This window comes from Sinohyriopsis cumingii, chromosome 10, assembly GCF_028554795.1.
Source record: "Sinohyriopsis cumingii isolate HCF-2022 chromosome 10, ASM2855479v2, whole genome shotgun sequence".
NCBI classification, from domain to species: domain Eukaryota; kingdom Metazoa; phylum Mollusca; class Bivalvia; order Unionida; family Unionidae; genus Sinohyriopsis; species Sinohyriopsis cumingii.
In genome coordinates this window covers 48118067-48190155 of record NC_142970.1, presented here as the reverse complement: position 1 = coordinate 48190155, position 72089 = coordinate 48118067, and the positions used below count along the sequence as shown (strand labels likewise).

Genomic DNA, 72089 nt, shown 5'->3' with positions numbered 1-72089 from the left:
TGAAAATGATATAAAATGTTATTCCTGTATACATACTAATTATTACCGTTATTTTGGTAAGGGATAACATCATCTTGTTCATATTTCTATGTTGTTCATTGATAAAATCAATAATGATTTATGGTTTGTTTGGAAATTTCATTTCACACACTTGTTCTATCCCTATCAGTTGTTATCATGAAAGGTCATTGTCATATTATGTAGCAGATACGACTGGCTAAAATTAAACGAGATTGTCGTAAATAAACGAAATGTGTTGAATCCACTGGTAGTCATTGCTTAACACGTAAAGTATGGATTTTCTGAATAAACGTAACTATGACAGTAGTCAATATTTCATTTCAAATTAGATCACTGAATGGGTCTTGTTAAGTATTAACGCTGTTGAGAACGACATAAAATGCTATTCCTACATACAATTTATTTCATTTTTACCTTAATTTAGTGAGGGGTAGCATCATCTTGTTCATATGTCCATGTTGATCATTGACAAAATCCATAATGGATTTTAGGTTCGATTGGAAATTTAATTAAGCACACTTGTTCAGTCCGTATCAGCTGTTATTGTGTAATGTCATGGTCATATGACGTACCAGATGGGACTGACTAAAATTGAACAAGAATGTTGTAAATAAACGAAATGTGTTGAAACCACTGGTAGCCATTGCTTAAGATGTAAAGTATGGATTTTCTGAATAAACGTAACTGTGACAGTAGTCCATCTGTTCGTGCGATATTGTACAGGTTATGTATTATTGTGGCGATATGAAGCGGCGAATGAAAGGAAAGTACGCGCTACTTATATCCGAATGCATTATTGATGGAATAAGTTGATTTGACGATGGAAACGATGACATTGGAATTATAAGGATTAAATGATCATGGTTGGGTATTAATCGATGTGTAAATTTTACCTAATCACTCACAAAGTTAACGTAAAGTCCTTCGAACTTCATTTACTTTGTGAGTGATTAGGAAAAATTAGCACATCGATAAATACCCAACCATGATCAGTTAATGCTATAATGAAATTTCTGAATTCTAGCTCTATTATTGAGGGAAAAACATGAAAAGGTTTGAAATATTAAACAAGAATATACTTTATTTGAGATAGAAAAATATATTCTTTCTCAATTGTCTTTGTACTGCAGATTGAAATCAGCTTAATTAGTCTCAGCTATATTTCTAATGATTCAAGATAGATTGATAATGAAAACATAATTTGTCAGAAGTGTAAATTTAAATTCAATCATTAAGAGCGCGTCACAAAATTATTAGTTCAAACACTGTGAATTTGTTTTTAAAAAATTCTGTCTTAGCGGATTTTAAAGATCTAGGTAATACTACATTATAGTTTGGGTCTATTACTATTCCTACAAAAGAAAATGTCCGATGTTGTATATATTCGTTTAATTTATTTATGCCAATTGATTGATAAAGACAAATGATACAACATACTGATGCTCGATAGCATAGACGAATTAATTTGTTCTCTCAATCACATATTGAAACGTGCTTGCTGGCATTTACAGATAGAAAGCCAATTCGATATTTCCAGTATCAAAAAGGAAGACACAAAACGTAACATTTTCCAATTATTTAAATTATGTATAGTGTATTTGCTTTTTATATCACACACACATGTGACCTGGGAAATAGTACATTTTTAATTTGTGTTCTGTTTTGTTTCCTTAAAGACGAGTTAAGTTCAGTTTGACCCACCTTTTACCCATAACTGAACACAGAGATATAAGCCCTGCTGTAAAGAAACGTCATTGTTTGTTGCAGTCGCTAAGAACATTCTCACAATGCAAAGTCCACGTTATTATGATTTTTGTTGCTATATGGTTACAAATGCAGCTACACAGTAGACACAAATCTAACACACGGTGAAATAACAACCCTGACTGTTACAAAAACACCATCGCAATTTTAGATTTGAATTACTTCACATTATTTGTGATTGTTCCTAATTGTATTTGGTATTAATTTGTTTGTTTCATGACAAAGAAAACTGGAAGCCTAGATTGCAGAAAAGTAGAAAACTTATATTTAATAAAGTCATGTTATACAATTATAATATCTCAAATCATAACTGACCATTTAAAAACGCCCTACCACACTCTCTTTTCAACATCATGAAATTCTTTCAATTATATTTTTATTTCTATGCATAATTAAGCCAAATATTTGATACCTTTGAAATAGTTACAATTTTCTGATCTGTGAAGTTGTATAGTTTGTGTTTAACTTTGTCCGTGATTGACGGCTGTGTATACAATATTTGTTTACCTGAAATATGTCATGATTGTAAATGGTAAACATGATGTTTATTATAGTCTGAGATCGATGCCTTAAATTGTTTACGAGTTATTAGAATTTACTATTCGAATTGTATATAGTTTAACTGCATCTTATGTCAGACGGATTTTTGCAAACATAGGTAACCTGATAACTAATTCATTCATATCCTAATATTTGTGTGTGGACTCTTCTTTTCAAAGTTTATATCTGTGTTCAGTTATAGTTCTAGAATAATAATTTGTTTAAATCATTATTTAGAATTACTAAATGCTCATCGACTAGACTTCCACCTCATTTTTGAGATTGTCTGAATTCAATCAAACACATTCTTAGTATAAAAAGAGATTCCAGACTACTGGTACATCATGACATTCAGGCTATTTGTATATCAGGATATTTAAGATTATTCGTTTATCAGGTCATTCCTAACTAATGACATTCATTCAGAACATTAGTTAAGTTTGGACCATGCTAGGACACAGATGATTATTTGGAATTTATTTCACAAAACTGTCATTGTCGCTTAAACGTTCTTTGGACAAATGCAAACGTGGCCACACAGCGTTGCTGGGTGAAAAACGAAAGACTGAACAGGTAGATAAATACCGACCAAGATCCAAGTTCTTCGGATAAATGCAAACGGGGTATATATCATGCAGGATAATAAAGAAAAGACTGGTAAATAATTAATCTCAACACTATTAATCAAAGTTCTCATGAAACTCGGAACAAGGACAAAATCAGTACACATTTCGTGATTGATAATAGAGTTATTTATGCTTTATCCGAGAAATTTCGTCGAAATTAAAATACTTCTTTGCGTGTTAAACCACATTTAATCTTTCTTTACACTTTGTACGAATCATAATTTATTTTTATGTTGACAGGTACATCGTTGAAGGAACCTTGTATTTAAACGTAACATGAATGGAGACGCTATAAATGATGTTGAAAATTGGCAATTGTGATCTAATTAGATTTAAATTTTCATTATCTCATCAATGCATCATATTAGCCATCTTCCTGTATAATGGGATGCATTTATAGTATTATTAATATTATTACTATTATTATTGTCACCACCACACTTACTCTGATAAAAGCAGCAGCAAACAGAGAAGAGGTTCAGTTGCTACAGTACAGCGAACTGGGAGAGATCAAAGTTTCATAAACAACCATATCAGAGCGGTGATATACTGCAGTGTGGCACTCGGTGAAGCTTACAGCTTATGACAAATAGCCACTGAAGTTGTCCAAATATATACATACATTAAAGTTAAAAGGGCAGCTTTTATGCACAGTATTGATAGAATAAGTTTATTCACACCAACCCCAACATTATAATTGCATTTAATTTTAATAGCTGATGGTCAACTTTGCACAAAGCGATGCCCACAGTGCAAATGTAAGCCTGTATGCCTATGATATTAGTTTTGTATAACATTGTAACATACGGCTCTATGCAATTCAGAGTAATTAACATCCATCCCAGGTTTGAGACGTTCTACTTGCCTTGAACCCACCGTGCTTACTGTTACAGGTGACTAGCTTCCCTTCCACCATGCCATTGGTATTTCACTGTCTAGAGACTAAAGAGAAACTAGGGAGTGCGTTCTTGCCTTTCGTCTTTTACTAGAAGAACATAAGCCTGAAATATTTAATTCAGAAATAATCGTGTCTTTAATTATCTAACAATAGATGCTGTAAAAGTAGAACCATAGCTTTAAAATAATGGATTGGGCTCCATTTACGCAACTAATCTATGATACATTATTTGATCCCGCTTTGATGCTCATTCAAGATCATAAGAAGTTTTCATTTAAAGTAAAAACGGAAAAAGGACATTGGGTTTCAATTTACATTAAAAACTATAAGCATTAAGTATAATGTCGTAACCACCCAAGCCTAGTCAATTGTTCAAATATTCATTCTCAATCATATACACCTGCTGCGGTAACAAAATGCTATTTTAACTTTCCTGATATGTAAAAGAATCTATCAAGTATGAGACTGTATCTAAAATGAAGGATTGGAAGTATTAAACTTTTCAACTGTATATTTGCAGATTATTTTAATAACGGTGCAAAGTGTTTCACAATGATAAAAACATATAATATCGATGCTACGGGACCATATGTAGTTGAACTATATTCAAATTGATATCATAGTTATTTATTGCTGCCACTAACATTAAGGGAAACAAATTATTGTAAAATGTTCAAATATTAAGCACAGTTTTATATAGATTATGTAAGTAAACTCCAATCGTTGTGCTTTGAAAAAACCGTTTTGAACCTGGATTTCTGATAAATTGATATGACACACACCTGGTGAAATAAAGATATCGATATTTCTTATTTTATTAGTTGTGTGAAGAAACACTGCAAAAGCTCATTTGCATTTTGATTGAATATTATCAATAACATAATACTTCTAAATTCACATTCATTTTTTATATGTATGATGCTAGGGAGTTTTGTTCTAAAACTTCTTAAATGTTGGAACGTATAAACTGTAATATCTAATTACAAAAGTGCATAGTGTATATAGCACGGATCAATCAGTGTAGCTGTTAACAGCACGGGACTCTTACAACGTTATATGTCAAGCGATGGAAATGCCTTTAGGATCTTAATACCAGGAGTGTCCTCCGTTTATCTTACATAAATATACAAAACTATCTGTGAAAGGTACTCTTATAAACCAAATCACTTATAACGAGACAATTTTACTTTGAATGCATAACGCGCGGTTTTAAAAGAGACAGTTACATTTTCATTGTATTTATAATATATTTAAGTATATATTTACTCTACCACCACCACCCAACCACCCTTCTCCCAAACATGACCCATGATCCAGTGGTGGACAAACACAAGGAAGTGTGCTTTGTTTCATATATAATGTTTCGTGCTATAATTCTGCAACTCTTATGTTTCACGTTTCCTAGTCCTCATTACCAAAATAACAAGCCTGATAAATTGCTTGAGGTGTGACAGAAAGAATTATAACTTAGCCTTAGCTAACCAGTGAATAAACAGATCCAGTTAATTAACGTTAGTATAAAACTGGGGATTTGACCGAAAGTGAAACGACTAGACAAAAGTGACTTCTAAATTTGGATTGTCTGGAATGAACGCAGATATGTTAGAGAAGAGGATACCCTAAGCAAACTACACATGTCTAGAAGTTTATATAAAGATTGCGAAACAACGTTCAACAACTTTGTCACTTAATTCGAGCACATATTAAGAAAATGATCAAAAATAAAGTTGATAATTAAATTTGTAAAACATTTTCCTTGCTATGAAATAAAGCCCCGTCTCGAACTGTTTTGAGATAGCATTTTGGAGCCCGATTAATGTGCGATGTATTTGCCCTCCCTAAAAAATTGTTTTTTATTTATGGGGTGCAATTATTGGAAATAGTGAATGGTTTCATAGCAAAACAATATTTGTCCTTGACGATTTAAGAAATGCCTTTTTATTTATTTAATACCACTGTATAATATGCAAGCAGTAATCGAATGGAATTCAATTGAAATAAATATTTGATGAATGAAAAGTAAAACATCACAACAAAGCATTAATATTATTATTAAATACAAAATTGCTGTCATAAACAAATGTTATGATCAGAATTAGATCATATATGATTACTACCAAAGATGCACGCGGGCAAATACTTTACGTAACCGAGTATACTCTAAAAGACTAACACCATTTGTTATTGATATCATCGTTGCTTTCACATACGGATAATATTGTCTATTTAAGGTCATGTTCATTGGCATGAATTTGTATCTTGTATTTTATGGATGTGGTCCCTTGCTTAATCATTGTATTTATTTCATCTATATCATTAAAGAAATAGGCACAGTATGTTCCTTCTATTCAGTATCTGGTTTTGAAGACGGTCAAATTAAAATGCCGACTTTGACATAGATACGTCCAACATTATACTGCAACATTATTTGGTATAAACAAACATATACTCAACAAACATTGATATTGTTTATTTACGCCTTTTATGCACAGGAATTAATTTTGTTAACATTGTCAATAAACATAACATAATGTATCGTACGGTAACTGATAGAGCGAGGATACTCGGATTCAAAGTCATCGCATATTATAGAGTTGCTTGGCATTGACCCTCGTGAGACGCCACGGGTCACTACGTCAAGGATAAAAATACAATATAGTCACAACATGAGACAAACAGATTATAAATTATTGATCAGTTCATTTACGTGTCACTGGCAGAAGATGATGATCTGAGTGCAAAATTGTCTTATAGCTGGATAGAACATTGCTTGGTGCTGCAGCTGAAACGATGACTACAGAACAGAGATCTCAACACGAGTAGACACTGAAGCTATTTGATGAAAAGGTAAGTCAAATTCAGTGGGTATAAGTCTTGCATATTCAGTGATTTAAATGAAGCGGTACATGCATCATGATTATATCATATGTGGTCCACCCAATAACAAAAAGTAAATAAACTGCCAAATCAACCTTATATTTTCTCTCACAGTAGGAGCTGAATTATTGTTTGTTTGTCCAAAGAAAACTCGTTTCCCAATTCATTGGGACACATACTAGCGGATAATCTGTTTGTTTTTAAGCTCTTGATAAAAGGAAAATATATGTAAACTGATAGAGTTCCTTTATCGGTCAAGGCCAGATCGTTCTTGAATCATTTGTTTTATAATAATGGAAATTTAAAAGATGATGTAACTTGTGCTATAACATGCAGAAACATCGTTCGATTGTCAGTTCAAATCAGTGTTAGGTGCTTAACATCGAAATTGAAATGGTTTGTTTGTTTTACCATATTTTTACTGGTTACAGTTTATTTGTCTTACCAAAATGTAATTTAGTCTTGTAAATGACCTCTAATGTTACAACTGAATCCTACAAGAATTCAGTAATAATGATGATTATTATTGTTTTTATTATGTTTATGATTAGTATTTATCATATATAGCTGCTGGTTAATTTTGCTACATGATATGATTTCAAACTGAACAAATTAAGAGAAATCGGCACAATACCAAGACAGACCTAACTGTTCTACCACCCAACCCCTAACACATTGCCGGATGGAATATGTTCACTCCCGTTGATGTTTCAAACAATTTAATCCAGAACATGTGCATCATCACATTATTAAGGAATTAGCGCAATTTATTGCCCCAACTAACAATGCTGAATACATAAAAACGATGATGCTGTGCAGGACTACATGCAGTGAAATTGTTTAAAAGGGGGAAAATATTTTAAATGTATAGCCAACGAAAGATTGCCAGGTAAGTAACCAAATGAATGAAAACAAGGGTCATGGTTTCTTAAATAGCGAATACAATGGTACAAATATATAAAGACAATACATTTGGTAGAGCTGTATCAAGTAACTACACTGCATTTCACTGAAAAGGCACTAACATGTGTGTGCACCTCCTTTCGCTATGTTGGACTGTATTCAAAGTTACTTAATCGAAGATCGATCATGCAGATCGACATAACTTATAAGCCGATACCTCCCACAAAGTAAGTTTACCTGTGCTATAGGTGATGTAAACAGGTTCTCGACTATTTACTCGGAAGTAAAGTTTGGAGGATTAAAAGCGATCTCCGTCATGCAGTATAATTCAGCTCCAACATACAGTCAGCGAATTTCTTTGCAAGATGTAACAAATTTGTTAAATGCTCTTAAAAGAAATTACAAATCATAGGTGCATAGGTTGTCCATCCTTTGCAGGCATGCTGAATCGAAAGCACTTTTGTCTGAAAAGTGTTCTCCAAAACCACAGGAAACTGTAGAGGAGCAGTTTAAGCTGAATTGTCATTGCAGATACGTGTTAGCATGACAGCTTTAGGGAATATGGCTGTGTCAACAGCAAACAGTTCACATTCTGCTTGTGCCATTTTAAATCAAATCTGGTTTATAAGAATGCCTTCTCAGGTTACTTAATCTAGATGATGACTGAATGATATCTTGTTATGAAAACCGGATTTAGGGTCGTTCACAGAACTTAGTTGTAGACCTGATTAAATGACGTTTTTAATTCTTAGACAAGAAATCATGTATGGACCATTTTGAAAGAAACTTTCAGTAGATTATTCTAAGCAAATGCAACTTGGTGTAATTTGTAACTTTGTGGTATGCTCTGACACAATCTTTAGAAACTTAAGATAATAATTTAACCCATAACTTTGAGAATCTTACATAGGAAACTAGCTTTCTTCTATTATAAACAGCTAAGTCCATAATTTCAGTAAGATGAGAACTTTATAAAGGACAATTTAAAAGAGAGTGTGTCAAGTAATTACGGTTACATAAATTTATTTCTTGGATGTATGAATTTATTTTCATTTCACACATGTCTTTTAAAGCTGAAATATGATCAACAGTACATTTTTGTTTTCAATCCAATTTTTAACAACGCTCGCTATCTGCGTGACACCGATCTCTCAAGATATTATACAACATGTTCCATCTGATATTAATAATAATTAATTTCCACAAAAACTGTCTGTTCTCTTTAGAATATACAATTTTGCAACAATAATACAACAATAATGATCTTGTGCAACATGTGAACTCTTTCATTATATTTCAAGTTCACCTTGAATTAGATGTTTAGCTGCACCGTTTATTAGTATTTCCTCTTGTGTAGTGCTCCTGCCACTGAAAACGTGAGGAATGACAAGATCAACTTGAATCCCGCTAAGAATGTCCCCCGACATTGAAGCCCCAATCTTCCACTACAATATTTCCATGATTCAGATGCTTTAAGAATCCAGATTAAAATAAAATGTCCCTGCAATTTTTACAGCATACACTATTGCACAATTTTGGGCAACATCAATGAGCACTTTGAAGGTTGTATGAGCTTTAAGCTTTGAAAGATGTTTCATTGTCTTTGGAAATTACTTGGTCACAGAACGAATAAATTATATGCCATCGTGTATGCGTCTTATATTGACGTATTCATGAAATGATTTGGACAAATTAACATGGGTAATATCTGGGTTTATAAAATCTGAATTTATAGCATGGTACCATTCGTCGCTAACAATGAATATATAGGTCAGGTCCTAATTAACATGCTTCAGTCTATGGTGCATCAGTGTCGTGAGGAATGCGCGTTTTGGTGAGAGGTAACACTATCCACAAGAAAAGATATTAGATACCATGCATTTGTTTACCAATATTTCAAATGTTCGACAGCTTGACTTATAAGGTATGGAAAGTGCGTTTCTCTGTGTGTGTGTGTGATTTGGATTGTTAACGTAGCTTTAACAATTTTTCAGTCATATCACTATGATGTCTGCAGTGTGAGAGTTTGTAGTCAGGTCTATCACTGGGACATCATGCCGCAGACATGTAGCATGATGTTCCACCCAGTCACATTATCCTGATACCAGACCGACCAGTCCTAACACTAACCTTTTAATGCTGAGCGCCAAGTGAGGCAGCCGTTAGTACCATTTTTGTAAGTCTTTGGTATGACTCAGCCTGGGATGGAACCCACGACCTTCCGCATCCGAGGCGGAAGCTCTAACCACTAGGCCACCGGAGCGGTAAAGTAAGGAAAGTCCTGATCTAGACACATAATGTACTGTATAAAATTTAGAGTTTTCATCATTATCTTCAACCTTTAGGGTTTTTGATTTCTATCAAGCATTAAGTTGGAGTTCTAAAATGGACGGAGAGATTGAGTCCTAGTATATATCACAATTTCCTTATACCAAGTAGCTGGATTAATTATGACTGGAATTATCTAAATTTTATAGTGTTAACATAAATCATAGAGCAATTAATGATGTAAATTGTATACACATAAGGACATTTTAGGATAATTTTATCAAAGGACAAGAATGATAAAGCCATATTCTTAGTCAAGTGCAGAGGTTTACACACACACACACACACACACACACATATAAATATATATATATATATATATATATATATATATATATATATATATATATATATATATATATATATATATATATAACATTTACATGAATGAGTGTGAAAATCGCAAGTATTGGAAGGGGAAGCTGTTCACCGTCCAATTCTTGCCAATGGATTGACGGGCAGATACAAAATTTATTTTGTGACTTTTTCAACGATTAAAGTTTTTCCTTCCGCAAGCCTAAAAGCGATCGACAAAACACACCAACGCCTTGTTGAGGTTCGGAAATTCAATGAATATAACTCGCGTCATGTGTGCTCTATCGGTGTGTGTAGAGTCACTACGGCATGTAGCATACTAAGTGTTTCGTAACCATTATTTAAAAGTCCTTTTTGGAACCCACCCATAATGTAAAACTTAGAGAACAAAGAACACCCACCCCGCCGTAGGAAAAACATAACAATACGGTCTAACTTACACTTCATCATCTTTTGTTGTAAAGTAATATGGCCAAAGGTGCAGTACATTGTGGATAAAAGTCGTCATATAACATTTATAGAACAAGGAAGTCTCGCTAAACAATGATATTAAAAATGTAGATACATTAATACATTTGCCTATATTACTGAACCAGATAATCATTCACAAAGTTATGGAACTGGCTCAACAATATATTAGTGAAAAATATTCGATGAAATGCTTTACAATTTTGGTTCAGATGTCAGCACGGCAAACTATAACCATCCAAATATTAATTTGCTGGATGAGGCATGTGCAATCTTGTCATTGTAACAAATGGTATCAAATAAAACAAAAACAAGTGAACATAATAGCCTACACGTAAGCTTATCTGAAACTCTGGGACACGGACTGCACACTTGCTAAGCCAACACCTCCTATAAAGTGAGTTTACCAGTGGCGTAGAATAATTATGCAAGCTCTCGTCTGTGTATCATGAAGCAAAATGTTCAGAATTCGATCATCAGTTCCAGGTACACTATTCTCATTCCCATTAACACATAAAGGCCTAGGTTAACATAGTATCAAGCAGTGTAAGGCTGAATAATTTTTTCTATGAACAACAATATACTGAATAAACTCGAGTGGCATTGTTTATTTTTCACTTTTTATACACATGCACAGAGTTCCGTTAAATATGTCAATAAACCAAACGTAATACTGTATCTGATACATCGAAGTTGTAGCATCTTACAGCGTTGTTTAACTGTATCTATCGTGTGGCGCTATGGTTCACTGCATAATATCTAGAAATAGACTGTATCGCCAAGTTATGACAGATATATTATACTATGGGGGCTCAGTACAATCAGGTGTTACCTCATATCCTGATACAAAATCGACAGGTGCTGCAGTTGAAACTATGGTTACAGTGCAGAGAAAAAAAAAAAAAAAACAGACTTACATTGTAGCGATGTAAACAAAATGTAAGTAAAATCCAAGGTATATCATGTTAGCACATTCGATGATTTCAACGCAACTATGATGTTGCACATGAATCATGCCTATATAATGTTCAGTCCATCCCACAACACGACGTATAAGGAATACCGCATCATCATTACGTTGGTCTCTAAGTTTAAAAGCTGAATTATTTTTACAATTTCTTTTACTATGCAAATCAGAGCGGGTTAGTCTAGAAATCATCCCTGTAATAGTCAATGCCCTCTCAATTTAATATTCATTAAGCTAGAACATATTACGTGTTAATCATTTGGGTTTTTTTAAGTCCGAGATAAAAAGGAACATAAACGCTCTCATTGATAAATACATATACTACGTTCTTCCTGGTTTGATTTGGAATGTTGTAACATTATTTTCAATTAAGAATACAATTGTGACTTATCGGCTTTAATTATATCTCATTTTTTTTTATTTTAGGTGATTTATGTAAAAGGTTTTGAGAATGAATATTCCTCACCCTTTCTCATCCAACACCCAACAATGAAGGGGCTAGGAAGTAAGAAGGGGCTAGACGAGGCTGTTTTAAGGAGTGGGAATCAATTACGGAGAAGCGCGTGCATGCATTAGTATTATCTGGTGATGTTATTGTTGTTGTCATCGCTGTCGCTGTTGTTGGGAATCTCGAATAGAAATTTGATTCATCAGTTCAATGTGAAGATAATAGAAACATGCGTATTATTTTTCGCGATTTAAGTTTCATATTTGCATCCTTTACACCAGTTAAGTATGGGTATGCGTACTTCACTCATTAAAATATGGGTATCGACAATGTGTGTCCACAGGCACATCATTGATTGTGCTCTTGACCTATTTGTTTTATTTGTGATAGTATTTACCGTTATATCCTTATAATTATATTCCATACGATTTCCAGCAAATATGATATGCCAGGTGCATCCGAATAATTTTGGCTTATATTTGCATGAACCGATAAAGGTATAGTAATTTAGCCCCGCTACTGGCACAACGTTTTGTGCATTCGCATAGAATTTTTAAATGTGTAAGATACTTGCAAGCTACATTAACGTAATGTCGGTAAATATCATTAGCAATGGCAATGTGATTGTACGTGTTTACAGTGAATATTAAATACTGCTGTGACTGAAACATTTTGTAACATGAATCTGTTTTCATGAGGTTTCAAAGCGTTGTATCGATCAATATAAATGCTGATAATCCGCAGAGAGAGAGAGAGAGGGAGAGAGAGAGAGAGAGAGAGAGAGTTGCGTGCCTGGGCATGCCACGTTTGCGTCTAAGTTACACGTTGACACATACTTGTAACATTTGTAGGTTTATTTCGCCTCAAATTAGAAAATTTCTGGACCGATAACATAAACATAATCATAGTCGCAAACTAAGCGTATCGTTAAAAGATTCACTCATTTATTTCCCTAAACTGCTTCCCTAATCACAGGACTCACTGTTATGACAGCTCTAGTACACTTAGGTAAAAGTATTAGATCTTATTCAGCAGTACGTTTTAGTCTAGACGGTATGCAACATTTGCTGCAAGTAATAAGTTCCCGAATAAAAGTTTTGTTGTCTTTGTTCTGTACAAACCCTTTTAAAGCTGCAGATATCAACATTTTCCTTTCTTTTGCGTTTAATAACATTTTAGAGTGCACACTGAAAATATTGATGAGAATTAAAAGTAAATAACGACCGTAATTTAGCTGAATCAAATTGATACAGACCATTAACCTTTATAACAAGATACGACATTATGACGTATTTGAAGAGCTGTATTTAACTCTCTGTACTGACTATATTTAAAATCAGCCTGTCAATAATTATATGTTTCATTATTCTGTCTGTGAGAAGATTTGATCAGTAAATTCATTTAAAAATTTTAAAAAAGTCAGAATTGTATTTGCATGTTGTTCTTTATAATTGTGTAAAAGCGACATTTGCTTAGCCGGTAGACCATTTTGCTCTTATACCATTTCGAGTTGCCTGTATTTTTGTTTACATAAGAATGACAAGAATGAGAGCAGGTTCATATGAGTTATCCTCCTTGTTTGCTTCATATGTTATGGTAACAAAAGTTAAGAGTTACCTACCTGCATGTAATTTATTTGTAAAATATGCAAGTTTCGCGAACATTAAAATTGGCAATGTGCAGGACTGTGAATGGTAATTTTCCTCACAGAGTAGGGTACTCTTTCTTTATATTCTGACTGTAGTCCAACGAACTGTGGGTACGGACAGATGTGAATACAGCCCTAAAGGGCCCATGAAGACAGAATATTACGGATAGATAATAGACTTCAAATACGTCAAATATCCACCTCCGAGAACCATTCATACTATCAACCGGGCGCATTACGTTAGCGATTCCAATATATTTCATAGCTGATAAGAGAACTGCAAGATTCAGCACCGCTAGCACCCAGTCCTCATGATTAAGGCTGCTAAGATGATTGTCGATATACCTCCAGAGGTAGAGCCCACGCCTCCACATATATTACCACTGAAATGGCCATACTTGAGAAAGCACCACCAATAATCGTAAAGAAATGGTCAGCAAAGGCAGAACAGAAAAGAAGGAAAAAACAAATCGTCATCAGGTATGGAAAAGAAGACAGAAAATCGGGCAATGCAGTAAATACGACAATACATCATCTGAGCTTGTCTCACGATTGAAGTTGCTGGCAGCAGGTAAATATGTAACATTATCACGGACGTTGACAATTAGATAACTGAAATACTTGATCGCTTACATATTAGTAAATTAAATTTTAAGATCTCGCCTCGTACATGTCGACCTAAGATGTGAACTTAATAATCTTCATTCCTCCTAAAGGAGGAATCTATTCGGCATAGTTTAAATTGAAATCTTTATAACCACGATAACTCGCAATGACCATGATCTAAGAAATTCGTTATACTTCTAAAAAGCATGACCATCTTTCATCAAGCCAAGCAAGCGTTGCCATGACAACAGATCAGGAAACGAATTTAGTCAGCATAACCACGTCTTCGGGAAAGGTTTTAGTAATAACGACACATGTGTGGCCAACTGTCTTGCTACTATTTAGAGTTACCTGTTTTTGTTTTGTTTACATACAAATTATGGCAGACAATGATGCGTGTGTCATACGTTTACACACCTCTGATAGTAATGATTAGCAGATTATGTTTATGCAATGATTTAGGTACGACTGGTGACAGGCACATAGGAGTTTGAGCCCTTGTTTGTGTACAATTTTAAGGTAACTCGAGATACAACGCGTATTTCTTTTCTAATTTAAAGTAGCACGGATACATCCATTCCCTAGCAAAATGAAATATGCTATTCGCAAACCCTAAACATGACAACGTAGTATTATTCTTATTAATATAGAACCGGAAGCCTCTGAATAGATAGCTGGGCTGATGTCTCCAGGCGCTGGGCACTTTGAGGTGATTTCGAGCTCTAATCCAAACGGCGCTAAGAAAGGTAAACATTATGGACTGACTTCCGATGTGAACTCGATTCCAGCGATCGCAGGAAATTAAAATAATACGGAAGACAATACACACCGGTATGTCTTATATCTGCCTCCCAGAGCCGTTCACACTAGCGACCGGGGTGCAGGACGTTTTCGATTCCGATATGTTCCATAACTGCTAAGTGAACTTAAAGATATAGTAGTACTAGCAAACGTTGTGTGACGGATCTTTTACACATTATCTGTTTCTTGCGCGAGTATCTCTGCATACTAGTAAGGCAAATAGATAGGCCATTTTAATATACTATCATATGTTATGCGGAATGGAAGAATTGATATAGAATAATAATCGATCTTAATGTTATCTTAAAAACAATATCATGAAAGCGAATAAGATGAAACAATTGTCATCATAATGGTACTCGATTATGCCGACCACAATTGGCAGCTCTGAGTTGATGAGAGTTCTTTGTATTTGTTTATTTGCATCGCCTGAAGACTTACCTACAAAACATTTAGTAAACAGCAAGATGTTAGGTAACATCATCTTGTTTTTCGATATAGTTATTCGAGACCTTCAAAGGAACGTAGAGTGAAATCTCCATGAGAGAAAACATTATTGGCATATAGACGGTTTCAGATAAAATCCAGATGGCAACACTGTAAATGGAGAAAAAAAAATGTTGCTCTTGGATGCAGATGTCAGCAAGCTGCGTGGTTATTCTGTTCCGCAAGTATTATCCGGTCTAGAAGTGTTAGTAATAGCTTCATACAGCCTGCATGTAGATACATTTTTTTGGCAAGTGATCGCTGGATCAATTTGGACCTTTCTAGAACATGACAAAGCAACTATTTTTTTGTGTCAAACGTATTAAAAACCATTTGGATTGCATTCCAAATTACTGGTAGACCTAACTAGGCGATCATTTTATGAGCAAACATAATTATCCGTAACATCTCTTTAGTGCGCTAAATAATCATCCAGAAGCACAAGGAAAGAAAATTTATATCCTGAAACCATACATGCAAAACAAAATTTAATTTATTGGCGCCTGCTTTGTCTTCAGTCAGTTACCGGGAAATGAATATGTCATAGTCTTCTAATACTTCTTCATGCATACAGGTCACTTTGTCGTTCATACCTAGCAAAACAAATACTTCCTGGAACATGTAACGGAACTTTCTACAATTGTTGTGGTCCCGGATGTTTCAATGTCATGAATTTGTCAAAGGATGTGGCCATAATAGAAAAACAAATTACAAAACCATGTGAAGCGTAGACGAAATATAAATAATACTAGATACCGCTAATTCGCGGATAAGATATTTCTGACCCCAGAGCAAAATAACAAAATTGAACTCCGGCTGGTGATTAAAGAATTATTAGCTCACACTATTGAAGTGAACTTTTTTGTTGTTGGCCAGAGTCATAGTGTGGTGAGTATACTGGAGGTGTCGTTTTTCAATGTTTGCCAACTTTGCCACACAGATTATTCGTATATACCGATACAGCCTTGAGCACTAGATGCAATTCTCTGACATCGTGATGTTGACGTGATCGATGATAATGTCTTTCGGCATCAAACCAACACTCAAAATTAAAACGATCAGTACTCACTACCTTCTGGCATCTGCATATTATGGTAAATGCGATGAAGATATAGCCATTGTTCATAAAAAAAATTGTAAGAATCTTATGCCCCAAAATATACCTGAGGGATCCATTCTGATTCGGCTCATATAGATCGTCGTTGAGATACTCTTTCCAAGTCATGATATATAAGTATCTTCTTTCTCAAATTGCAAATTTAATGCAGTCGCTGATATTAGGCAACAACACAACGTGTCAATTGTTTACATGCATTATATGACGATGACACAAGTATGCCGCTAATGCATACAGACAAAGAATATTTACGAAAAGCTGTCTCGGGTCTAGCCATTATAAATCTTTTAGCTACACTAGCAGCTTTGGAACATGTCCGAATCCATAACCTACTGCTCACAGTGTGAACGGTTTGAGAAGCAGATTTCAGACTTACAGAAGCTTTGATGTCTCAATACTGTATATCTTCCTGCGGCCGGCCGAACTATGTTCACATCTGAAGTCAAGCCTTACCCACTCTCTGTTCCAGAGACACGCTTGATTTTTCAACAGCATTCAATATGGAGAATTCATGTTCTACATAAATATGTATTATCTTACATTATGTTGATAACATGATAATGGCAGCGTTTCTAAAAACGGGAATATGATATGTTTTAAATGATTGTTTCGCCCTAGTTTTCCAAACAGTATTATATGATTTGTATCAGACTACGAAAGTCTTTACTCAAGTCCATATTTTTAACCCCATTAAAGTATATTTCATCAGACACTAAACTAACATTACTCAACAATAAGCATCCTAAAATCCTAAACGTAAAACTAGACAAAGCAAACTAAAGACCAGTATGAAGTAGACAATTACGAATTTGTCCACTCTAACCTACATATAAAAATATTATCAAAAATCTTGTCACTAATTTCTATAAAATATTTATCATGCAGCTGTAACCACACTATGCATGATTTGTAACAACGCGCTCAACTTTAACTTGGAGTAAGGGAGATATAAATCTTTACTTGATTCAGATTTCTTTTGTAAAACAATGGAAAACAACAACCTCAGACCAATCTGCGATATAATTTTGTAAAGCAATGAAACACAACAACCTCAGACTAATGAGCAATACATATTATAAAAGTAAATAATAAAGGAAAAATATTAAAACTAGATTTTTGTCAATATATAATCCTTAATCTGCAATTATACACAAAATGTTTACTCGAGCAAAGGCACAGCATTTCCCATAACGTATAACTCTGTATCAATGGACAATATCTTCAACTTTCAGCCTTCAACAGCACAACTTTAACATCCATGTGTGCATTTTGATTCAATAAGACTCCACACAGCCAGTGCTTGTAACTACCATCCGGCCCACAAAAAAAAAAAAAACGGCATTTTCACATTCCAACACTAAACCAAAGAAAATAATCAAAAGGAATAAGGTTTATATCCAGTATTAATATGCACGATGCAATGAATGTTGAATATACCTCGTGCAAAGAATAGTATTGAAACGCAGTAGAATCTTTCTTGAATTTAGTGGATATGAATTAAGTTAAAATATTTTTAAAATATTTGTATGGTTCAACAGCATTTAGTAAATGTATAACGTTAACTGCCAACACTACACCGTTATGAATTTATCACGACTAATTCCAATTGTTATGAATACATACGATATCGATAAACGCTTAAGAAAACCAGACGTATTTCGTCATGAGTAGGTATCATGCATACACTATGGTTATATACAAAAGTGAAGGTGGTACACGTTCAACGTTTGTATTGCACCCTCTATGCCGAAATAAAAAGAACATAGTAGATTGTCATTAGCAGTTTGTTATGGTACTAACAGTAATATGATATATATATATATATATATATATATATATATATATATATATATATATTCGCTTAGACGACGTCTGAAGATTTCTTATCTTTTTATTTTATATCTATATTACAAAGGCAATGTAATTACTCCTTAACTAATTTGTGGCAAAGTATAGTGAAATCATGTCTACAGATTTTGGAGAAATTAAATATTGTTCAAAACTCATTTCATAGAATATAAATTTTCAATCTCAAATGTTGGGAAGCAAAAGCGTAGGTTATTTATTCAGTCGACCGCAAGAAAGTCATTTGAATGTTTCTACATGCCTAGGGCCATGTATCATTCCAAGGGTGACAGACGTTCAGAATGATATCTTGTAAATAACGGATTATTGGGTCTACAAAGGTACATTCTATTTCATATAACAATTACTGTATGTCAGCCTTCTGCAGAAAAACCTAGACAAACGTTTACGAACATGTAAATATATATTGTTTTGCACTGTATATATATATATATATATATATATATATATATATATATATATATATATATATATATATATATATATATATATATATATTGCCTGTATTGCCTTGATTTATTATTTTGTACCATCTACTTTGTTGAACATTATCATGACGCGATGCTTGAATGGCTGTTTTATATAAAGCTGTCTACTATACATCAAACAGTAGGACAGTTTTCAAGACGTTTTCTTTGCTCAACTCATGTCTTCTATGTGCAAAGTCAGCTTTAGATCTTACAAATTTATTGCACGTTCATTCTTCACATAGGTCATTGAAACTTCCTTGCACACATATATCTTGTAAATATTTGATTGTTGGGTCGACACAGGTATATGATGTTTCCTATTCGCTCTATGGGAGCATTATGCAGAAGAATATATACCTATGTTTTCCGAAAATGTACCGATATATTTTTGCACTGTATATAACCATTCGGGATTTAGATTTTTCTCAGTGGTTGCATCGTTGGTAGTGATACATCAGGGTGGTTCGAACGGGATCTATTTATTTGATCCGCAACAACTGTATATGCCAGTGTATAAAATGGTTTACTAGCACATTTTTGAAGTATATATTCGTCGACAAGTGAAACGAGATTGATATCAATGCTAACAAAGTTTGTTCTGCGGTTAATCACTTTGTAAATAATCAACCATATCACGGCGATCAATTAGGCATTCAATGATTAATCTAATCGTAAACACAAACACCAAAAAACCGTTTAGTACCATTCAAGATAAATATTGCCTACTTCGAACCAAATTTCGTCTCCGGTGGCAACAATTGTATAATTACAATGCTCGAAATGTACAATCGTAATATTACTGGCGCAAAAATTATGACCAACATGCTCCTTATAATGTATCAACAAACCCATTCTACCCCAACTACCTTTGTTTCCAATTATGATAAATAAGTATGATCCGGTATGATCCGCTCTCGTGATATGATGTTTAGGCCTATAAAAAGCATCATCATTAGGACTGAAAACAATTCAACCGTTTAGTATGGATGCCTCGTGAGATTTTTCTTCCTCTCCTGTTGGTAATATTCCTTGAATTAGGTAGTATGAAGTTAGTACGCGATTTGTTCATCCTCGTATTCTTTTGTTTCAACATCGTCATTATCAACATATTCTTTGATAAACAAAACCGATTCGCATAGTATTTGATTCCACCGACGTCTCTATTGTTTGCGATGGCGCCTATTTGCCCTAATATAATATCTGGCAAATGCACGTTAAATGTTTGTAATTTACAAGTTTGATCTTGGAAAATTGCAATCTCGCCAGGGTTAACACCAACACAAATTCGGCTTGTAAGCTCCGTTAAATCGGCTTTGCTGGCATATCTGCTAAAATCTACATCAGCGCCGCGTAGTCGAACTATAATATTATATTAAACTTACCTTAATGTGAAATCAGTAAGTCCTTGTGGGGTTCGGAATTGGTGATCCCTCAAGTGCATGCAACGCTTCAACATCAAGATGACCTCATATGGGGGAATCAAATCGAGTTTCCAACGGTATAGTAGAATGAAACAGTGGTTGTCTTCCACCGTTCTGGGTTGAATATTTCACAACATCAACTTGTGATGTAAGTCCATACCAGTCATAATATAAACGATGTCGAGGTGGTACGACATATGCAACCCAATGAGGGCAGGTCCGGTTATCAAATCCAGGTTGAAAATACCTATCTCATGTGCGTGAAACACCATCGATGCAAGTTCATTTCGCATAAAGACCAAACGAAAACACTTGATGAATTTTGTAATCGCGAGTAATTCGGAACGGTTAAAGGCGTATATTTCTATAAGGTTAAAGGCGTATCCTTCTGTTTATAGGACGGTTTTGTCGAAGACCTCTAACCGATGGTATTTGCCAATTTCTTCATATCAATCGAATGACCTTAATTTTTCTTCTTTGTATGCGACTGCTAACCTCTTTTTCAGCTCCAGCCCGGATGTTGTTCAGATAATTCCTAACGAGGCCGCTCTAGCAACACTGCAATCGCTGATCTTAGAAACGCTGGAATCTCAGCAAGGAAAGGGAATATTCCACTAGTCTTTTGTAAATGCATTAACTCGGATTTTGATATTTTTAATACCACCCATTTGTTATTGTGCAGCCGCATTGCGCTGATCGAGTTGTATTGGGTCAACCACAACAGGGCAATTCCGGTTAATTCGGCTGAAGAAAGTCTCAGCGATACCCTCAAAAGTTTTTTTTTTTTTTTTGCTCTTTTGTTCTTCCACTTCTTTGCTAAGGCCAACCTTCACTTCATCATAGGATATTGCTATTTAACATCGTAACAGGTAAATTTTCGAGAGGCGCATCATGGACGCATTTGATCACCTGCACCCTCTATCAATAGAGTCTCGCCAGAATAAAATCACAGAATCGATAACCACCAACAGCGTCATCAACAAGTGCATGAAAATACATGTCAATGGAAAAAAAAAATAATCGGGTATAATTTACCATACTGCTGTTGCGAAATTACAGACCCATGTCGATGCATTGATGTCGATCCGTATACGACCATATATTGCAACATTCATGTGCAATATCAGGATTGGTTTCTACTTAGTTAAGCCGAATTTCTACAAAGGTTTACTGATGACTGTTTAACAGCACCGAAACTTCAGTCACTCCTAAGGGATCAAATACTACATTGTTACGTACGTAATTACCATCTCACTTTGTAGGTTGAAACGCCGCCAACATCTGTTTTTGTGCGGTAATCCCACGCTGGGTTCTTATTTGAAACGTACAATTTCTCATAATACCATCTGGTGGGTGTGCATCTGTGATATTTGCGAGACTCGACAGCTTTGAAACGGTTCCAGACTGCATAAAGGACAACAAATACAATTATGTAGACAGCTAAGAGGATCAACAATGTTAATGTTTCTAATACAACTTTACCATCAACACTTACTGTACACCATATTGCATCGTTGGATTTGTTCTGATGGGTTAAAGTAACTATGCTTTGCTCAAACATAAGCTTGAGAACATCTCTGCAAAACCCAAATACGTGACTAAGAGAAATTGCACACGAAAACATCAACGAATCCCTAGTTAAATGTAGTCGACGCTTTGGTAATCCAAGGTTAAGAATGGCACTGGTGTTATGGACTAGTGCTTGAGCATCTGCGTCAGCATCGCTTGCATTATTTCGAAGAGACCTAATTGTACAAAGGCTTTTATCTGCATACTCAGCTGCATCTTTAATAAACATCATTGTTGTACCAGTCGACCCCGCATAAACATCGTTGTATCTGGCAAGTCCTCCGATTGTCGTGGCAACGTCAACGTTTCCAAGAATTAAGTCTCCTTTATATCGATGGAATAACGTGCACTGTTTAACAACACCAATACTACCCTTGTTAACAAATCCATCCTGAAGATTAGCATCAAAACTGTTACCGTTGTAAGCGCGTACAAGTTCTCCCTCAATCTCGAGGAATGCCTGATATGGAGGAGAAAGCCTAGACGTGTCCTGCACTCTAGTAGGGTATTAATAAAACTCAAAATCTATTTTGCTTCGATCCCACAACACATGTGCGATCTGATACATCTTTGAATTGGGCCATTGTTTATACATTATTGACTTATCTAATACTTTTCTGCGGCAGCAAGAAGTCAAAATTTACTTTCTATAATTTAAATTGCAATAGTAGATTCCGCTATTTATTGTTGATGGGCTTCTTAAGCAGAGAATTATTGTTCAACGGCTTTATTACTAATTGTACAAAGGGCGGCAGGCGATGTTTTTGTTGATGGTAGCGTAACCGCTTTTGATCTTGCTCGAATCACGAATCGTTATAGTCGATCTAGAATCGATTGAACCGCTCGCAATCCTAGTTTATCTAATTGATGGGCATCAATATATTTGATTCTATCAACGATTTGCATAGCAACGTTTTAGCACGCGATGATAGGGCTATGAGCAATCCACGAAGAGCGTTACCGAGGAAAGTTTCGTAATATGTCGGTTAAACATGCACCTGTATGACACGTCCACGTATGCGGTCATTATATTATATATATCATGCCGATCTCTACTTTACCACTGCATCATCAACGTACCATGGCACATATCTGCAATGGACCCGTTTTTACCCCTAAGGGTAAAACAAACATAAGACAACATGAAAACATGACAAGACAAATCCGCAAGTGGCACAGTCTTAAGCGATATCAAATCACCTGTTCGGAAACCCAAACAATACGTAATCCATGGATGCCACACTTGAGGAAACCTCGCTTTGTTAACTGCCACTGATGGAGTCTCGTATTAAATTGATCTGTATCGTTGAGATAATCCTAACAATGTCAAGCGTGATATGTTAACCCATGCGTGAAAATTATTGGTCTTCTGAAATGTCGTGAGGTCAATTGATTCAAATGACGACCGTTTAATGTCAACTGCATATGGTGCTGAAACGATCGAGATGACAGAGCTGAGAGTGGGCTTTTGCTCACGTATAGAAATGTTAGGGTCTTTGCCGGTTACCAACGAAATTATTCTTTGAATTTCGTCATTGTATGTCGTCAGCGCCAGCAGGAAGTTCAATAGCTTGCAGGTGGCACCAGTGTCTGCTGAAACCAGACATGAATTATTTGCACTGATACCACCAAAAGATTGTGATTGGATGTTATGTCAGCAAATGGTTTTCCTCTAAAACAATATCTAAGTACATCTGAAGTTGTTCTTGTTGGTTTTTAGATATTCCGGGTGCATTTAGGTATTTTACGAATTCAAACCGGCTATTCTTATATTTCCTTTAGTGCCGCCACCTGTTCCACGATTTGTTTTGTTGGGGTAATAAGCGGTGCATAACCGTGAGATCTCGTGCAGTTTCTCTTTGACATATTTGTGGCTTTTTATATTATTGTGAATATGTTGATTGTGTTCCAGAGCGCTTTAAACGAGTCGATGTTTCATATTATTCTATGACATCACTGATGGACTTAGCTCCGATGTACGAGCGAGATGAAGAAGAGGATCGGGAAATGACGTAAGAAGTATTTTCCAAAGTAAAACATATTATATTTGAAAAGCAGCAAAAGCTTCTATATGAAAAGTGAGTTTCTAGTTTCTCGAGCAATCATCATTATTATTATTAACAGCTTCGGCATAATCGTTTGTTCGTCTGGTCTTTATAACTTATGAACCAAGTGAAAAGTAACTGAAATGAAAACAATTAGGTTGATACTCCAGTGGAATAACCTTTAAGACAATGGACGAAAACCTACAATTAAATAAGCAGATTGACCAAGAACCGAGTGTGGTCGATGATGTAGCAATGTTTTATAACAAAGACGAAATATATTGTAGGATAGTCAACAAACGCTTCTTATGGAAGACCAATGTTTGTTGCCGACTTCGGTTCAAGTAAATACTGTAGCATTTTTGCAGGTATGAGGTTTTTTACACGATAGAGAAATCGATAGTTTACCGAAACATTGGAACATATAATAGTATGCTACATACAAATATCTCTCTCACTTCACCGTGTAAACGACTATTTAAGATAAAGTACTTTGTTATACGAGTAAGTTGAACCGACTAATAAATCATGTGGAAATCAAACTGTTCACTGCTTAATAGAACCAGTATGTCAACATAGCCTGTACATGAAGACAGAGACCAATAACGAGAGTTCGTCGAAAACAAAAATAATGATGGTGACATAAACAGATGACACTGAAGCATAACCATAATAATCTAAGAATTACCCGTATATAGCTCTATTGCGATATGGCCAAAATTGCAATGTGTGTGTGTGTAAACTGGATGAATCCATGTTATGTGCATCGTAATAACAGACAATGGTATGTAAGGTCTAATAAAAGAAATGACAAACCATTGTGAAGGAGGGAAAAATTGTATTTACAGCATTACACCCATGTTAATCATAGGTTCTCGTTTTATATATATATAGCTGACAAACCACACATGATAATGACATCAACAAAGTATGAACATTTGTCTATAAAATTAATTGTGCAGGAGGTTGAATAGTTATTCCTTTATCATCGTTCTTAGCCCTTATAAATGAATTAGACATGCAATGTTTCCAAATAAATATCCTTAATTTCGTAGCTTTACCATTAAACATAGGAAACTAATTTTGTACCGAATTGAAACCTCCAGGAACCTAATATTTACAATAGCATATAATTGTGCAAAACAAAAACATTTTACACTCACTATATGTCTCCGACTGTGAGATCCCAATCTGAAGTTTCAGATTATGTTGTAATGTTGCTTAAGTCAATAGGTAGGTACCAGGCGAGTGTTCAGATTATTTTGTAGCTTTAACCATGTTGTAACATACTCAACTAGCTACTAAGAAGTTTTAAATCCACGTACATCTCCTCATTCTGCCGGTGCATGCCCGTTACCACAAATTTTGAACCGGTGGGATACACTCTTTCTCTTTCCATATACCTAGCATACGTTTCAATATTTCTTGGGGAGTGTGTTGAATTAGTTTTGTTGTCAATGGTAAAGATAACGATACATCCACCTTTTACCGTGCTGCGTGTCGGGAAAGGCAAGGCTTTATCAAGCTCGACAGAGGATGAAACGAAGGATAGCCATGTAAATTTGACTCCTATCTGATATTTGTCTACATCTTTTTTAGTCAGCAACATTCTTCGATAGGTAGTGGCATTTTCCCGCTTCAGCTCTCCCCAGAAAAGGAGAAGTGTCTGGTACATAACAACGTATGGACCCATCGCAAGATCAATGGCTGAAGGCTTGTAGTCAGACTCTTTTTGGCTTCGAAGAGCTGTGTTCATATATGTATAGAGAAACGTTGATTCTTCAGTGTAAACGTTGACGATTGTCTCGTAAAAGTTCTGTCTGGACGCACATTCTTTGATTTCTTTGGCCGATTGTTCACTGACCACGTAGAGGGAGTCACATATTTTGTCGCGCACGTTTTTCCATCTATCATGAGAAGTGTTCAAATCATTGAAAATATCTCCAAGTACCGTTACAACCGGCTTTTTCGGGTCAATGTTTTTGGGATGAAATGTGTTCTTGTACGCTGCAAGGGTGATAGGTATTAGGCCAAGTCCCTTCCGTTCAATATCTGCGTGCCAGGGGTAGAAGGTATCAATCTCTTCAGTCTCTGTTTTGAAGTTGCAAATGTGGTTTGTTAGTATCATCTTGACCTCCGTACAGCCATATGCACTAGCTAGTTCAATCGCGGTCATGCCACTTGTGGGACCTACTTCCGACGTACACTCTTTTGTCCTCAAGCTAGAATCACAAGCAGGATACTTGAGAAGTTTCTGTACAATATTCGGATCTTTCCAGTAGACAGCCTGGTGCAAAACTCCCCATCGACGATTCTCTGGTATTGAATTAATCAGGTACGCCCTTTTGGGATTCTCTGGAGTTCCAATTATTGGCCAGACATTTTCCCACTGGCCACCTTTTGCATATAGTAGCAGATTATTAACTTCCTGTGACTCTTCGTCGATTTTATTTTGGAATGATCTGTAGAAGAACGCAAATATACTTATGGTCAAATATGTTGAGAAAACATTAACGGATAACAATATTTTCGAACAGTATGGATGCTTACATAATATACTAAGCAGCGAACGGTAGCTTGCTTTTGCTTGTAAATTTTGAAAGTTGAGTAATTTAGTTCAGTTTGATTTCTTTTTTGAACATGAGAGTAAAGATTATCCATATAGTTAAGATAGCAGCATAAATATAATAAATTAAAAAATTCAAACGGTAATCTCGAATTTTATTTCTCTCTCTAGAGTACTGTCTTGAATAACATCTTAAAACATTGCATTTATTTCACACTCTTAGTTTTGTGGACAAATGAAAATTTGGCAAACATGATGCTAGTTGATGAAGACAAGATTGATACAAAAATAAGCGCAGAACATTTCACAAGATCATAATGAAACTCGGAACAATGACAACAGAATTGCACATACTAACGTTGTGCATCTTTTTTTGGTTTTAAAGAGAATCATTTATGCTTTATGCTACAAACGCCGTCGCATAAAATGAAGAGAAAAAAAAAACAAGTTTAGCATGTAATTTACAAACGCACCAGCCAGAGCCTTTTCTTGCACTGTATCCGTAACATAATTTAATTTTGCATGAAGCGTTTACATCGTTAAAGAAACGTGATAATTAAACAAGAGATGAATGAAGAGGATGTACATGATGTAGAAGTTTGACAGATGTGACCTAATTTGATTTAAACCCGCAATGACTCATTACTGAGACCAATGTATAAGATATATTAGTTATCTTCCTATACGACGGCATGCATATTATTATTATTATTATTATCAACGTGCATTTTATAAAAGCTTCAGGTATATTTGCTCATCTGTCTGTCCGTTAAACATTATCTAATAAATAGCTGCAGGTATTTCACGAATCTTTGTAAGCAATGTTTGGCTGTAGTAGTCAGCTGCGAGATGTGTGTCCGTCCTGACTCTTACCCCCGAGGTCCTTATAGTCGGTGGTCAAATGTTAAATGTACCAACAAATGGACTCGCAAGGACTTGTCAAACTATAGTCTAAACAAAATATAATATCTGCAATATCAACAGGAAGATGCATCACATATTGGACTGATTTTCGTTAATACTATTGAGTCACTTTTCCTGGATATGTGGGTAGTTAATGGAATTTATATGCTATGAAAAGCGTGAAGGCAAGGCATTTAAATTATTATTATTATTATTATTATTATTATTATTATCATTACATGCAAATCAGTCTAATTAGTTATTGTTTTTTCTTCAATTTGAAACATGTCATTTATATTTAACAAAATATAATATGTCTCGGAACTTAAGTACCGGTACAACAATCGCTTTCGTTCTAATCTCAATGCCTTGAATAAAATGGGTTTTCAAAAAGATAATACAGGTCTTTATTCGACTCGCAGAAGAGTATTTTAGGACATAGGATTTCCATAAATATATCAGTATCATTGCAAATGGAAATGTATATTTTTCCTGACTGACACATCAATGCTTCATAACATTATAATTATATATTTCAGTCATTCCACAGATTAGTTTTACTTCAGTGGTTGTCATAAACTCATTTTGTAATTGCCCCAAAGGTTGAAAATGTCATATATATTATATAACAATGATGACTCGTTGTGTCTTGTTATAGCAATTATGTATTTATCATACAGTGTTTAGTATGCTTTCTCCAGTTGAGATCAATTATGCAAACGAAAACAAATTTCCCAATAGTAGGGGACTAACATATTAAGATACGATTAGCTTAGGTTGGATTATCTACCCTTAATCTATAAATCGATTATACAAAGGGTACACTTTTTTTGCCACAGACGACTGAAAAACTCCTATGATATTGATACCTTAACGCAGAGATGAAACACCGCATACGACGATTGTAAAGCACTCACCAATGTGGCATGTAGTTGAGTTCGGTTTGTCGAACCCAGTTAATACTAATGTGCCAATACTCTAGTCATCTTTATAATTTTCGAGAACAAAACGGGACATACATAAGCCCATATATATATATATATATATATATATATATATATATATATAGAGAGAGAGAGAGAGAGAGAGAGAGAGAGAGAGAGAGAGAGGTTGATAGAACACATCAAGCTTTGTAAATGAAGCTGAGTTTTAATCAAGCTGAAATCCAAAATGGAAGGTGATAGCGTATGCTTTGGTCAGTGTCGTACTGATGTGCCAACAGTTCTTTGTTGAATCACGAAAAATAATAATCCAGTGTTTGAATTATGTGTAAATTTTGATAACTGACCAAATCCAAGAATTATTTTAGATCACAAGTATTTCCAGGGACAAATTATGGCTCATAATCCAAATAATTTGAAGAAAAATTAAAAATTCAACTCAAACTGGTCGCAACAAAACACCTTTAAGTGTCAACGTAGAACTTTTGTACATGCCTAACATCACGTACTCCCAGCATGGCCGTGACCAAAACCAATGATTTTTACTTTCGGAAAGAATAAAAGATAAAGAAGTTGTTTACTTCAACTCTCACTAATTCTGAATCAAGGTCAGGTATTAAGTCAGCAATAGATACAAAGTTTCTATTATTAGTGTTTACGAAAAACAGCCAGGTCAAACTAAACTGAATTTATGGAAAACAAATTTCTGGAAAATGTCAAATCCAGTAAATAAAGTTACATTACAATAGTATGTAATGGACTAAAAAAAAAATAAAACTAACAAACAAACCAACCAAATTAAACCAAATATAAATTCAACCAAATATTCATAACACTTCCCCCATAAAGAAAAAGTAAGATATATATAATAAAGCTTTGTTTTAAACTATATATTTATTATACATGAGGTTTAAAAAATAAGACGAACTCTTATAAAGTATACAAAGTATACATAAAATAAAACATATTTATACATGGGAAAGTGCATCTGCTACTAAATTATATTTTCCCTTGGTGTACCCGATATCAATATTATATTCCTGTAAAAACAAATTCTACCTTAGAATGGCTTTGATTTTTATTTTTCATTTTCCCGATGAAAGAAAGGATGTCGGTATCACTAAACACAATAATCGAAGAAGGAGCTGAACTAATGTAAACTTTAAAATGTTTTATTGCCAGTTCCAAAGACAAACATTCCTTCTCGATTGTTGAATGATTTCTTTGGTGCTTATTTAATTTCTTAGAAAAATAGCACACTTGATGATCAGCAACATTGTCGTCTTCTTGAATCAATACTGCTGCAACCCCAACATCAATTGCATCAACAGACAGTTTAAATGCTTTTCTGAAATTAGGAGCTGTAAGAACTGGAGCTCTTTTAAGCATGGCTTTTAACTTATCAAAAGCCTCCTGACATTCTTCATTCCAAGAAAAAGACTTGTTTTCTTGCTCAATAAATTTATCAGGGGTTCATCAATTATGGAAACATTGGAACAAATTTTCAATAATATCCAGCCGTACCTAAAAACCGCATCAGTTGCTTTTTACTAACAGGCACAAGGAATTCAGAGATAGCCTTCACCTTAGCAGCTATATGTTTAACTTGTCCTTGCCCCACGATATGTTACACTAGCACTGTAGAGCTCACGTTTGTATAGAATAATTGTCAAACATACATCGATGAGTCTGTCAAAGAATTTCCGAATTGTCGTTAAATGTTCTTTCCAGGTGTCATTGTAGATGATGACATCATCGATGTAAGCATCACAATTATCTAGACCAGAGGTATTCATATTCGCTAGATTCATCGATTCTTGGTAATGGAAATGAATCTGTTTTAGTCACCCCGTTCACCTTCCTATAATCAGGACATATACGGAAAGATTTATTTCTGGTTTCGGAACAAGTATACATGGTGCACTTCAGTTACCTTAACTGGGATCTATGAAATAATTCTCCAGCAAATGCTGAATTTCTTTTTTAAGTATTCCTGTTTGAGTAGGTTCATCCTGTACAGGTGTTGATTCAACGGTTTGGAATTTACAATTTCAACGTCATGGAACATTTTGTTTGTTCTTCTATGAACATCTGGAAATAAATGCTCTTATTCAAATAATAACTGTTTAAGTTCATTCCTTTCTTGCTGGTGCAAATATGAAAGTCGCTAGTCCAGATTATCCATAACTTTTGAATTCCGAAGATTTTTTGCTCCAAAATTAGTAGAATCCGATTGATTCCTTCACTTATATCGTCACTGAGTGGGACAGTTACAAGTAAATTAATTGCATTATTAACCTGCATATCTCTCTCAGTATAGTGGTACTCCGTTATTTTATTTACATCGCATGAGTACTATCATTATAATTTAACTAATTCATTTTCTTCTTAACTTTGTAAGGGCCGTAATACCTAATCTAAAGAAAATTTTGAAGTATGTGCTTGAGAGGCATAATCCTATTACCAGACTCAAAAGTTCTCTCAATTGTAGTTCTGTCAAATCATAATTTCACTTTTGACTTGAACTGCTGAATGCCAACTTCAAGCATAATAGACCGGACAATTCCAGACCTAAAAGTTGACCCTTGACCAGATTGGACAGATTTAGGAAGGCCACATTGAGTAAAGAACTTATCCAAGCTTTCACTATTGTTTTAGATTTAAAATTCTTTAAAGGAATTTCCTCTGGAAAGATTGTTGACCCAAACATTATGGTCAACATATATTGGTTACCTGACTTAGTCATAGGTAAGGGACCAACACAGTCTATCATTATTCTGCTAAATAGTTCGTCAAATGCAGGAATAGGATGCAGATGAGCCTTAAGTATCTTCTGATTGTTTTTTCAAACTATTTGACAGGTATGACAAGATCTACAGTATTTACAAACATCACTTTTGATTTGTGGTCAATATTTAGTGAGTCAAGACCTTGTTATAAGTCTTACTAATCCATAAATGACCAGCCAAAGTAGTTTCATGGGCCAGACTGAGTATTTCCTGTTTGTAAGATTTTGGAACTATAATTTGATAGTTCACTGACCACTCGTCACCGGCAGGTACCTCGGAAGGTCTCCATTTTCTCATAAAAATTCCATTTTTAATGACAAAACAGATAGGTACATCGGTGGCTTCAGTTTCACTAATGGCCCTTTGAAGCAAACAATAGATCTCAGGATCTTTTTCCTGTTCGACGACATGTGATTCTCGTTTGGTACCCTGATTATAATAAAGAGAATGGGTAGTTAAAAGAAGATCGCTGAGATCAATACCCTTTGTTTGATCTAAACAGGAAGTGAAAGTGACTTCATCAAAAGCCTGACCAAGACATGTGTCAGCTAAAGGAATGATTTCCTTATCAACTTCATTCTCAAGAGTTTTCTTTGCCAATGCTTTAGCACCTGCATAAGCTGGGTATAACTCAGGGAATTCCTTTTCAATAGTATCAACTTTCTGATCCAAACAAGTCTTATCAGCTACAAGTGGATTAACCACAACTTTATCTCCGGCTAGGTCGTTGCCTAGTAATAAATTAATGCCCTCAACGGGTAAAGCATATACCGTTCCGTCTGTCACGGGTCCTTCGACTAAGTTTGATGACGAATTTATACAATGGAGAGGAACATTAACAAAGCTGCACTCTACTCCCTGAAAAAGAATGCTCTCATCATCAGAATACTTCTCAGAAAAAGGCAATGTACCCGATAATAAAACCTCTGAGAAGCTACTGTGTCCCTTAACATTTTAATAGGGTTATGATTGGCCAAATCACCTAAGAGTGATATAGAACCCTTCGACATGAAAGGTTCATAATTCTCCATAATAAAATCTGACTGGGGTTTATTAGACCCAATAAATATATTGCTTTTAATACATGATCCTAACCTTGACATCTTACAAACAAGAATATTTGAAATCGGTCTGTCTTGATTCTAATGCTTATTTTTTAATGGGTAGCAATACAAAATAACGCGCTCTTTCTTCTTGAAATAGGTTCAAGTAAGAAGAGACCAGGAATTTTGATCAAGCTTATCAGAAGTTTGATTTTTAAAAGTTGTGCCATATTGAGATTTAGAAGGGCTTGTACTAGGCTGAAATACTTTTTTGCCAGAAGGGTGCTGAGTGGAAGATTTGCCAACAAAAGGAACTTTATTAGCTAAAAAAGTACTCGTCAGCGGCACGAGCAGCATTTTCCAAGGTTTCAACATTATGCTCATCAAGATAAATCTTAATGCCCCTATGGACACGGTTCTGGAACTCTTTAAGTAATACGAGTTGTCTGAGACTTTCTTAGTCTTTATTAACCTTTCTAGAAGAGCACCACCTGTTGTGCATTTTCCCCATTCAAATTTAACATAGGTCTAGTCAGTTGGTTTTCTAGAATTCATAAAACCTTGTCGATAAGCCTTAGGGACTAACTCATAACCAATCAAGATATAGTCCTTAACCACATCATAGTCAGCACTCTGTTCTTGTGACAGTGAATTGCAAATATCAGTAGCTTTACCAGTAAATACACATTGTAGTAATAGAGTCCACAGCTCTCTTGGCTACTTCAACCTTTCAGCAATTTTTCAAAACGAAAAATATATAGATCTAATTGTTTTTCCAGAAAAGGAGGAACTAACTTGATACTACTTAAAACGTCAAACGTAGGGGAGTGTTTTTCTTTTTCCAGCTCTAATTCTTTTAACCTAATTTGAAATTCCCTTTCTTCTTTTTCTGGGGCCCCGAGTGGCTGAGTGGTCTAATGCGCTCTCCGTTACGGATCACTGCCATCTCACCTTTGTCTGCGTGGGTTCGAGTCTCAGATTCGGCCAATGTGGGTATGTGAGAAAGCCTGTCAGTAGCTTCTCGTGGGTCGGTGGTTCTTTCCGGGGATTTTCCCAGTTTTCTTCCTCAACCATTAATATTGGCCACCATGTATAGCCTATCGTGTGCTGAAAAATGGCCTTACACCCTACAACACCAACACCATCTTCTCTTTCTCTATGCATTTGCATTTGCATTAACATATCTTCTTTATCTTTTTCAAATTGTATTTGTCTTACTTCCATCTCTTTCTGAAACTGCATTTGTATTTCATCTTTCTCTTTCTGAAACTAGATTTGTCTTTCCTAATTTTGTCTTTCCATTTGTATCATTTCTCTCTGAAACTGAACATGTCTTATCTCTAACTCCAACTTTTTCCAACCGTACTTCCATTATTAAAAATTTCCAACCACTCCTGGGTAAATTAAAACAATTCTCTACCTTTGATGACTTTGTAAAAACAGCTTGTTGATTTCACTAAAGATTTCTAAAATGTACAGTAATACTTGGGATTTAAGAAATTTCAAAACTTAGGATATTTTAAATTTCAAAACAAACTTTTCTGAAATATTTTAGCCAAAATTGCTTTATCCCAAAGACGAGCACCCAATCTTCTTTGTCACATTAAGGCTCTTTCAAAACGCAATAAGAAAAAATAGAAGACATGAAGCTTTGTAAAATTTAACAAATAATCCAAAAATAGACTAAGAATAATGAAAGAAGTAAAAAATAAATGTCCTAGTAATAAAACGTCCTAATAAAACTGTGTTCGAATCCCGATGAAATCCAAAATGGAAGGCGATGACGTATGCTGAGGTCAGCGTCGTACTGATGTTTCAACGCTTCTTTGTTGAATCACATAACATAATATAACAGTGTTTGAATTATGTGTAAATTTCGATAACTAGCCTCGTCCAATAAATATTTTAGAGCATAGGTATTTCCAGGGAAAAATAATCTCTTAGAATCCAAATAATTTGAAGAACAATTAAAAATTAATCTCAAACCGGTCTCAACAAAACACCTTTAAGTGTCAATGGTTTAAAGCCCGACTGCCCAAATTATCTATAGAAAGCAGTTATACACTAATTTAAGACGCAAAACAGATTCCCGTATGAGACTCACATGATGACTCTTTTAGAACAACGTTAAACCTTTTAACATACCTAACATCACGTAATCCCAGTATGGCCTTGACAAAAACCAATGATGTTTACTCTGGGAATGAATTTAAAAGAAAAAAGAATGGTTGTATAATTCAACTCACTGATTCTGAATCAAGGCCAGGAACTAGGTCTGCGTTAGATACAAAATTTATATTAACAGAATTTGCGAAAAACAGTCAGGTCAAACTGAACTGAATTTCTGAAATGAATTTCTGGAAAATGTCAAAAAGTCCAGTAAATATGATTACAATAGCATGCAATGGAATAAAAAAAATTTAAAACTAACAAACAAGCAAGTAAATCAAATTATTCATAAATTAAATCATATATATATATTATATATATATATATATATATATATATATATATATATATATATATATATATATATATATATATATATATAACAAGGAAAAAAAGAAACTGATAACAAAAAGCAATATATTAACATTCTTAATGATGGCCATGTTGTGACGTGTTAGTACATGCAGTGATGTGTTAGAAATGTCGCCTTACCCAGGTTGCTGCATCTCCAGACTGTTTAGTCTTTTAAAGATTGTAGTTGATATTTACTTGTTCTCATCGATTTCCGAGTCGTCTAAATTTGGAACCTTGATACCTATAATAGATTATTTTGTTTTAGTAATATCTTCTTTCCCATTTATATATCTATGGCACAATTATATTCTTTTAATAGCTTGTGTGTAATACTGGATATGCAGTCTTGCTTTCATGCATATTTTCGGATTAAATGTAATAAATCAAAAAGTAAGCATATCACTTGTTTGCCTTTACAAGTCAATGTATCGTCATTGAAAATGAAATGTATGCTTCCCAACCCCAAATTCAAATATGCATTCGTCTTGCCCGACGGTCATTTTTACATAGAGGGGTACTCACAGTGCCAATGCAAGCCATGCCTCTCTCTGTGATCATTTTGAAAAGATTGTGCCGTTAGCAACTTGATGGAAAAAAACAATGGTTGCCATCTAGGCCGTTCTGACCTATTCAGCTGGTTTTGAACCAAACGTGTCTCCCATTATGGATGGGTAGCCCTGCTGCCCAGACTACCACTGTATTTGATCTTTCAATGCTTCGAAATAACAATGGGGGTGAACATGCGAACATTCATTTCAAGAACAATGCTAGCCTGAATACCTAATTCACAAATATATCAATTTCTGTATCTAAAAAACAATAATAATAATAATATAAATTTTGTATCTATTAAACAATAATCTCCCAAAACGTCACATCATAGTTGAAGAACAGAAATTTAACAGAGACAATTTACGAAATTATATCCTGCTACGCTGAAGATATGGCTCAAAATAATGTTTGGCAAATGTGGTATACATATTGCATACTAAGACCTTATCGAGTATAATGTATACAAAATTTACTGTATAAAAAAGTATTATGATATTTCTCTTTTGCAACACTAACTACATTTTGACAAAAAGCATTGCATAGTGTATATGGTGTGTTACCACAATCTACATTTGTTCAAAGATGTGAAAATGTGGTTATCATCAGTTGCTTCTTGTTGTTTCTACCATCATAGTGTCAGGGTATTTCCCACGTTTCTTTACCAAGCCGTACGAATGCCAGGAAGATATTTAGGAGTTACAAATTGTGAGAAAATATGAGATACGATTTTAGTAGTGAATGATAGCTCTTTTGTTTTCTGGAGCCAATTATAAGTAGGAATTGGTTGTATAAAGTCTAATTCCGGTGTCTCAGCAGAAACTTAGAGCAAGGTTAAGAAACGAATGTGCTTTACAAGCAATTGTAGTCTTATACATAACATAGGTTCTAGCTTTTTATTATTGTTCTGGAGGTGTTACTAGCAGCAGGGCCAATCACCAGATTGCAGTTATTTGAGAGAGACCATACTTTAATAAACATGCATTACGCTAAGCCTTAACATTGATATACTGCTGTGTGGGATCCTGCGAAGCGTACATAGTGATACGACAAATAACTTCTACGATAACTGGCCATCGAAATCGACTAAATCTATGCATTCAATAAGGGTGCAAGTGACAGTTTTATAAACAATTCTGATAAAAAAAGGTTATGCATCCAAATGCCAAATTCATGCATGCATTTTTCATGTATGGAAGTCAATTATGCACGCAACGATGCTCACAGTCTTTTTGCAATGCTATAATTGTGTAAAACGTTGTATAATATGCAGTTTTATGCATTTCAAAATAGTTACCAGCCAGGCCAGTTTTACGTATTCTACTTGCATTGAACCTACAGTTTCTACTCTTACAGGTAGCTAGCTTTCCTTCTCAGCCGATATTTGGTAGTTTGCTGTCTACAGGCTCTAAAGTAACTATATGAATTTTCCATGTCATACATCAAATTCTGGAAATTCTGCCCGAAATACATAGTTCAGAAACATTAATGTCTTTAATAATTAAGCAGTAATAACTGAAAAATATAATTATTGACTTAAATTAAGAATTTTGACTGTGGTCAAATTATGCCAATATTCGCTGCTGCCTGTTTTTTGGAACCCACTTGATTTCTTATTCAACACCACAATGACGTTTCATTAGTGTAAAAACGGAAAAAGTGCTTTCGATTTATATTAAGAAAATGTATGATTTCTGTTTAATATCATAACCAACCAAGCATAATCAATTACTCCAAATTGTCATGGAGACGAAATCGTTCTTGAACGTTTTGAACTATTCAAAATAATGGGTTAAATATTGGATTGTATATAAAATTGAAGGATTGGAAATTTTAAACCTTCTACCTGCCTAGTTTCTGATTCTTTTAATCAAGGCAGAAAGATAAGAAAATATTTAACCACTGAAATATAATAGAATATAAGTCAAATCAATATCGATGCTGTGACACTGGATGAAGGTTAATTCAATGTTTGATTGTGTCTTTAGTTAGTTATCGTTGCCATTAAGATTGATGGACACAAATTATTGCAAAATTTTCAAACATTAGGCAAACTTCTATTCAGGTTTTAAAGTAAGTTTCATTCGTGATGTTATAGAAAATGCGTTGTGAACCCTTGCGCTTTCTTACAAATAGACACCATTCACATATGGCTAGCAAAAAAAAAAAGAAAAGCGCAGAAACAGAGATATATCCAAATATGTCTTCTTTGTCTTATAATATATATGACAAAAGTACAATACAAACCGAAGTTTTGATTTTGATTGAATATTACGAACAATATAATGCTTCTCAATTCACCTTCAATTATAGGTTTGATACTGTTAGTGATTTTGTAATCGTTTAAATATTGAAATAACTGAATGCAGTATCCAATTAAAAAACTCCAACAGCGAAAGAAATACTGCTCAGTCAGTGCATATCTTGCTGTAAAGGGCCTTGGTTTCTTAAAATGTTCTATGTCTGTCAGTTGGAATCTCTTATGTCACTTTCACGATTTTCATAAAAGTTGCTGTAGGACTCTGCGCCAGAAGGATCATATGTGCTTCGGAAAATATTCCAAACTGGCAGAGTATATGTATAAAGCAAATTACTAATAAAGTAATAATCTGTATCTGACGGATGTAGTTAGCGTTTTAAAAAAGACAGTTACATGTTCTTTGTATTTGTAATGTGTTTAAGTATTTACCATATATTAAAGGCCAGTTTGCATGACATCACAATCGTGGATGTTGCTCGTCATATGGTGTGAGCTAGAAGCTATAATATTACTCCACTACCACTCCTACCACCCGGTCCCAAATTGTGACCCATGAACCAATGGTTGACACAGATAAGAAAGTGCTTTTCATAGTTAAGGTTTAGTGCTAAAATTTCGCAACGGATATATTTTAGTATCCTTGGATAGCTTCCTCAAATAGTAAGCCTAACAAGTTGCTTGAGCCATGACCCAAGAAATCGAACTCAGCCTATGTTGACCAGTTAACGAACGGAACCGGTTATGAAATGTTTTGTATAAAACCGGAGATATAACGTTCATTGAAGTGACCAGGTAGTTTAGAGAACAAACGACTTTGAGGTAAACTGCATATACCTAAAGTTGATGTAAAGTTTGCCAAATGAACAGTATGCAACTAATTTCGAAGAACATATTTAGACACTGATCAAGAGAAAGTTAAGAAAACATGTTCAATATTATGAAATATTGATTCGTCTGTTTTGAAATGCCACTTAGCTAGTCACACAACGATACGACACACGGTATAGATGACATATTTGCCCTTCATAAATGTATTGCTTTGTAAATATTGTTTTTTTTTTATTTTCTCTGCCTTATGGGGTACAGTGATTAGTAATTCTGGTTTCATAGTAAAACAATACCTTTCCTTGAACATTTAAGAAATGTTTGATTATTTACTTAAAGGCACTGTACACTGTAAAATCAGAACTTGAAAGGAATGCAAAAGAATGAATATTTGGTGACAGTAAATTAACAACCACAAAAGGTTTAATATTTTCTTAATAAAAAGTCTGTCAGCAACAAAGAAGCTTATCATCAGAGTCACAGATTACATACGATTATGATCAACGATGCACGCAAGCAGATATTGTGCAGGCCGAATTGACTCTAACAGACTAACACTACTTGCTCTAAATATCAGCATTGCCTTTACGCACGCTTCGTATGTACAATTCATTTTCATGCGCATTTGAATCAGGGTTGTATTTTATGGATATGGAAAGGCCACTTACAAGTTCTTCTTCTTTAAACAAATCTGTTTGCAATGCTTTATATAATTAAAGAATGAAACAATATAATTTTTCATCTTTTCAGTAATTGGTTGTGCAGGCAGTCAAAAATAAAAGGTGTTCTTTGATATAGTCTCAACCAGTGTTAGGCTAAATGATTTTTTTTGTATGAAAAACATATTCAAAAACACAAGTGACATGGTTTATTTATGCTTTTTCATAATCAAGCAATCTGAGAATTATATTAACGTTGTTAATAAATAAAGCATAATTCATCGTTCGGTAACTGATATCACGAATATACTTGGATTCAAAGTTATCGCACCAACTGCGTTTTTTAGCAATGGTTCTTGTGTGTCGCCATGGAACACTACGTCATATATATTGAAGTACAATTTTACCCCCCCCCCCTCCAGCTTCGGACATACATGTTATAATATAACAGGTCAGTAGAAATTACTTGTCACTGACAGATGATGATGTTCTGAGTGCAAAAGTACCTTACAGTTTGATAGATAATTGCTCGGTGCTGAAGATGAAATGCTGGTTACAGTGCAGAGATTACAACACTACTGGAAATTGAAGAGATTCGATCAAAACGCAAGTAAACATTATAGAGTATACTGCTTCCACATTCCATTCTTACAACTTTAATTTCATTGAGAATACCCTTGATATTTAACCCCCTATCTGCCACTACAACATCTCAAGGGTTCAGGTGCTTAAAAATCCAGATTAAAACACGAGTTCCATCCAAACAATCACTGCATAAACTATTTCACCATTTGGGGTGACATCTATGAGTAGTTTGTAAGACTGATGCGCTTTAAGACTGAAGCAGATTTCCTGTCTTAGGACATTACTTGGTCCTGGAACAAAGAAAGTCTTTGTCTTTGGTTATACGTCTTATATATTTGTGTTCATTAAATAATCTTGACGTTCTTTACTTAACAAGGCATTTGTCAGCAAACATGAATTCTTCATGAGTAACATTTGGGTGTAGAAAAACTGAACGTATGTCCGAATAACATGCTGACATTAAATGATAAGCCATGTCCTAATTAGCAAGTCTGGTCCAGTGTCACTTGGTGATGAATGGTGACACTTTTTAACAGAACTGCTGCTGAATATGCTGCATATGCTGTACCAATATATCAAATGTTCACCAGCAACGCTTAATAAACTCCACTGTAATGAACTATACCCGTGATAATGGGGTTGACAGTGATTCTGGTTCCTTACATTGGGTGTGTCACTTTTAATGCACGTGCATTTACATTATGGTTTAGAAAATTAAACTCCGATTGCAACAGTTTTTGTTCTTATTATGTATCTTGTTCTCCGATTTGAATCTGATATGTTTATCCTTGTGGTCTTCATTTTATGGTATTCATGATTTTGTGTGCATGACAACACACTGTACTGACGCTGTATAAATAATATCGCTTTCATGAGTGGCATCCTGTCGTCTTGGAAAGTCAATATTCATAAGAGACATCCTTGAGCTATAAACTAAACCAATCACTACTGCTACTACAAGATGTGTCTAGTTTCTTCTGCTCCCCAGAAATGATATTTATGTCCCTCTCTTTGGGCAAGTTTTCTCTTGTTGATGTAAAGTTAAATCTGTAACGATTGAGAAGACTATATATGTAGAAATAGTATCAGAGGAGAGGGAGGGTGGATGGTACATACAGAGGTCATGATTTTATATTACACTTTAGTCTTAAGTACACACGAGGAAAATATTCATACATACATAAATCAGGGCAATCAAGTAATGTAATACTCCTACTGCACGGGGTTTTCATATCAGGAATATAGCTTCAAACGTTTTGTGAATTCCATCATGACATTAAGATGGAGTCGTACAATGGACGGACAGAGTGAGGCCTAGTTGGGTAACACTATACGCTTACAAAGAGTAGGTGGAGTAATTTGGACTGTAATCGTCTACATTTCAACATGTTCAAATTAAACATAGCCTAACTAATTATAAAAATAGTATACACATACGCACATTATATCACGAACAAACATGATAATAACATATTCTTCGTCAAATGCAGATTTTCAATATTGACAAATTTATTAAACGTTTCCAAAAAAAAAAAATGTATATACGCTAGGTTAACATATATGTATACATGTATAACATTTACCTGAATGGGTGTATAAGTCACAGGTATATCATTGGGATGCAGCAGGCATGGTCCATTACCGATAACGTAGTGAAGTGCAGATGAAACGTTGAAAAAACGTTTGAAACTTTCCCTTTCGGTAATCCTAACCCATCGACGATAGAAGTCAAAATCTTGGCCGAAATTCGGAAATGGAATGAAAGTTACTCCCGTCATGTGATATATAAATATCGGCATTTCTAGAGTCATTAAGCATGTACCATAAGAACGGTGGTTCACGATCATAGTTTAAAGTTCCTTTGTAGACATTACCGAAACGTTATCACCCAGAAAAGGATAAGAAACCCCAACCCACCCCGTCTGCCTCAAAATAGAAAACAATAATATATACTAAACGCCACATCATGTATTGTCCGAAAACAATATGGCCGAAGGTGCAGTGAATTGTGGATAAATGACATCGTATAACATTTATAGAACAGGAGAGTCACGATAAACAACGGTACTAAATATGCAGATAACAAACAAGCTGACCTGTATCACTAAACAAGATACCTATTCACATAGCTATGTAGCTGACTCAAAAACACATCAGTGAAGCAGCTTCAATGAAATATATGGAACATTTGGCTCAGAGATCAGCACACTATAATACCGCTATCCATATATTAACTTCCTGCAAGAGGCATGTGAGGTCATGCCATTGTTTTAAATGGTATCATAATGAAAATGTTGATGATAATAATAATAATGACAAACGTAATGACCAAATGATGACGATATAAATAAAATCAACATAGTCTACACGTCAGCTTACCTAAAATTACGGAACATGGACAAGATACAATCGAAGCGTCACCACGTACAAAGTCAGTTTACCAGTGATAATGATGACGTGTACAAGTTCTCGTTTGTGTACCAGGATGTAAAATGTGCACAAATCGATCGTCAATTCCCGGTACCACATTCCCGCTATCATTAGTAAATATGAATACTACTTTCTCTTTACCTTCGTTTTTAAAAATTGTAAAAAGTTTCAATAAAGAATATCACTGCGACTTGATATCCTTTCGCTTTCTCACCCTATCCCCACCCACACGAATTAATGAAGAAACTGGGAGTTGGAAGGGAAAGGACAAGGCTGTTTGATGGAGTAGAAATAAAAACATTGAAGGGTGTGCATGTGTTCTGCGTTGCTGCTTATGTGTCTTCTCTTTATTCACGGCTGACTGTGAGAAACAAAGATTCTTGTCGTAATTGTTGTTGTTGTCATTCATCGCTGTCGTTATTGTTAATGTTGAAACTGTATTTATCAGTACGTTGTAAAAATACTAGAAAAACGCGTGTTATATTTCGGGACTTAGGTTTCATATGTGAATGATCTACACCAGTTAATTATTGATGTGCGTGGTTCATTCAACACATTATATGTATCGGTGTAGTTGCAGGCACAGCCCTGAATGTGCACATGATCATTTTGTATATGTGATATTATTTACCATCATACCCTTATAATTAATTTCTCCAGTACGATTTCAAGCCATCTGGTTGGTCAGGTGCTCTCAAATAGTTTTGGTTGATATCTGTATGAACAGAGCAAAGTATAATACTTTAACGCCTGCACATCAGCAACAGAATAAAAGGGGTCGCTTCTTGCTAAGAAGTAACAAGTAGTCCTGTGTATGTATGTATGCAGGGCCGGCGCTACCATATAGGCAAACTAGGCAGCCGCCTAGGGCGCTGATTTCGGGGGGGGGGGGGGCGCATTTTAAATTTTTTTGTATTGTTTATAAGTTTGGAAATTGATGTTTTCCGTGGGGGGGGGGGGGCGCCAGAATCTAACCTTGCCTAGGGCGCCAGATAGTCTGGCCGGGTCTGGCGCCGGCCCTGTATGTATGTATGTATGTTTGTATGTATGTATGTACGTATGTATGCATGCATGCATGTATGTACGTAAGCACGCCCCACGCACACACTCATGTATTTGCCGCTGATTCATCGATTTCCTTGAGGACATTATAACATCGCTGGTCGTCTGCGGATGGCGCTACTAAATAAAGTTTGTTCCATTTGAGCCATCTCATTTTCAGGTTGAGCAACAACTGAATTTTACCAGAATAAGACGGACCAATGACCATCGCATAAGGAAGATTCGGTAACGCCGTTTGATGTTGGACGGGTACTTTTTCGCGTGTCGCTGATTTTAGGATCACGTGATATTTATAATCACGAGTATATACTGTGTTCGATGCAAGGCGGTCACTGATACAACTGTGTTGAGAGCAACAACGACAAAAAATAAAAGGCAACTTTGTAAAACGCAACACAAAATATATAAGTTTGTGGCGTCTGGCGATACGTCAGGTGGTGGTGATATGTATACGTCACTCGCAACATTACCAGGACCACCATAGGCTAAGTACCCAGGGGCAAAATATATTCCGGGATATAATTACTGTGGTCCTGGAACCCTACTTGATATCAGACTTTACAAAACAAATCATCCAAAACCAGGCGAATTGCTATTGAATGAGACTGATCAAGGGTGGCACACCCATGATGTCAAGTATACAAATAAAGATCTGCAACAGCGACATATCGCGGATGGCAAGTTGATTCATACGTTGAAGTTGGTAAAATATAAAAAACATGCGAAAGTCGCTCGCCAACTGGTTGACAAGTTTGGCTTTAAATGTTGGGGGCGGGCAATTAATTGTCCGATACTTATAACAATGGAGTCGATTTATTATAGTCCAAGAGGATATTGGAAAGATACAACAGCGATTCGCAAATTCTCCGATGCCGCGTGGCGTTGTCGGTGATTGGTTGTCCCGACAGGCAATATGGTAAATTTATCCGTTTCCACCTAAAACGGTTCAGCATGGACGGCTCGATGACAGCACGCCCAACGAAGGTCATCAGGCAGATATTTTGTTTTTAACACATTACAATGTCGTAACTGGCCTAGCAAGTAAATGACATATTCGTACATACAAATACGCATCGAGGGTCGTCGACAGTGCAATCAGATAAAAACTAGCTACTAAAATAGCAACTGATTTATTTGGGTAGGCCTCTACGACGCTCACGTTTGCAACATGTTGATAATGGCAAAGAATTTCTTAGCGGGGAAACAGCAACAATGTAACGTTGAAATCAGACGCGAACACAATGAGTTCAAGCGTGATTAGGCAATAATTATACGATTTAATCGAACCCTTCCTGGGCGATAGTTTGGGCATCAGTACGCAAATGAATTACTGAGCAAGGACAGACCTCGTGAATGGGTTGCGAGACTGCCACACGTGATAGCCTAATTAAGCAACAAAGTCATGCGTGAAATTGATATGAAACCGGGCGATACAATCGAGAAGAAACAGATCCGGGTTAAGCGGCGCGACCTAACCGCGAGACCAGTGCTGAGTAGCAACGTGACCGTAATGTATTTAAATGAACATGGTGAACTTGAGTGCGGTGCAAAAAGAGCAAATAATCCCGTCTGGAGTGTAAACACATAAAATTTCCAGCGTGGTAAAATCTACGGGTAGGCCCGCAATATACAGACTAGATTCGACGGTTCCTCAGCTTCATTTTTACGAAACGTTTAGTACCGTATGATTATTGTCGGGCACGGTTAGGTTTTCTTCTGAACCTGTTTGTTGTTTTGTAATTATCGTGCCGATAATGTAATCTGTATAACTTACCGTATATACCGTAATTACGTTTTATCGCATATGCCCGTATCATGCATAGTACACGCTATTAGATGTATTTTCAACTGACCAGAGTGACCCGAGTGATCACAGAATGACCTGAGTGATCGGAGTGACCCGAGTGACCGGAGCGACGTGGTGTCAGCTGCAGAGCTAACAATAGAAATCGACCATATAATTTCTGAAACTGAACCATAACAGCCGTATAGCTGAATAAACAGTGTTGCTGGTCGAGTAGCAGGTGGTCGGGCGTTTATGACCGAGATTGGTGGGCGCTAATTGCTTTGATTGACTAACCTAGAATAATGACGGCTTGATTGGCCAGTGTGACTAGTAGCCGACTGTGCTGGTGACGGAGTCTGGAACTCCATACATGCAATATATTAGCCGTGAGATAATTTGTGGGGTTTGTAAAACACAGTGTGTTTTTGGGACATTAAAGATAATTTGTATATCTGTCTCTTTTTGTTTGCATACTTTCTCTATTTGAGCGAATACATTGTACCATATGATTAAAATACTACATTTGTTGTAATATTTGAGTAAAACACATCAATCTTTTTGTTGTGAAATCACTGTGAATCATTCACCCCGTGTCCTTTAACTGTGTAAGGTGATTTATTTGTATTTTAATTATTACGTCCGCGCGTTTTATGTTAATTGATTCAATATTTTCATCATTTACACTCACATATTAATGATAATTAATTGCTCATTCAAGTCGTTCATTATTAAATATTGCATTTGTATCACTATCAAGTTTTCCGTTGTAAATCAGAAATCCGGTTATCTTGTTACAAATGATGTCAGAAGTGGGATCATTTCGGATTTAACGGAGCACTGAAATTATTGTTTCATTATTATTTTATGATCTCTTGACATGAGAGTAAGGTTAAGTAGACATATAATATTACTTTATTTTTTGTACATATTTCATGTTTTTGTCTCCTTCCGAAAGGCAAAATATGGATTGTTGAAATTATAGTAACTACGCATTTTCTGCATAAAACTGCACTTTAAATTGGTCATATCAGACGTTTGAAATGTCATCAATGAAAGAACTTGTAGAACTGGGGAAACAGTAAGGCTACAAGAGGGAGTCCCTTAGAAATTGTGTGCGTAAAGAACAGGCCAGGGAAAGGGATCAAAGATTAAAGGAGAGAGAAATATAAAGGGAGAAACTAGAAATAGAAAGGGAAGCCAAGAAAGAGTTGATAGAATTAGAGAAAGGGAATATAGAATTAGAAAAACGAGCAGACAGGGAGAAACTAGAGATAGAAAGGGAAGCCAAGAAGGAGTTGATACAATTAGAGAAAGAGAAGATATAGTTAGAAAAGCAGGCCGAAAAGGAGAAGATAGAATTAGAAAAGGGAAAGATAGAGTTAGAAATCAGGCCGAAAAGGAAAGTATAGGATGGGAAAGGGAAGAGGGAAAAGATAGAGTTAGAAAAACAGGGAGAAAGGGAAAGGTTAGAACTGCTAAAAGAAGTAGAGGATATAAAGTTAGAAAGGGAAAAAACAAGAGAGATTAGAAGGTTTGGAGATAGAAGATAGACATAGGCAGAGGGAGTATCAAAGAAATTTTGAGCTACTGCAAACTAAAAGGGAGGTGAACATGATTTTAAACTAAGAGGTCCAAAATGGCCCCCATTTGAAGACGACAAAGATAACATGGATAGTTATCTCAGCAGGTTTGAAATGTACGGATAGGAAAAACCGATATCTTAACGCCTGTAGATTACACCACTAGATACCCCGAAGCTATAGCTTTGCGATAGATCGAAACCGAACATGTAGCCGAAGCGCGCGTAGACATGTTCAGCAGGGTCAGAGTGCCCGAAGAGGTTCTTACTCATTGTGGAGCGCAGTTCACCTCAGATCTCATGGCAGAAATTAGCAGGTTGTTTTGCCCTTAAACAGTTGCGCACAACACACTACCACCCTATATGCAATGGGTTGGTAGAGAAATTCAACGGGACGGTGAAGCAAATGTTGCGACTGATGTGTGCGGAAAGGCCTAAGGATTGGGATAGGTACCTGAACGCAATTATGTTCGGGAATCGTGATGTTCTTCATGAAATCTTAAGCTTCACCCCGTTTGAACTATTCTACGGTAGGACTGTTTGTGGTCCTATGCGTATTCTACGCGAACTTTGGGTCAAACGAGGTCGCGAACGAAGAAGTTAAGAACACTTACCAATACGTGGTAGATTTGCGCGAAATGTTAGAGAGTACATGTCGAGTGTCGCAAGACTAACTCGCAAAATCTAGTCATAAGTACGCGAACTACTACAACCAAGGAACGCGGAGTAAAAAGTATGGTGTAGGCGATCAAGGGTTGGCGCTTCTCCCAACGAATAACACGAGGCTGCTAGCCCAATGGAAAGGGTAATACGAAGTCAAACAGGTGAAAGGCGAAATGGACTACATCGTCGACGTGGAAGGTAAGTCAAAGATATTTCACGCCAATATGCTGAAGCTCTAAGTAGAAAAACCTAGTCAAACAATTGAAAAAGGGGTATTGAATGTAGTATGTGTAGCGGCGATAGAGAATAGGTCGTGTCTCCAGTACAGTAATGCCCCTTGAATACCCCACGAACGTAGAGAAAGAAGGTATAGACCAGATCAATATATGCCCAGACTTCTCAGAGTCGGCGTACGCATATCTTGGAGGTTTTGTCCCAATACCCAGACGTGTTTACGGACACACCAGACCGCACTGGATCGATTCAACACGAGATCAAGTTGAATACCTCAGAGCCGATCAGGATTAAAGGATACCCAATATTGTTTAAAGCGTGGGATACAATCAACGAATAAGTGGGGAACATGTTAGATCATTAAGTGATTGAACCTTCCAGTTCCCTGTACTCGTCTCCCGTTGTGTTAGTCAGAAAGAAAGACGGGACAAACCGTTTTTGCACTGATTTCAGGGAACTGAACAAAATCACGGTGTTCGATGCAGAACCAATGACAGATATAGAAAGTATATTTTCAAAGTTGGCAGGTCATAAATACATTTCCAGCTTAGACCTGGTCGAGTACCAGGTGATCGGGTGTAGCTGGCCGAGATTGGTGGGCGCTGATTGCTTTGACTGACACACCTGGAATACTGACGCCTAGATTGGCCAGTGTGACTTGTAGCCGAGTGTTCTGGTGGCGGAGTCTGGAACTCCATACATGTAATCTTTTAGCCGTAGGCTAATTTTTGGTTTTGTAAAACCCAGTGTGTTTTTGGGACTGTAAAGATATTTTGTATATCTGTCCCTTTTGTTTACATAATTTTACTATCTGAGTGAATACATTTTACTATATGAGTAAAATACTAAATTTCTTTACTATTTGAGTACAACACATAACTTGTTCTTTGTGAAATCATTGTGAATCATTCACCCCTTGTCCTTGTACTGTGTAAGCTCATTTATTTGTAGTTTCGTTATTACGTCCGCACGTTTTATGTTAATTAATCCAATATTTGGATCATATGCACGTACATATTAATCATAATTAATTGCTCATTCAAGTCGTTCGTTATTAAACATTGTATTTGTATCATCATCAAAAGTGTTCTGTTGTAAATCAGAAATCCCACCCGGTTACCTTGTTACAGCCATAAGTTCCAGAAATCATTGATCTCCGTTTCTGGAATTACACTACGCATTATCTCACATTGAATCCTGTCCGGCTGAAGTCTAATTAACACTTTTTGCTCTCGTAATGATACTTTTTTGGCGCGGTGATCCGTCTCCATTTCGTTGTAAGCGTCGACATGTTATTTTAGCAAGTTGTGTGGTGATTCTCCCGTAAACGGAGGAGGGTGCCCATGATCTCCGCACGTGATAACCGCATTTTGTTTTTTTTTTCTATCCAGCCAAGAAATATTTCTAAACTTTATTTGGACAAATTACATATTTCGTCCCAAATGATGAGTTTAGGAATATGTTTCTCTTCCATTTGAGTTGGTGTCCACGCATCTCTTATCCAGCTGAAGAACCTGTGATATGTGGAAGATTTAACGCATGTCTGTCTCATCTCCCGGTAACTCCGGTGAGTTGGGATTAGCATTATCCTCCTGGAATATCTACATAATTTTAAAACACGTCTTCTTTTACCAGAACCGCCAAGATCATTAAGGTAAACCATTTAATACGCCTTTTGTTGCCGTGAAATTCGAATCATAAACAAATGGTGCAGATGATGGTTGTGATAATTTATCGTTGCAGTAATACACATGATGAGGTTTATAATCTGCAAATTTAGAATAATTACGTATTTACTCATTTTATTTCCTCCAATGACCCAATGGAGCAGCGCAGTCAATATCCATCAATGGAAGAATTTTTGTATGGTTCTATCCTTGATTTACTTATATGAAATGAGTCCGTGGCAACTATAGCAGCGTCATTTGGAAATCGGTTGATCATCGATAACATGTGTATTTATGAATATGACGGCATTGAAGATCTCAAATTAGTAAACTGGAGAGACTCTCCGTCGTAGTAGCACACAACTGTACGAATTGCAGTTTTATCAGATAAATTTACACACTCCCTGGACGCTAATACGCCTTTTTCTGCCGTATCAGCAATTATGAAATAAAGTCCAGATTGGTCATTAAATTATCCTCGTGCGCCAATAATTGTTCGGCTCGTATATTTTGCAAACGATACATCGTCATCCTCTGGCAGCTAGACATGTTTTCGTGGCTTATATGAAATTATCGCTGTGCTCTTTGTCAGCGACGTCATTATGTTTTATCGAGCATAAATCTCAATAGCACTATTGAAGCCCAACCACGTTTAATATTGCACAGCAGTCTAAGACATTTATCTCCATATTTGGGTATTAAAATGATGACCAAACCAAACAACAATAACCGGATGTATGCATGCTGCAAACTCATATGATTCAATCTCGGCAAATCCAGTTAGATCCACTTATGGAAGGGGACCGTTTGTTGCAACTCTGGTAATTTCGTGTGTTGAATGACCAAACCGTGAGTAATACCTTTCATGTTCTCCCGCTCCAAGAAAACTAGCGGAATAACAAGCCGCCATATCAACTGAAACTACATCAGAAGGATTGTATTTCATGTTTCAAAGGCCGTCGTGTTCTAATTCAATACATGAACGCGATATATCATCGAGATGACCCCGCTGTGTTGGGCCCCAAGCTTTTTTCGTATGGCGACACGAGCAACCACAGACGTAAAAAAGTTATTCCGAAATTGATATATGTCGATTTGTGAATCGAAAATGATGTATTTTAGTGCCGCCTGTTTCATCTTACCATGTACGGATTCTTCGCGATAAAGTTTACCCTACGGCAAACTACACTATCGGGGCGCCTTTATTACGATAGTTGCCGTAATCGTATAAAACCTGGTCGGTTGACTTTTGCGACCACGTGAAATTTTAATCGTTTTTCCAACACTGCGATATCTTCCATGCGGACCCCCTTTTCGTTAACGCGCTACGCTCATTCGTTTATTATTTGGTTCGAGTTTATTTCAGTCCATATCCTCGTGGTGCGTACATAAAATGTTCGTACATTAAATGTTATGTGACCAGCTGATCAACACAGTTTTAAGATACCAGTTTTCATTTGTTGAATAGCATTAATATCAGGCTGGTTTAAACGATAAAGTACGTAAACAAAAGCAGTCACCGGATATGATATTTCATGATATGGCTTGTCAATGCTCGTCAGTATTACCGGTGCAGAAGTTTTATCTGCAACGGCAATATGCTGGCCACTTGTTCGTTGATCGTTGAACAAGGTCGAGTTTATCCTGGATAATCTATGTTGGGCTATCCTGGCCATTCTGGCTGAGATCATGATGCCCGCCATCCTGTTGGAGAATAAATTTAATTCTAAATAGTAGCTCTTTATCAACAGCTTAACAATCAATAACCATCGTTCTCCATTGTTCATTAAGTGTAAATTAAATGAAATTAATCTATCCGGAACGTTCACCAAAAATGAGCTGCGTCGTTGCTCTTGAACTCCTCCCTGGCCATTCTGATATGTTCGTGTAATTGTAAATCAAACGGTAGGCGTTTTGTTCTTATCGTCTCCTCTATCAAAATCAAACTTAGTTTCGGTTCTTTTTTAATAGATAATTTTGTAAACTCATTCGTAGTTTCTAACAATATAATCTAATTTCGCATATTTTCAAAGTCAAATTTTGACTTAGCGGGGGCTCGTCTAACACCAGTGAGATTATAATACTGTTCTTGCAATTGCTTTGCTACAGTCCACCTACCCATTATATAATTAAGGCAAGTTTTTCTTTAATTACATATTATCAAGGAATATTACATAATAGTGTCACGAGCTAATAATAATTGTAAGTGGCTTGTAATTTGATTGAAAACCCCATGTGGAAAAATGGTTTTAATGAGTATTGTATATCTCCCGTTGCAAAGTTAAGGACAAAAACCAAGCCTGAAATGCGGCGTGGGCGTGAAGTAAATGTCCGACTGTTGTATTCCTTGCGGGAGAAAGAAATATTGAGCGCTAAAGCGATACTTTGAAAACAACTGTTGAGGACGACGAGGCTAGACTAAAATAAGCCAAATATTATCACAAGAATAAATCACAATTTTTCGCAAGCAACTCACAGACTTTTTACCGACAAGGAAATCATAGATGTTCTACCGACAAAGAAATCATTAAAAAAAAATATTTTCATTAATACCGGCTGCTGGACAATATTTTGATATTCATCCAAATTCGACTCAGTGTATAATATCAAATAAAATTGCCTACATAAAGTCAATACGCAAATAAAACGTGAATTAAAAACAATCAAACTATTTTCAGCTTTAGTATATATAGCAATGCACCGTGTTTTGTTTATCTACTAACAACCAAGCGGAAGCCCCGTCTACGATTATTTCAATAACATCATGGCAATTTCCTAGTGACGTATTCAGTTTCAAATCATTTGTCTAACATATTGTGTTAGCGTCAGATATTTGATAAAATCAGTAATTTGTCTTCTTTAAACTGTTTAAATAGCGGTAGCATGTATAAAATACCGTAACCCCCATCAGAGCCCCTGTCCACGACAAATGTGTTTGAATTCATCACGCGACGGACATGACTTGTTGGCTTTTGTATAAAAAAAATTATTAAAATCCGGAAGGGGGGGACAGGGACCGCACCTTGATCGAAAGTCAACAGGGCATGATAATTCACTCACCCAACCACGCTGAACTCCGCTTGGGGAGTTCGTTTTACCCAACTGGTTTCGCCTGGGGGGGGGGGGGCTGCACAAAGTATAAATGATCATCCTGTTGACCGCAGAAAGCGAGGATAATTTATGAAGGGACGCCATGCAACGGCATAAATGTTCATTCACAAACTGCAGTTTTACCGCTATGTGAAAATTAGTGTTCCACATATAAAAGAAATACTTTTCTTGTATAATGAATCAAGAAAATATTAACCCGATTATCACTGAGAAAATTAAAACAAGATGGTTTCTGATGGTCAAACTTGATATTAAAAAAATCAATGACTATTTTTAGATGATACAATAGCGTCAGAAAGGTGCTAGATATAGCTGCATAAGATAGACTTATCAAATTACTCCAGCGGGAAATAAAATTGCCCCTAGCCGATTTACAGGCTACTGGTTTGCCCGCCGTTGTCAACAATGATAATGCGATTGCTAAATTTGATCCACTGTAGGTGTACATGCGTGACAGCTAAATAAACTTGAAGTGGAATGCTTGCAAGGAACTTCGTCAAGATCATCTGAGCAGAATCGTGACGTCACCAACCCGAAAGGTTATTACAAAAATCATGTTTCGCCGCGACGAAAGAAAAGATAAGTTATATTTCTTTCGTTATTAGAGGCGGCTCCCGCCAATAATTTTTTGTGTCGGACAAATTTTCACGTCGGGTCATTTCACGGTGGACAGTATTTGCAAATAAACCTGATTAACAGGCACTGACGCAATCAAATGACCCGGGAGAACTCTAAAATCTATAAAGAACATATAAAGAACATATCCCTGCTAGGTCAGCCCAATCCGTGCAGTGATCCTCCCGAGGTATAACTACCATTCACTGCGTCATAGACAAGATTTACATACATCGTCGTCTTGATATTAACTATACTCGGCTATACATGACGAGTCACCCCGACAGGATCGTTGTTTTCTCGGAGGATAACTGGAAGGCCTCTTATTTTTCCCCATTCTGCAGATAAGTTTGGAAAATATTCGTCAGTTATATCATTGAGAACATGCTGAATTGTATTGATATATAACCCGGGTATTTTGAATGTAGGTAGTTGGTCTACTGTGATCTGAACAAAGATAACAAAATACATTTTATATATTATGCGTTCTACCCTCAAAATCTCCTCAAGGTGAATTACTGATTATATGAGCTTTTGAACAGAAATCAGCATCGGACCTCACCTGGTTCATATGCTGTACTATCTGAATGATATTTTCTTAAATATCACCATTAATATATATATATATATATATATATATATATATATATATATATATATATATATATATATATATATATATATATATATATATATATATATATATATATATATACACTGTTCAAGACGCCTTCTCAGGACATTTTAGGTTCATTCGCTATTTTATCAGTAAGCCCTGGTTCATACTTTGACATAAATGTACGTTCTCTTGAGATTCTTTCGATTTTCATGATGTAAAAACCAATAATGTGATGCTTTTCTCTGCATTTACAGCTGAAAATAAGTTCCACGCTCTCCATATTAGATGTCTTCTCATGAATGCTTGTTTGTCTGATAAATAATCCGATCGTTGTGGTTGTGGTGGTCCAACATAAGTTGGCGCATTCAACGGCCATTATAGAATGGTTCGGATCGACGACTGATATATGTCAACAGCGTAATCGGGCGTTGATATTTCAATGTCGCTGATATGGTAGCTGGCAGTGGAAATATACCACCGGTCGTTGCTGTATTGTTGATCGCACTCTCGGAAAGATCAAGTCGCACATCAGTTTTTTTATATTTCTTGGCGCCATTGTAGTGTTTGGGCTGACGTTCAGTCAGCTCTAGTAAATGTGGGCCTTGCAATGTCTTTGATCTGAGAGATATTGTTGTTCTAAAACTCTTCTGTGACGCCGATTGTAGCTTTTTATTGTGACCAGGTGTCGGTGTGACACTTACGCGCTGATCAGACATTTTATACAACATGAATGGTTCAATTATATATTTTCCACGCACGCGTCAATGATTCTCATTCGTCAGCTAACGCCTTCGAGCTGTATTGTTTTGTCCGATAATATAACAGCGACTGCTGCATATTCAGCAATTACAGCTGGCCGCGTTACACGAGCTCGAAAATCTATATCAAACAGATCCAGTTGTTCCAGTGAGAAATAATAGATCGGATAGAGGGTTGTGAAATGCCTCCGAGATATTTTCAAACCGGAATCAACATTCTGATCATGCCCCATGAATGTCATCTAACGGTGATACACACGTGCAACATCATTGTTATCGAAATTCAGTAACACAGGTTAAGATGGCTCTCGATGTTGTTTTATTCGTGAAGAAAATGCACTACCCCCGAGTCTGTCAAACCACATCGTGTTTCGCTTAGTCGGGTGTTATCCTGAAGCGCTGTGAATATATGTGGTAGTTCTGACACTACCTGCGCTGATTCTATCTGCCATGTACATAAACCAGAAACATCACTTTGAATGATGTCTGTGGTCATCGTCAGCCATGGCAACGCTGATCTACCGCCGCTGTCCATGACAAGAGAGCTGACTTTGTTCTTCAACTAGTGATGTAATTATTGCTGCATACACAACGAAAGTTTTGTCAGTCTCACATGTCCTTTCAGCTCTACAATTTCAGCTGTATAAGCGACTTCAGCGTGCCAGATTGCATCGTTATTGTTGTCCTTTCGAACAAGTATAACTGTGTGTTTAGCACCGAAGATAATATCTGAAATTACTGCAAAATCCAAAGATATGTAATAGTGGAATTACACAAGAAATTATTTTTTCGTCGATTAACATTGATCGTTTTGCCGCAGATCCCTGATTAAAATTGTCATGCATCGATACGACTTTCTTTTCCAACACCGTTCATTCTTATGTTACTGCTCTCAGGAAGATCAATGTATCCATCGCAAACATCGTTGATGGACCAACCGACCTTTAATAATCATCGGAATATCTTGCGAGACCCAGTATCATCGAAGCAACGTCAACATTTTCGAGGCATTATTCAGTACCTTTTCCGTCACAAAATGATGTACGTGAAACCGCCATAACACCATTGGGAACAAGACCAACTCGATCACCAGTTCCATATGATATATCATTTACTTTCAGAAGTTTACCTTAGATCTCAATGAATGCCTCGGCGGACACGACAAATCTACTTGTATTCTGAACTTGTAGCTTGATTTGTCCACGTGCGTCAGGTACACGTGCATCATAAAAATAATATTGATAATCACGCACATATTCGTCTTTGAAGACTGGCGCGTCCATGTCAAATACATAATCAGATACACGCTTGAACATTTTATTATATTATTTCTTGTTTAAAACGACCGCCCAGTCAGGTCACTTCCCGCTATCAGACTTTCGGTTATATTGTTTCTATCTGGTCGGCCTGTTGTTTTGTTAATGTCAGACTGAGTAACGAAATGCCAGATGATTATTTTAGTCGTTCATTTTCTACTCGTTGTTTTGTTAGTGGCAGGCTGGGTGACGGTATTTGGGTTCTCATTTGCAGCGTGATTTATTATTTTACTGACATTTACCAGCATCACTCTGGTGCTGGGCAGATTTGCTTACTGTGGTTTCCATTGTATTACCTCAATCACAAACGACTTTGATGGTTTTCATGCCTAATTGATTTGCAATCGGGGTCACTTTTGGTGCTATCCTTCTACATAAATCTTGAACAACATCACCCATCCCATCTCTGTTGACGTTGGGGGATGAAAACTACCAGCAATATCCTATGGTAATGTCTTAATATCTTTTTAAATTTCCTCAGCTGCTGAAATAATGTTTTGATTTGGTTGGCAAATAGGTTTAAATAACTGTTATCTACCTTCTTCATTCAACTTGAGCTTCCTAGTGCTGTTGTAGCTGTTAGTTGACAGAATCACGGACGGGATGATATTTCATAATTGACTTTAGCTGTTGTCGAGTTAGTTTAGATGTACGAGATTCCACAGTTAGCGCAGAATCACTCAATATTTGTTTTACAACAACGATCTAATTACGCATTCTTGGCCAGTAGATATACTAAAATACACATCAATCCCAGTAAACGCCGCGACATTTGTTATGCCCCGAGGCCGCACCTGGGAGTTGTCGTACTTCAGTGAAGGATTTAATATTGCCAGCCAGGCTTGGATTCGCTTTTGGCAACAAAGAAATCAACCCTGGTCGGCAGAGAGTCTGGTCATCATGCAAAGCTCGGATTGGCTTTTTGGCAATGAAATTATCAACATTTTCCAGTTCCTGGATGTAGGAGGCTTTGCCCACGAGGGTCTTGCCGGTTGGTTGATCTCCTGATGCTTGTGGAAAATAACTAAATCCCTTATAGACAGTAGCAATTAGTTTTGTTTCATATTAGTCAATTTCACACTGAAACCACGGGGTCAATATCAGCGATTTAAAATCAGACTAATTTATGTTGAAACTTACTCTACGAAAATTAGTGTTCAGTAATTTTGCATTTGAAATTGTTGACGTTTTGACGATTTACGTTTGTATATATCAGTTAGCATCATTCGACTAGGTGACAGACGACATTAGGTGCGAATGCCATTAAAGCTGTCATTAAAGATATAAATAGCATGATGTCGAACACATTTGCCAGTGATATTATTGATAGCGGTCGGTAGGTGTTGACACTTGTTACGGTCTTGACTGACATAAGGCGATGCTATAATTTGGTAACCCCAATGAGTGATATTTCACAATGTGTTTTCCGATATCAATTAATGAAGTCAGACGACGAGAGAGAATCCAAACAGTATGAAATGGTTATATGTAGAAAAGTGCTAATAATAATCGCGCCAGGCTGTACTTGATTGTTTTAAAGAAAACATTGTGGAAACAAACACAAAATTAATCAGCGTGAGATAAATTGTGAGATATATCGAACATAGTTTTAACATCTATTGTGTAGCATAAAACGAAATAACAGGCATTACAAATTGATTATTTGTATACTGTCATCCTAAAAATAAACATCCTAAAAATAAGCAATAAAGGAAACATCCGATTTCAACAAAACAAAACAAAAAGGAGACATTAACACATACCTTCTTAAACAACGTTCTGCTCTGGATGAAATTCAGAAATATGTATCAATATACTAAATTATATTCTTCCGGATTCAGTTTAAAATATCTGGCAATGTTTATTAGGTATTGTTTACAAAGATTTTTTTTTTAAAAAGCTAAAAGGCTACACAATGCTAAGAAGGAAACTTGAATGCAAATATTGAACAAAAATATAAGTAGTGAGGAGTGGTCTAAGATTTATAGCCGGGCGAAATGCTGTACCAAGGATACCAAGTTGATCTCTTTTAACTTTAAATGTATCCATATAATAATCGCTACTAATGATTTTCTGAAAAGAATTAACATAATAGACGACAAAAAATGTACTTTCTGTAAGAGTGAAAATGAAAGTATTGAACATCTCTTCTATGATTGCAATATTACTTCACAGTTTTGGTTCCATTTTATTGTCGTTTTTGCAACTTTTTGCCCAAATATTGTACAGTTGTCCAAAAAAGAAACATTTTAGGAAGTGAACAGCTGGAAAGTTTATGTAATTTCTTGCTTATGTTTGGCAAAATATTAAATTTATACTTGCAGATTCAGATTTTTATGCTTTGAAGCAATGCATAAGAAAATTGAAAAATACACTGCTTAGATAAAAAAACTAGATTTTGTGCCATATGCATGTGAGCATGCTTTTTTTCTTTTTCTGTGGATTATATGAATCATCCCTAGATTATCTGATAACCAGAAATGTTTGATTGTTAGGTGACCTTGGGATGGTACCCCGACCCAGTGGTTTACCTATTACGGGGTTAATAAAACAAAAAATTCAAACACAAATATTTGTGGTTATACCATATCAATGTATGTAGCCAAGCATCACAATTACAGAGGACGTAGAGAAGTCAGTTACTTAATGCTCAGAGTTCAATTCCAGAAGACCCGTGTAACTATTTCTCCACAAGATGCGATTCCGGTATAAAATATGAAATAATAACCATTGCATAGTCATCATATAATAACCAAGGTGTTAAATATATTCAACATACCAAAGTTTCAGTAGTCTGACAACAATAAATACCATCACGTCCGTAAAATATAACGCAAGTAAGCAATCGTGTTACCTCACGTCATAAAGAATCGATCTCGACATAAAATGTGCCTACATGATATACCAACTACTCATTGTACTTACTAAGAACGTATTCTGAAAAGCAACACAAAACCATTGAATGACCAGGACGTAGAATACATTTCGCAATCACGACGAGCAAGTATTAACCTCTGGAAATATAACAAGACTTACAAATATAATATTGTCATGCAGTAATATTTTCTGTTTTCGTCAACACCGATCTCTAGTAAGAAAAAAAATCATGTTTGCAATCTGAATAAAACAATCTTAATATCCATGTGGTTTTGTGACTGTCTATGATTCGGTAATGAATGCAAAAGACTTATTTCTATTGTCGGATAACTTGGAGTTATATTTTTGAGGCAACTGACTTTGGTATCAAAACTTGCAAAATGGAAAAATAAAGGAAATGTTGTAAACCACAATAGAATTAAAGATTTGAATAAGGAGAACGATTTAATAATTGCTGTAACAACCAGATGGTATTATAACTAATGAAACACATAGTATTAATACAATAAAGTAATGTCTAAGATAGTTTAACCAAAAGCCAAAAGACAACCTTGGATCAACTGTAATTTACAATGCACTCTAAAATTAAAATATAACTATATATCTGTATCCATACACAAGGATTGCATGCACATATGCTGTGGTTGGTTTACCGCCATTTTCAGCACAATATAGGCTACACATGACGGTCATTATAAATGATGTAAGAAGAACCCGGGAAAGCGCGGGAAAAACCCACCGACCAACGAAAAGCTACTGGCAAGCTTTCTCACATACCCACATTGGCCGAACATGAGTTTCGAACCCACGCATACAGATGTGTGATGACAATGATCTGCAACGGTGAACGCTTTACACCACTCGGTTACTCGGGGCTCCGCATGCCCATATGTATATACACACGAAAACATATATAGATATAAATACACGATCAGGTTTATACATGTAGTGGCAGAAGGAAATATACAAAAATGTAAATATTTCAACACACTTTGACACTTTATTTATTTCAGAGAGTTCTTTTTTACGTTTGTTTGTGTTGGTTGCTTGTTCTTGTTTGTTTGCTTGTTTGTTGTTTGTGCTGGCGTGAGAACTTGTAGTCAGAAATATTTAACATAGGTTCGCAAACATAATTTTTTAAAGCCAAAATGTCTAATCTCTGTACTATTTGATCTAAGCATAGGTAGGATGTGCTTTGACACTTGGACCAGAACACTGGTTGGTCTTTTTGTTTTCCTCAGGTATATTTACATCCATTTTAAATAAGACAGAATACATCGTATTTAGATTGAAGTGGATGAGTTTTTTTTAATAGCAAAATATGGAACATTCACAATATATCTTATTGGTCACATAATCGTTTCTGAAATGAGACTGAAATATTGAAGTTTTCATATAGATAACACACTTTCGGGCTAGTTGATAGCAACTAGTATAATTAAATTAAAAATGCTAGGTTAAATTTTCTGTTTAGAGAATTTTATCACTGAACTCTGCAATAAAGAGGTTATTTTCTGCTGTAATATGGTGTAACCAGGACTGATGTTGCACGTGGTGAACTGGAATTTGTAGATATCTTAAGAACTAAGTCCGATTACTTCTTTATAAAACTGTGAGACTTCCTTTTAAAAATGGACACAGATCCAGCATGAGGCACTATCGGCTTGAAATTGGTAGAACGTTAAACGTTGAGGGATATGATAAAAGACTCATAAGATGTTTTATATGAGTTAATTTTTAAGAACTTAGAAACCATTAGCATTTTGCCACTTAGAACAATAAATTAATTTATGTTACAATACTAAATCATCTTCGGTAACGCCATTCATGACTGAAACATTGTATCAAAAACATTTCAAATATAATCAAACAGGCTGCTAAGCCATTATTAAAGGGATATCAATATAACAGAGCTCAGAGAAATTTTATTCAATTCTCAAAGCAGCTATTAAATTTGCAACACTTAATAATGATCTCCGAACGTATGTATGTATGTATGTATGTATGTATGTATGTATACGTGTGTGCGTGCGTGTATGCACGCGTGCGTGCGTATGCATGTATGTAAGTATGCATGCATTGTGAAGAAGAAAAAAAACACAAACGCCGAAATTTCAAAATTCGAAAATATAGGTCATATAAGTAATAAATATTATAGTCTCCTAAATTTATCCTATAAAACCAGCGTAAAATCACTTTATAAAATTAAACCAATTCTCGCTTATCGAAGACCCAAGAATTTGCAAGATTTTTTAATTAGAACTAAACAGACAGAAAGTAAAAAATGCACTTTTCGTCATCTAAATATAACATACACCGGTGTTCTCAATGTGCAAAGATAAGAGAAAGAACTACAAACTAAGTATTTTCTCTACGTGATAACACTAACTTCATGTCAACTGATGTGATTTATTTAATAACCTGTACAAAATGTAGCACGCAATATGTTGGACAAACACTTCAACAAGTTTCTAAAGGAATGAATAATCATCGCTTTCATATAAGAGATCCTCAGTTTTTCTCTAATATTTCAACACACTTTAACACCAATAATCACTATCTACTCGATTTTTCTTTCATGTCAATATATATTGTGCATGGTGACACTTATTGGATTCATAAATTAGATACTTTGTATCCTAATTTAATTAATTCCAATGCAATATATAAAATTGTATGACTTAAATTAATATATTGTATATCCTTTATAATACTATAATTATAAGTATGACTGTCTCTTTTTTATTTTATTATTTTTGTATGAATGCATGGATTAATCCATGTATGTATGTATATATTACAACTGTTTATTGTGCTTTAATAAGGTATCGTGCCAATGATATTTAAATGTAATATGTATTACAATATTGCTACTTATTTGCTCATCCTATTTAAATAAATGTGTATAAATAGTAGTGTTAGTAGTTGTAATAGATGTTATTTATGCATGTTGACATACATAAGACGGCTGAAATACAGTTAGTCATTCCATCGCTATATGTGTGCAAACCACTATTGATGGTTTACGAGCTGAACAACAAACGATTACTATATTTTTAAGATTTAAAGTGCACTTTTATACTGAAGAAATGAGTTATGTGAACATATGCACCCATCTTACATATCGACGTATTGTTAACATTTGAATACCAAATAATCCTAAACATATCGCGCCATGATAACATATTATGTACAATAAATGTGAGGGGTCCGTATCTAAACTATGTTTAACATTGTGCCACACTTAAATCCATTTTCTCTTTTCCTTTGTGATTAACATTATTTGCATATAAACCGTCTACAAATAATCCTTATCACTTGACACTAAGTTTCCATATATTGGGTCATAACACGATTTAAGACAACAAAGGTCGACAAGGTAATACCTGAGAAGAGAAAAATCCTGTATGGTTCGAACACGAAAACACATTTTGTGAGATGTTCTGCAAGAGCAAAATTCGAAAATCTTCATAGTATATAAGTTAGAACATTACGTATCTGCTTGGATTAGTGACAATGATATTGTCCAAGTTTTGTTAACAACGCCATCAGCATCCTCATAACCCCTAAAACACCAATAACGTGATATGGGGACCATGTCAGTCTTTATATTTCAAAGCATATATTTTAATGATACTTTGCGTTATAGAGACGTGCGAATAGGGGGTTCTTGTTACATATCATAGCTGAAGTGGCAAGTAAATCGTATCTTATTTAAGCCTTTCACTGACTCTCAAGTACACTTACGAGCTGTTAATGTGTTTTGTTGCTACATGTAACAACATGAGACCAATTACCATGTGAATGATATTAGGCCCTTGATATGGCAAAATGGACGTGTAATGTACGTTATATATATACATATACATACATATTGATGTCTTTTTATTCCTAGAGACACTTCACTAACCTCAAGCCTGTCAAACACCATCGGGTTTCGCGTCTGCGAATTTACCCGGGTGTTATCCTTAAGCGCTATGAATATATGCCGTGCTGCTGAAACTCACTGCACTGATGCTGTCTGCCATGAAAATAAACCAGAAACAGCACTTTGACTGCTGTCTGTGGTCATTGACAACTACGACACACGTTGGTCTGCCGGCGCTATCTTTAACAGAGAGCAGACGTTGTTCTTGAGCTAGTCATGTTGTCGTTGTTGGTATCCACATCGAACACTTGGCTGTCTCACTTTTCCGTGCAGCACCGCAGCTGCACCTGCATAAGTGCCTTCAACATGCCAGATTGATTTCGTTGTCGTTGTCCTTTTGAACACGTACAGCTGCGTGTTTAGCACCGAAGATAACTTTTCTGATATTTCTGCAAAATGCAAAGATATGTGATAGTGGAGTTACCTAAGACAATTCTTCTTTGTCTTTTAACATTGATCATCGTGCCGCAAATCACTGTTTAAAAAATCTTCATGCATCGATGCGAATTCAGTTCCAGCACCATTCATTCTCACGTTACTGATCTCATACTGATTGACCAGTGGACCTCAATAATGATCGATATACCTTGCAAGCGCCAATAACGACAACGTGTGGTATAATGAATATTCTTTCGGTCAATTCTATACATGGCACTTTTTGTTACAGATATAGTTGTTGCATATGATTTTCTCCTTTCTGTTGATGCTTGATCAAGTTGTTGCTTTATTTCTTCCTCTTTTTCTATTCATTTCTGTGTTGCAAATGCAGCATGCTCCGCTACTGTCTAGTTTAAATTCAAAATTATTAATATCTTCCTCAGATCGAATTTGATAAGTATTAGCAGCAACGCAATATGCATCTTTTTTTTACCCAATGGGCAGATTTAAGAGTTTTAAAATATTCGGGTTTCATACACACATTAATCTCTACGACCGTATCCAAACCCAGTGTTATCAAGTATTTGGTCTCTTTCCCTGAAAACGTCAATATCTTCTTTATTAGATACATATGTTATGTTAGATTTACCTTTTGGTGGTGGCGGTGGTTGATATTCGGTTTCTAGCTGAACAGGTTGCTTGGGCGGTTGTGGGGGTTGAAGACGACCAGCAATAGTCTCTGGTAATGTCTTAAGAGCTTTTGGTGTTGCCCGGTTTGCTGTAACAATAGTGTTGGTTGGTTCGATAATTGGTTTAAATAACTGTTCTGTACCCCCTGTAAATTCCACTTGAGCTTCCTGACACTGTTGAAGCTGCTTTTTGACATAATCAGGGACGGGAAGATATTTCTTAATTGACTATAGTCGTTGTCGAGCTAATTTAGCTCTTCGAGATTCCATACTTAGCGCAGAATCACTCATTATTATTATAATAACAACGATCTAATTACACATCACTAGTCAGTGGATATACTAAAATGATATCAAATCAGTAAATGCAGCTATATTTGTTTACGTCCTGAGGCCGCATCTGGTAGTTTTAATGCTTCAGAGAAGGATTTAATCTTGTCAATCAGGCTCGGATATTTTTCTCATACAAATGCAGTAACCTATAATTATTTTTCCAAGCAAACGGCCTTGAAATGAAGAAAAAAAAACACAGAATGGAAACATAAAACGAAATTAAGAAAAACACAATAGATAATAACACGTTAATGGCAGCAGGGGGTAGGGGGGCGAATCCTACAACTCTTAGAAGTCTATTTCTGAAATAAACCCATTCTACAAAAATGGCACCAAGGTCAATAACAATACACCGAGGCCTCTAACCGGATTAGCGTATTTTTTGTTTTCCTCTTGACTTGTGTGTGTCAAATTTGTATGCGTCCTCGTTCACCGACCTGAGAATCCAATGTTGGTCTTCGCTCCATCACCTTCCGTACTGCTGTGTGGGTGTGTAAAAAAAGTAGCAGTCATGTTACAGATATCTAAACCAAATATTGTATCGATACCTATGCGATCGTGACCAATTATTATGCAAATTCATCGTGATAAATCCATGCGGAATCGCATGCGCTTTTGAGACGAAGTTTTTTAAACTTAATCATATCCATGTGCCCTGAACACCAGGTCTGATGGATGTTACATAGTGTGCGAGTATCAACACCATTAAAGACAACCAAAATATTGCAGTTGTGTCTGATCACTTTAGGTATTTATTCCTATCGCCGAGTAACATATATATAATCGTGTTTTTTGTCTGCCTCTAGACAATATCCCAGATGGAATTAATTGTTTGTCTAACATCGCATGATCGTATGCTGCGAGATTATTGATGTCTTTGTTGAGATCATCTACAGATGGTATCTCATCGATATCTGTGACATACTCGATAACGTTTTCATTATCGCTAGGACTACCAGCATATTGAATCCTTAAGAATAAGGTAGCACCACTGATCATCTTCAGATGGTTCCAATAAATATAACTTATCCGTCTTATCATGTTAAGTAACAATTGAGTCTTACAGGACCCAGACGGACCTATTATAATTGCTCTGATATAAATTCGATAGTCTGGATGGTGTCTGACTGGATCTTGTTCTTGTGCTGCTGAGAAGTCAATCACATTCATGTTGTAGAAATAGCATACGATATGAGACTATATTGTGTTCGATGTAAGGGCTTCACTGAAATTAGTGGATTAAAAAAAATAACGACGAGGAATAAAAAATGTGCCCTCACAGGCGATTGTTCGAAATATGGTGCAAAAAAATAATACAAATTTGTATCCTCATTTCTAACCTGGTGGTGATATCTCTACTTCACTGGGAAAATTACCAGGAACTCCATGGGCTAAGTATCCTGGCGAGAAGCATCTTCCTGGGTATAATTATTGTGGTCCTGGAACACGACTTGATATCCGACTTGACGAGAAAGATGACCCAATATCATAAGAGTATTCAATACATGCGATTGATCAAGCGTGTCATGTTCATGACGTCAGGCATACAACTTCATATCTACAACAACGACGTATTCCATTTGTGAAGTTTACTCACATTCTGACCATCTGGTTTATAAGATCCGCGATGAAAGGGTAACTAGTGGTAGGGGATGGTAATTAATCATAGATAACTATTATATGGGGTCGATTTATTATTGCCAAAGAGGATATTTGCGGGGTATTGCAGCGATTAGAAACATTGCTGATGCAGCAGGTATAGCAAGTTATGTTGCTGCTGACAAGCAATATGACACATTTATCAACCACCACCTAAGACAAGTCTGTACGCACATTTTGATGTCGGCACTCCCAACGAAGTTCAACAAGCAGATATTTTGTTTTTACAACATGTTACTATTAAAACTGGTAGACGTCAGTCACTTGCATACAAATAATCGTTGACTCTCGTTGACGTTGCAAGAAGATACAACGAAGCAGAACCGCTATAAAAAACTGAAGTTGCATCAGCCTTTGAACGCATGTATCAAAGAGGGGGACTGTGATGGCCACATTTGCTACAGGTCGATCCTGGCAAAGAATTTCTTGCTGCAGTAACATGATGCAACAATATAACGTCAAAATCTAGGACATACTGCAATTCAACGCCATCAGGACGACACGTGATTTTGCGAATTGGTTGCAAGACTACCAAGTGTGATTGCTGTTTTTAAATAATGAAATTATTCGTGGAATTTCTATGAAACCCTTCAACGCAATCTCGAAGAAACACATACCACTTAAGCACCATGATTCTTTCTCTCAGAAACGATTATTAGGTAATGTGACTGTCAACTATGTAAATGAACACGGTGAACTTGAAGCTGGTAAAAAAAAGAACAACTGATCATATTTGGAGCGTGACCACACTCAATTTCCAACGTAGTAACACCTACTGGCAAGGAATGCGATGAACATATTATATAAAACTGATCCGCAACATGGATTTGTCCGTGAACAATTACAAGTAATTTCTGAAGATACACAATTACCACCGCCTTCAATTCTGTGAATCATGATTTCTTAGCAAAGCAAGCAGCTAGCTCCTCGACTTCGATTACACTCAAGACAGGTCAGCATCACATTTTCACGTGTGTGGCCAAGACTACTATTAATTCTATCTACGGTAAATTGTCTTGTAAATTAGTATTGGAACACTGTCACAACATTACTGTATTACAGTAAACACAGTGATTGTTTTGTTGTTGTTTCAGCGTCATGAGAATGGCAATAACAAAATCAAAGTTTATTTTGCTTTATGTCACATCTCTGATAACCAGCTAAGTATTCACTTACTATATCAGGTAACAACGATGCGTTGTTTTCCTGCGTTTGATTATGATTAATTGAGCAGGATATAATAACCCTCCGTAGCTGAATTCTTCTGACTCTCGATACTGCAAGATAAGCTAAATTTGGACATTCGATACGGTCATCAACAATCCAAATATTAGTATCCGAAATCCCTGTGATGAATAGTTATAGCATATCCTAGAGTCGATGGAGATCTATCCATCGTTAACCCACTCTCAACAACATTGACATATACAACAACAATACAATTAAGAACGAGCTTTTGTTTCTCCCTTGCTCACCTGAACTTCCTTCAGGGACATGCATCCCATACTTTCGTCATCAATATTTTGTTTACGTGTCTGCTGGGCGATAATACAATAGAACAGGTAGATTAAAACTTTTCTTTATGTAACTAGAATACGTTTCGCTAAGTGAACCACGAACTATTTTTATAGATGGTACTATCAGATCGATAGGGTGCCATGAATTCCAGAAATCGTCGTTTGTTCTCTTTGGAATTATTTCACGCATTATCGTGCATTGGATTATATCCGGCTGCAGTCTGATTAACCTTTTGAACTCTTTCAGTGAATCATCAATAGTTTTATTATCATCAAGTATCACCTCATAATAATCTAATTATTTAACCAGCGATGTGGCGATTCACCGACAAAGGGTGGTGGTCACCACACATGATAACAGCATTATATTTCGTCATCTGGGATGATATATGCACGATATCTGGAGATATGTTAAAAAGGTTTCTTTCATGGAGCATCATAGATTCATATATCACATTCATCTAACACTTTACATTTTCTTTGCTGATATAAATTAATCTGTTGCGACTCTAACCGCGTATCAGGAAAAATGTTTATCATCGACAATAGGTTTATGAAAACACACGAAAGCATTGAAGATTTTAAATAAGTATGCTGTGGTGAGTCGCCGTCATAATAATATAGTTAATAATTTACTCCCGCCACACAAATGTGCCTTTATTCATTATGTCAGATATTATAAAATCGAGCTGAGCATCGTCGATGATTAATCTCGTGCAACGTCTCTGGTGATTCAGTAAGGCTCCTTGTGTAACTTCACCGATGATTTTGAAACCGTATTTGGTATTCCATACTCCGCCGTGTCCATACGCGACGCGTGATCGCTGGACGTCTTCAAGAAATATTCCACGTATCGGTCTCCATGAATTTTGTTTCTGAACAAAATGAGAAACAACAAACGGAACAATAAAATAATTCCTCAGTAATCGTTCTATCTCATCGTTATCTTAGGTGTATCTCAATGCAGACTTGGTCATCTGTGTATGAAGAGATTCCGCATGATAAACGTCGCCACATAGCCAAATGGTTGAAGATACTATTTTCATCGCCCTGTAACAACCAGACACTTCTCTCGTGGAAGTATTGTTATACTTGGCGTCAATGTATGTGCTTCATGATCAATTAGTATATCGGAGATCCATTTCTTACATATTTTGCTGTGTACAAGATCTCTCCGGTTATTGTTCTAACCTCGATGGGAAATCTTATTCGTTTTTCCAGTTATGCGATGTCGCTGATAGTGGTTCCACTTAATCCAACTTTATTTTTTTGCGTCACAGATCTGTGAGACCCTTTCCTCCTAACACATTTGTAAAGTATTCTGTGATTCTCCGGGCGACACAATTTAGGATAACACTGGTCGTGGTGCTAGCACTATGTCGCATCGGCAATATCGCATTAATATCAGGTTTTATATAACGACTAAATTCCATAAACAACTTTAGTCACCGGATATGATCTCTCGTGGTATGGTTTGTCAGTGCCAGTTAACATTCCTGATCTAGAATTTTTATCTAACACGGCAACATCCCTGGTGTTTGCACTCGTGCGGTTTCGTGTTTCACTAACAGATTCACGTTTATCACGGATAATCCATGTTACGTCATTGCCGACGCTAGCGTCGATCGAAGCAACAATACATTTTATTCTGAGAAAATATCAGTGTTCACCTCGATCCACATAATTAATGATTTTCTTTGCTCGTTGGTTATTCATGATAGTATTGCTGGACATATTATCGTGTTTTACTCTGAATGTTGCGCAGACTTGCATTACATTATCATCTCTAACTCCATACTGATAAGATCAATAAATTCCAGATAAACATCAACTAATACGTGCCAGGATGGGTACTTGGTTTCAAGACTTTGTGTTGGGGGCCACGGGTTATTCTGTCAAGATCGAAACCAGCTTGAGAGATTTTGATCGCAAATAATCTTGCAAATTCCTCCATCATATAATTAAGGCCAATATATATTTAAATTAAGCTTCAGTTTGAAATGTATAATGACCGAAGCAGAGAATAGTTGCAAGTGATTGATGATGGGATCCACAACTCCGTGTAATAAGGCTTGTGTAACTGATTGATGTGGATACCACATGCAGAGTGTGCGACGAGTGAGTCTGGGACCAAAGCCAAGTTTATAATGCAATAAGGGGGTCGTGGAACACAATTGTCTGTAACGTATGAAAGTAGAAAATACTGAATTTTTGAAACCATGTTATGGTAAAAATGTGTTGGCAAATGTGTCCTCTTCTTCGATAAAAGATGGACAGGAGACTATCTCGCTAGATTTTATGAGCAGTCGGTTTTATTCACATAATTTAGACAAGGGATCTATACTATGACAAACGGAGCAAGGAAATATCGTCGATAAATTTGCACTTCTCATCTTCGATAATTATGAGGCGTCGAGTGCTGGTGAAATCAGGCATTGTCGACTAAAAAGCCCAGTTAGTTTTTTTAACTAATAGTTGTTATCTCATGATCACCGCTAGTGCAAAGAGCGGTTCGTGAAAACAGTATTACGCCCAAAAATGTATTTATGAATGTTACAGTTGCCTGATCGAAAATGGCTTTGTGATTGATCACATTGATTCAGATCAAATTAATAATTCCTTGAACAATGTTCAGACTATTAAACTAAAACCGATTTCTGCACGGGGAAGTACTATATTTAGAAGTGTGCAAGTCCGGTTAAATCTATAAATCCACAGGCAGGCAAAGAAATAATATTTTGATCAATGAACGAGGCTGAAAATATTTTATTATTTGCCAGCGTTTGGTGAGCCATATCGCAGAAGACATAAGCAACTCAGCATTTTCAAAGAAATATAAGTTAAAAATAATATTTAAGTATCTAACTCTGGAAAACGCTTAAACTTCGAACTTGTTAATAGGAGCAGGTGAAGAAAGATAACTCCTTTGAGATTAAACATTATTAATCCAGTAGCCTCGCTTTTATTTGTGTTACAAAACAGTGTTATCAACTGCGTAATATTCTATAACAACTGCGGCTCACACTCATAGTATTGTTTGGGGGGTCCTGTGTTTTCCGCATTGTTCTTAAAAAATGTATCATGGTTTTTTGTCCTTGTCTAGTGGTAGGAGGGCAAGGGCGGGGGAGGGAAGCTTTAGGTGGTTATCGTTATGGATAAAAATAGCAGTGCTTGTCACTGATAGTAATAGGCCACGCTCATATAATGCTATACCAGGAATGCTATTTTTGGATTTGCAGGTTTTGGTAACATCATACTAATTTTTGAAACAGATAATAGTAAGAAAGCTCCGTATCCGAGCAGTTAGCGTTCCGGAATTCCATACTCGACTTATGGAATTTATCGTTCTATTCCCGTGCTGACAAATTTGTCGATGGGTTGCAATAATTTGCATTTAATGGTCATCGGCCATACTCCAACATTTTTTGTTTACATTTCATTTGCATTGCATGAACAAATGTAGTTATACTCGCACGAAAACAATTAGACAATTATCAAGTGTAAAAAAAAAATAGTTACTCAAAATAGAAGTATACAACGCCATTACGTTCCCCTAGCTACTATTTCCCACCTATAGAAGAAGCCAACCGGAAATGGCGTACATTTATCCCCACAAGACAAAGTACATATTTCTTGTTGTCAAAAATTAAAACTTTAAACTATGGATAGGGCACATTTAGATGAAACTATTGAAAACTAATTTACTGTTCAGCCTTATTTGGATGTGCATGCACGAAGCACTAGATTATGTATCTTTAAAAACTGTTCCATTGTTTCAATTTTTTTTTTCAGAATTCACTTAATACACGTAAAAAGCAGTCAATGCTCGCTTCCCTATGTCGGCCGCCTTTGTGAAACAAATAACATGGGCACACTTAAAAGAATCCAAAGAAACCAGATTTGGCTTCTTCATGACGGCCGACTTCATAAGAAAATCAGCACTCTTAAAAGAATCCAAAGTCAGTTTCCGAGATTGGCTTTCTTTGTAATAAAAAAACTTTTATATTTGACATCATGTCGGTATGTTTAAGTAGGCAGATTATTGCTCGCTTCCAGTTGCGTTTATTGATCACCTGGCTTATATTTTTGTGACATATGATGTTTGCAGGGTAAATAGTATACACAGCAATTACTTATTTAATAATACTTTTTTAACCAATGATGGAACAAAAAATTATTTTGCACTCACAGTGAATGTATTTTTATAAAATGATGTTTTATTTACGAGTTACCGTCGTGTAGTTAACCTGGATACTACACAATCTTTGTCATTTTGTATCTTATAACTAAACATGCGTGAATGATATGTGCCTTCAAGCAATTGGGTGATATTCTCGTCTCTTCTGTGATCCAGTTATCTGGCATAAGAGATACACACTACAGTAACAATGCACGAAACTGAAATATAGATCTTGCCTCGTCTCATACTCAGGCAAACAAGTGAGGTCGAGCCTGAGGAGAGGACGCCATCATCTCCACAACAAAGTCAGCCCTATTCACAACCGGTAGCGAGAGTCGTGATCCCTTAAATGAAAATTGAGAACAATAAAAGGAGAGGCAGAGGCAGGACTTGGAGCGAGCCCTGCAAGTTAGGAGACCGCAACATTTACATGCAGGACGAAGGATAGCAATGGAGAGAGACTTCAGAATCCCACAAACTGAAGATTGGGGTTCAGAAGCCAATTACGTGGCCACTGCTATTCCAACCACAACTGTCAATTGTAGTAGTTGTGTCTTGTTTTGTATAAAAAATATTTTAGGTTAGCTCACTTCACTATGGAGATGTTTGGTATATGCTATGGGCAGTAGGTGAACGGGGATATTTTCCTTCATAATTGTTAGAATGGAGAATGGTGCCTATAGTCCTCACTGATTGAAAATTTAGATTAATAATTTAAAGAAGGTGAAGGAAGGGCTGAGAGACCACGTAAAACAGGAATAGGATATCCAAGACAAAGAGGAAAAGTAATAAATGAGAGCATACAGTGCTAAGCTTAAAAAGAATAAGAGAATGAGAAAAAGAAAAAAGAGGAGAAGGAGG

The 72089-nt window shown here is 35.9% G+C and overlaps 1 protein-coding gene across 5 annotated transcripts; it reads right to left on the bottom strand.

Annotated features, from left to right (window-relative positions):
- Positions 1-25008: 25008 nt before the first annotated feature.
- LOC149790010 (uncharacterized) lies at positions 25009-42323 on the bottom strand. Of its 5 annotated transcripts, XM_089972093.1 has the most exons (5): positions 42207-42263; positions 41411-41562; positions 39749-40874; positions 35088-35190; positions 25009-26646 (listed from the first exon to the last, which is right to left on the bottom strand). In XM_089972093.1, the coding sequence occupies exons 4-5, from the start codon at positions 35099-35101 to the stop codon at positions 25479-25481; spliced, it is 1182 nt and encodes a 393-aa protein (XP_089828219.1). In that variant the 5' UTR covers positions 35102-35190; positions 39749-40874; positions 41411-41562; positions 42207-42263; the 3' UTR covers positions 25009-25478. The 5 variants fall into 5 exon arrangements, with proteins under 5 accessions (XP_089828219.1, XP_089828220.1, XP_089828217.1 ...); XM_089972094.1 differs by lacking the exon at positions 41411-41562 and having other exon boundaries at positions 42207-42284; XM_089972091.1 differs by lacking the exon at positions 42207-42263 and having other exon boundaries at positions 41411-42195.
- Between the last annotated feature and the right edge of the window lie 29766 nt (positions 42324-72089).